The sequence below is a fragment of the Ovis aries genome, chromosome 15, assembly GCF_016772045.2.
Source record: "Ovis aries strain OAR_USU_Benz2616 breed Rambouillet chromosome 15, ARS-UI_Ramb_v3.0, whole genome shotgun sequence".
NCBI lineage: Eukaryota > Metazoa > Chordata > Mammalia > Artiodactyla > Bovidae > Ovis > Ovis aries.
The window spans coordinates 48859942-48932030 of record NC_056068.1 but is presented as its reverse complement, the minus strand read 5'-3'; the positions used below and the strand labels follow the sequence as shown (position 1 = coordinate 48932030).

Sequence of the window (72089 nt, the reverse complement as noted above, 5' to 3'; positions counted from 1 at the left end):
TATTGGGAGAATTCTCCTAACGTTTGTTTCACACAAAGGGTTATGAAATTTTAATTCCACTCAGAAATTCATGTGTAAGCTCAATGGACCAAACAGATACTCTGATCTAAGGCACTTATCTCCTCCCTCTAAGCCAGCTTCCTACTTCTAGCAGACAGGGAGTTGTTGTTGTTTAATCCCTAAGTCGTGTCTGACTCTTTGTGACTCCATGGACTGCAGCATGCCTGGCTCCTCTGAACTCCACTACCTCTCAGAGTTAGCTCAAATTCATGTCCATTGATTCGGTAATGTTATCTAACCATCTCATCCTCTGACATCCCCTTCTCCTTTTACCTTCATTTCCCCCCAGAATCAGGGTCTATTTCAATGAGTCAGTTCTTTGCATCAGGTGGCCAAAGTATTGTAACTTCATGGATCACAGCGTTGTCGTGGTGATGGGGCTTGCATAACTCAATGAAGTTATGAGCCAGGCTGGGCAGAGCCATCCAAATGGACGGATCCTAGTGAAGAGTTCTGACAAACCGTGGTCCACTGGAGAAGGAGACAGCAACCCACTCTGGTATTCTTGCCTGGAAAACCAGACAGGGAACCCCACTCCCAAATTCTGGTATGTTTGCCTCAGCTTTCTGTTCAGCTCAAGCTCTAATAACCCTGTGAATCTGCTTTGCCGAAACCCCAACCCGCTTTTCTCTAACCATAAGCAATGATATCCACGTATTGTTTATAGTGAATATTATTTGTATGATTTCATTTTTATACAGAATATTCAGATTTTTTTATTTCTTACTAGAATCACTTAAATGTCACACAAATGTGTATGCCTGGAGCCACTATTTTAAGTGGAGAAAAATCAGCGTATGAGCATACAGAAAGTAGTGCAAATGGAAATAGCATTTGGCTTTTTAGGCTCCAAGACCAGCATCACAAACAGAAGCTCTCTTGGCCTTGTGCGTTTTGTGGGAAACCTTTATATTTCATCATACCACAATTCAGTATTTCAGATTTCAAAGTTCCATCTTCATGTTGCTACCAAATGTCTCTTTGGTTATAATCTCTTCAGTGGGATAGAATACAACTATTATGTAAAAGTTCAAGAGTCCCAAGGTATAGACATGAAATATCACAGAAAAAAAGGATTAAGAATGGAAGACATTTTTATTAGTCAGGTAGCCTATTAGTAAGCCCAGAATTTAAAAAAAAAAATCTTAACGAAAGAGACTTAAGTAAGAGAGTTTTGTGAATTCAGGTAAGAATTATAGGAATGGGATGAGGCAGAAAAACTGTCACAGAACTGGGCATGTTCTAGATGAGGTTACACAGTACTCTTTGAGGACTCCAGGGAATGACATAAAATACCAAGCAATGTTTTTCAATATTTATGTTTTTGGGTCCAGACATTACTACGCCTAGAGAAGAAAGAGGGCTTGTATAGCACCTATGAAAGGCTGGTAGAAATGAAGAACTATGAAACAAGAAAGAAAAATATTTTTCTTTAAAGAGTGTCACAGTACAGCAGAGACTATCACTCTGAAACCATCCTGTGGCAGAGTAGACAGCCCACACCACACCCTAAGCTAACCATCCAAACATCCCTTCACCAGCTCTTACCAATATCAATGGCTTTTTAATTGCTTCTTTGGAAGAGATTTCTAAATTTATTTTTCCTTTTCTTTTTTTTTTTTTTGTAGATCCACAGCACTTCACAATTCATATATTTTAAAACATCTGGAAATATATATATATATATATATATATATATATATTTAAAAGTTTCATAAGTCTTGATACCCAAATGCATTAGCAACAAACAACAAAGCTAACATGAACTGTTGTGAATATACTTATGGACATTACTTATTTCAATTGTGTGAATACTAACACATTTCACTTCAGTAATACAACTGTGTTAGAATACAGGATAATGCCCCAAGTGTTACAGGGCCTTTCTAAAGTATAAAAATTCTGAGTTCTGAATGTTTTAGGTGAGCAATTATAGAAATGTGTGATTGTTCTTCCAGTTTTATGATGGTCAGTATATAAAGCAGCCTGCTATATGTGTTAATCTTTCATTCCTCCGAATGTACTTTTAATAGTCAACTCAAAATTCAATTGCTCAATACCAAAATTGCCTGCTCAGTGTTGAAACACTTTCATCAGTGTACTCTATAGTCATTGCTATTAGTAGATGACTTTGCATTTCGGTGTTATTTCAAGCAATGCATTTAATATATTTGGGTTTTTCTTAAAAAATTATTAATATCATATATATGTATATTTATATGCCATTAAACTTTTGTGAATATATTGGGAAATACAGAAAAGTATTTAAAAGATAACAAAAATCATTTGCAATTCTACCACTGAGAAATATTATATGCTCTACGACTTAAACTCTTTTTAATAAGCCAAAGTAGTACACACACAACATATATTTATGAACCAGGGTAGTAGTGTATATTCCAACATATATTTCTACTTGTAGATTTGCCTGATGTTACTCACTATTCTCCATTAAATCATATTTTATATTAGATTAACTTCCTTTAGGAAGCTTTCCTCTGATTCTTCACTAAAATAGGCAAACTGCCATTCTTTTATTTGTGCTTTCTTACATTCATGCTTAAATTTACCATACTTTACTCAGTAAATTTAACTATTTGTTTGTTCTCCCTACCACTAGACTATAAGCTTGAGAGTGGGCCTATGTTTTATTTTCATTTAATTCTAAACATCTAATTTAGTGTTTAGCAAATACCACTTAGTTCTGACTGCTGTGTTGCATGGGTGAATCATATTTAATATTATTTGTATATCATGGTTTATATTATGCTTCCTATTATTTAACATTTCAGTATTTTATAGTATTTTTATTATAGAAAATAATTCTCAAAATACATTCTTATAAATACATATTTGACCACACATAGAATATGAATTGTTAAATTGAATGGGTTAGTTTGTAGGCTAAGGAAACACACTGCCTGGGGTAGATTCAAGTTTCTAACACCATAGTTCTGGAAAACTTTTCCCTGGAAAAGCTAACTGCTCAAAGCTTTAAATTCGTAATTCCTATAACAGGGGGGAACTCATAAAATCTACCATGCTCTTGCAAAAATTAATGGAGTTAATGCAGGTAAATATTTAGCCCAAAGTCTGGTACCTGGTAAATGGTGAACGTTGCATATATCATATTATTATCTTCGAAATTGTAATGATTTAAAAGCCATTCAAATATCTAATTGCTTTTCACTTTTCCTTTCAGCTTTTACATTTTTATTTCTTTAGAAAATTGTTCCCATCCAGAGGTTAATTTATTTACCTATATTAAAGTAGATTTAAAAGTTAGCTTTGAACATACTTATTCATTTATCTTATTTTTGTGTGTGATTAAAGATCACAAACGCATGTGTAGTTTAAATAGGTGTTGATTTTTTCTACCATAATTATTTGAATAGTCAACCTATTTCAATATTGTTTTGATATTCCTTAATTATATATTAAGTTTTCATATCATGTATGGTATATTGAAGTGTGTTCTTTATATTTCCTTGTCTTTACCATTGATTCATTGACCACTACACAGAATTTATAGCTGAGTAATAGTTGTTCTTATTATAAAGAGCCTTGTTACAATTTTTATTTATTATTATCATAATCTTCAGTTTAATCTTATGTCTATTTTTGGAATTATTGGGTAAATTTCTAAATATGTTATTGGGAGCTTGATTGAAAATGCGTTAAACCTGTATGGTAATTGAGGAAAAGTGACAAACTGAAACATATTTACTCTTCTGATCAAGAAACATTTATTGACATCTTATGACTTGAGTTACTGTAAAGGTTTGAATTTTTGAGTTGAGGGTAAACACTAAAAAGAGAATAAGTATTCTTTCTCATGTTTTCATGACAATGTATTTGCTCTTTCTCGTGGTTAAACAGAACATTAACTGTTTTTTAGGACACCTTCTTTAACCTAAAATGTATAGTTACTCCTTAATGATTTTGGCAATAGGTTTTCTATCATTCCAGATATTCTGCATGCCTGAAATTTATCATCACATTCTGAATTGTTAAGAGTTTTTACTGCTGTTGTTCAGCAATAAAATGTGTTGAGAGTTGAGAAATGTGTCAGACTACTATTCAGATGTCATTTCCATACACCATACAAGTGCTGGAGATATGCCAATCAGTGTGATGTGTACAGTTATTTTAAAGAAATCAGTTATAAGAAAGAGAGGCAGACATGTGAACTAATAGACATAACATAATTGGAAACTGTTAGGATCCTCAGAGAATTAATAGTACAAACTGGAAGGATGTACAAAAGGTTGTCCTTCATTTTCCTAAAGAAGCTATAGACATCGAGACATCAGTTGTTGAACAAGAACTCAGTGAAATTCACCTAGGGACATCAAATCTATAGTAATACTTAGCCATCTGAGAACAACTTCTTCAAATGCTTTTTGGGAACATCAGTACTGTTAATTATTTGTCATTTTGACTCAGGAAGTAAAACATTGAAATTTATTAACAGTAATTTTCTCTCACTGCACAGTACAAATTGTTGGTTAGCTTATTCTAAATTTTATGCTTTCTATCTTTGCCCCCAACTAAATACTCATTAATAAAACATGAACAAAAACCAAATGACATAATTCATAGGAAATAATTTGAGGTAACCCATCATTCTTAGTTGGCCATTTACCTTTTTAAAAGTGCAACTATATATGCATGAATATTATTTTATATTCCTTAATGTATGTCTAATTTGTCATTTTTTCTGTTAGCTCAAAATTATTTCTAGCATTCTTAGTGTAAATTAACATGCCAAATACCAAAATACTAAGTATCTAAAAGCATTGAAATCATTATTTTAGAACATATATTTTAAGGCATTTAAGAATATCGGTGCTTTAAAAATTACCATGCTACTATTAATAGCTTTCCTATTTCTTACTAATAGCAGAACTGCCCCTCTGTTCTTTTAGTAAGTATGGCTTTTTGGAACCTTGTTGTAAGTTAGAGGAAAAGAAAAGCAAACCTACTCTGTCTTAAAGAATATTATGAGTTTATTGTCAGTTAAAGGCTGTGTCTGACTCTCTGTGATCCCATAGATTATAGTCCACCAGGTTCCTTTGTCAATGGGATTTTCCAGGCAAGAATACTGGGGTGAGTTGACAGTTCCTCCTCCAGGGGATCTTCCTGATCCAGGAATCAAACCCATGTCTCCTGCGTCACCTGCATTGGCAGGCAGATTCTTTACCGCTGATCTACTTTGTCTCTATTTGATGGTTAAGAATAGAGCAAAGACAACACCACTAATTATTAGATAAATGTAAGTCAAAACTAAACTACAGTGAGGTATCACCTCACACTGGTCAGAATGGCCATCATCAAAAAATCTACAGACAATAAAAGGGTTTAGAGAAAATGGAATCCTCTTATACTGTTAGTGGGAATGCAAATTGGTGCAGTCACTATGAAGACAGTATGGAAGTTCCTTAAAAAACTAAAGCTACCATGCTTGCATGCCTGCTATGTTGCTTCAGTCATGTCTGACTCTGTGTGACCCTATGTAATGTAGACCAACAGGCTCCTATGTCCATGGGATTCTCCAGGCAAGAATACTGGAGCGGATTGCCATGCTCTCCTCCAAGGGATCTTCCCAACCCAGGAACTGACAGTTACCATATGTTCCAGCAATCCTACTCCTTGGCATACATCCAGAGAAAACATCAACTTAAAGAGATTCATGCACCCCAATGTTCATAACAACACTATTTACAATAGCCAAGACACGGGAGCAACCTAAATGTCCATAGACAGATGAATGGATAAAGAAGATATGGTATATTTATACAGTGAGATATTACTCAGCCATTAGAAAGAGTGAAATAATGCAATTTGCAGCAACATGGATGGACCTAGAGATCATCATACTAAGTGAAGTAAGCCAGATAGAGAAAGACAAGTATCATATGATATCACTTATATGTGTAATCTATAAAAAGATACAAATGAACTTATTTACAAAACAAAAACAGACTCACAGACTTAGAAGACAAAGTTAGGTTATCAAAGGGGGAAGGTGGTGAGGATAAATAAATTAGAAATTTGAGATTAAAATACACAGTACTATATATAAGAGAGATAATCAATAAGAACCTAGTATACAGCATGAAGAACACTACTCAATATTCTGTATTGACCTAAATGGGAAAAATATCTGAAAAAGAATATGTAACTGAATCACTTGGCTGTATACCTGAAAGTAACACCACATTGTAAATCAACTTTGAAAAGTGAAAGTCACCCAGTCATGTCTGACACTTTGCGACCACATGGACTATAGTCCATGGAATTCTCCAGGCCAGAATACAGGAATGGGTAGCCTTTCCCTTCTCCAGGGGATCTTCCCAACCCAGGGATCAAACCCAGGTCTCGCACATTGCAGGCAGATTCTTTACCAGCTGAGCCACAAGGGAAGCCCAAATCAACTATAACCCAACGCAAAATTAAAAACAAAAAACAAAAAACCAAAAAAAAAAAAAAAACAAGAGCAAAGGGAGAAAATACATAAGCAACTCATATTTGGAAAACAGACTTTTTAAATTTAAATGGGAAATCAAGAATTTAAATTGAGTCCCCATAGTAAATACATGTCTGAAGGCTGCAGGAAAGAAAATCAGTAACTGGTTTGGAGTAATGTCTTTAGACTCCAGCTCCTCTGATATTCATTCTCTATAAGGGAAAACAATCTCTACTTCCATTTTTACATCCTTGTGTTGTAAATACTGTAACTAAAATTCCACTTCCATGTATTGGTTCATGATTTTAATTATATTACAGAATTATCCCATACATACCTATCAATGCCCATGTAAGTCCTAAGCTCACAGACCTCAATGCCCAGATCCTATATTGTTGTACTGATTACAATCATGATTAGGAAAGATAAGAATGACCCATCCATAATAATTTGCTTAGAAAGGTATTGTTTTATTCCCTGAACCTGGCTGACCCTGCCTTACTTTTCCCCATTCCTTTATTTTAGACCAAATTTCCCCAGAACCTTCTCACGAATTTGCTGTGTCTTCACACAGTAGACAATTGGATTCATCTGAAGTGGCACTAGCAAGAAAATGTCAGCAATGAGGATCATGGCCACTGATGCACTTGAGCTTGCCAAAGAGGTGCATGGAAGCCAAAGAGATGATGGGCACGTAGAAGATGAGCACAGCACAGATGTGGGAGACACAGGTGTTGAGGGCCTTGAGCTGCTCCTTGTAGAATCCAATTCCCATCACTGTCTTCAGGATGAATACATAAGTGAAGTGAAAGAAAGTGAAGTCGCTCAGTCATGTCCGACTCTTTGCGATCCCATGGACTGTAGTCTACCAGGCTTCTCTGTCCATGGGATTTTCCAGGCAAGAGTACTGGAGTGGGGTGCCATTTCCTTCTCCAGGGATCTTCCTGACCCAGGGATGCATATGAATACATAGAACACAGCAATGAACACGCTGTCTGTCATCATACAGAGAGCAACAAAGAAGCCATAGAAAAAGTGGACTGTGTTGTCTGAGCAGGCAAGCTTCATGACATCTTGATGGAGACAGTAAGAGTGAGAAAGTAGGCTCTTCCTACAATAGGTCAATCTTTTAAGAGTGAAAGGAAATGGGAGCACTAAGAGCATGCTTTTAATGAAAAACACCAGACCCATTTTGGCCACTCTGGCATTGGGGAGGATGGAGCTGTATCTCAGGGGGTTGCAGATGGCCAAAAAGCGAACAAAAGCCATGACCAGGAGCAATGAGGACTCCAGATTTGTGAATCCATGGATAATGAATTCTTGAGCAAAGCTGGCACTTGGGGAAATTCCTGTAGCATTGAGAGCAAAGATCTGCAGCACAGTGGGGAGGGATGAGAGGGACAGTCCCAGGTCAGAGACAGCCAACGTGGAAAGGAAATAGTACATGGGTGCATGGAGTGAGGGCTCTGTCCTGATCATGAAGAGGATGGTGCAAATGTCAAGGATGGCCACCAGGTACATGAGGCAGATGGGGACAGAGATCCATATGTGAACATGCTCCAGTCCTGGGATTCCAATCAGGAAGAAGGTGGTGATCTCCACCTTAGAAGAATTGAGATTGTGCATGATAAATTGATTGGAAAGTATTTATTCCCAGATCTGAAATGGCACTTTCAGCATAGGTCTGTTATGCACTTCTCCCTTCTTTCAGCACTTTTGTCTGAGACATAAACAGAGAAAGACTTCTCATAAAAGAACAAGGAATAAAGAAGTTTTGAAAGACTTCTCATAATAGAATAAAAGAATAAAAGAATGAGGTATTTCTTAAAAACAGACTATTGATAATATAGTCAGATAATGTTAACTGACAAGGAGAACCATGGATGTCACACTTCCCCATTAGGTCCTGAGAAAAAAAGTACCCAAATAAAGATATGTCCTGCAAATAAATTCCCCTTCTATTATTAGTTTTTGCCCCTCCCCATGTATAATCTAATTAAACAATTTATACAGTCAGGCTGAACTATAGGGTAACTCTTTCTGCTTGATCCAAAATGAACATAGAATTAAGAAGAAAAGAAGAAAAATGGCAAAAAATAGATTTTAGTAAAGCAGTTAGGAAGTGGTTTCTCCAATTTCCAGAGATGCTTGCTCCAAACACTTTTCAGGCCAGCCTTCTAAAGCTGAATTCACTTGCAAGCTCTCTGTAGAGCTTGCTACCACTGTTGATAGCACCATCCACCAAGTAGAATCAACTGTGACAACGTAAAGGTACAAAATCAGCACTTGCTCAGTCAGATCAAGAGATGAAGATGAGAGATGGCTCTTAACAACCTGAAAGAGGGAATAAAGGAACAAATATGTTGAAGAGATTAAAAAGAGAAAACATCAGAAACTATTACTCTGTGCTAGGATCACAGAAAAAGCAAGAGAGTTCCAGAAAAATATCTATTTCTGCTTTATTGACTATGCCAAAGCCTTTGACTGTGTGGATAACAATAAACTGTGGAAAATTCTGAAAGAGATGGGAATACAGACCACCTGACCTGCCTCTTGAGAAATCTGTATGCAGGTCAGGAAGCAACAGTTAGAACTGGACATGGAACAACAGACTGGTTCCAAATAGGAAAAGGAGTACGTCAAGGCTGTATATTGTCACCCTGTTTATTTAACTCCTATGCAGAGTACATCCTGAGAAACGCTGGACTGGAAGAAACACAAGCTGGAATCAAGATTGCCGGGAGATATATCAATCACCTCAGATATGCAGATGACACCACCCTTATGGCAGAAAGTGAAGAGGAACTCAAAAGCTTCTTGATGAAAGTGAAAGAGGAGAGTGAAAGAGTTGGCTTAAAGCTCAACATTCAGAAAACGAAGATCATGGCATCTGGTCCCATCACTTCATGGGAAATAGATGGGAAAACAGTGGAAACAATGCCAGACTTTATTTTTGGGGGCTCCAAAATCACTGCAGATGGTGACTGCAGCCATGAAATTTAAAGACGCTTACTCCTTGGAAGAAAAGTTATGAGCAACCTAGATAGTACATTAAAAAGCAGAGACATTACTTTGCCAACTAAGGTCCATCTAGTCAAGGCTATGGTTTTCCCTGTGGTCATGTATGGATGTGAGAGTTGGAGTGTGAAGAAGGCTGAGCACCAAAGGATTGATGCTTTTGAACTGTGGTGTTGGAGAAGACTCTTGAGAGTCCCTTGGACTGCAAGAAGATCCAACCAGTCCATTCTGAAGGAGATCAACCCTGGGATTTCTTTGGAAGGAATGATGCTAAAGCTGAAACTCCAGTACTTTGGCCACCTCATGTGAAGAGTTGACTCATTGGAAAAGACTTTGATGCTAGGAGGGATTGAGGGCAGGAGAAGAAGGGGATGACAGAGGATGAGATGGCTGAATGGCATCACTGACTCAATGGATGTGAGTCTGAGTGAACTCCGGTAGTTGGTGATGGACAGGGAGTCCTGGTTTGCTGCTATTCATGGGATCGCAAAGAGTTGGACACGACTGAGCAACTGAACTGAACTGAACTGAACTGAAACATTCTTTAGACAATTTTTACAGTTTCACTTTCAAAATATTTGTTCCATTTTTATGTGAACTTAAAAATAAATGTTTATCTGTGAAGTTTCATACGCTTACTGATGAACAGGAAATAGTAAAATAGCAGAATTTCTTTGAGGATAAGAGACAATTGGCAAAGTCCTGATCAGTTTGAAACATAACAAACCTCCTACTAACAATCAGTTCAGTTCAGTTCAGTCTCTCAGTCGTGTCTGACTCTTTGCGACCCCATGAACTGCAGCACGCCAGGCCTCCCTGTCCATCACCAACTACCAGAGTTTACCCAAACTCATGTCCATCGAGTCGGTGATGCCATCCAGCCATCTCATCCTCTGTCGTCCCCTTCTCCTCCAGCCCCCAATCCCTCCCAGCATCAGGGTCTTTTCCAATGAGTCAGCTCTTTGCATGAGGTGGCCAAAATATTGGAGCTTCAGCCTCAGCATCAGTCCTTCCAATGAACACCCAGGACTGGTTTCCTTTAGGATAGACTGGTTTCGAGCTCCTTGAAGTCCAAGGAACTCTCAAGAGTCTTCTCCAACACCACAGTTCGAAAGCATCAATTCTTCAGCACTCAGCTTTCTTCACAGTCCAACTCTCACATCCATACATGACCACTGGAAAACCATAGCCTTGACTAGACAGATGTTTGTTGGCAAAGTAATGTCTCTGCTTTTTAATATGCTATCTAGGTTGGTCCAATTTTCCTTCCAAGGAGTAAGTATCTTTTAATTTCATGGCTGCAATCACCATCTGCAATGTTTTTTCAGCCCCCCAAAATAAAACTGACATTGTTTCCACTGTTTGCCCATCTATTTCCCATGAAGTGATGGGACCAGATGGCATTATCTTAGTTTTCTGAATGTTGAGCTTTAAGCTAACTTTTTCACTCTCTTCTTTCACTTTCATCAGGAGGCTTTTTAGTTCCTCTTCACTTTCTGGTGTCATCTGCATATCTGAGGTTATTGATATTTCTCCTGATAATCTTGATTTCAGTTTGTGCTTCCTCCAGCCCAGCATTTTTCATGATGTATTCTGCATATAAGTTAAATAAGCAGGGTGACAATATATAGCTTGACATACTACTTTTCCTATTTGGAACCAGTCTGTTGTTCCATGTCCAGTTCTAACTGTTGCTTCCTGACCTGCATATAGATTTCTCAAGAGGCAGGTCAGGTGGTCTGGCATTCCCATCTCTTTCAGAATTTTCCACAGTTCATTGTAATCCACACAGTCAAAGGCTTTAGCATAGTCAGTAAAGCAGAAATTGATATTTTTCTGGAACTCTCTTGCTTTTTTGATGATCCAGTGGATGTTGGCAATTTGATCTCTGGTTCCTCTGCCTTTTCTAAAACCAGCTTGAACATCTGGAAGTTCACGGTTCTCGTATTGTTGAAGGCTGGCTTGGAGAATGAGCATTACTTTACTAGCGTATAAAGGGCCCTTTGCATTTGTTTCTCAAGTGCAGTGACTCATGTGGAGAAATTACTCAAGATGTTCAAGTAAATTTATTGCCTTGAGAGACAGTCCTACATGTTATTACTAAAAAGAATTAAAATTTAGGGATACTATCTCTAAGATGAATGATATCTCAGACTCTTTATATACACTTTATTTAATTCTCAGAGAAACCTTGTGAAGCAGGTACTGCTATTATCTCTGTTTTATAAATTAAAAAAGAAATACATAACTAATCGTGGATGGATATCCATATATGTGCTGCATACTTAGTGGTGTCTAACTCTTTGTGACTCCATGTACTGTAACCCAACAGGCTCCTATGTCCATGGAATTTTACAGGCAAGAACACTGGAGTGGGTTGCCATTCCCTACTCCAGGAGGTCTTCCTGACCCAGGGATCGAACCTGCATCTCCTGTATTTCCTGTGTTGGCAGGTGGATTCTTTACCACTGCACCATCTGGGAAGCCCCAGTCATGGATGGAACTAGAATTCAAACCCAGGTGTGTCTTATTCTCTGGCTGAACACTAAGGACTGTCTTATACTGCAGCTTACAGTACTTTCCTTGCAGTCACGTACCACTCACCTGGAGTAGCTAGATCGTTTCCAGGCCCCTCTTCCAATTAACATGAGGCTGTAATATCCTCTCACCTGCCCTTTCTTCCGAGCCTAAATAAAGTCCTCTCCTCTGATTTGAGTCTAGTGACTAAGATCCTGTCATCCCTGGCCTGACTTCTGTACCCATGTCTACCTTCCTAGTCTTTGCTTAGATGAACACATTTTACCCTTTCAGCTGATGAGTCTGCCTATTTCCCAGTTCCTATCCCACAGAGTTCCAACTCTATCCAGCGTTTTGTCTAACTGTGCATGAACAACTGGATACTTTCTAACATGAACCATAGAAAGGTGAACTGAACAGTGGCAATGGATGGCTAAAAGCATTTTAGTGCATTTTTACATTTTCATAGCTTCTCCAAATTTAAGTTAAAAGTATCTTCCTATCAGGTAAACATATCACCAAGAGAAGCTCTCCTACCCCTTTCTCCCCATTGCAATCTTTTTTGTTTTTGTTTTTTACCTTTGAGCCCTTCCTATGTCAATAAGTCATCCTTATTCATTATCCTCTCTAAGGCCCAGTTCATAGTTTCCATGTTTCAGACATAAAAACTATACAAAGCCATATTATAAGACAATGCTATGTTAGGGCCCTACTGCACTTACCAGGTAACCACACAGTGAAACAGAAATGATTTTAGGCTAGAGGCTTCTCAGCCTCAGTGTACCGCATCTGTTGACCAACCTTCATCTACAGATCACTCTTTCAGCTGTCTTTTGAGTTTTGTACTTATGGTACACCAATTCCTATAGCTCTGCTATCCTCTGTAAACAAATGATTTCCCCGATAAACTTCCTAGAAATTCCCAGAAGAGAGCCTGATATAGGATTGTAGTTTTAACTCACTGGTTCCCATAAGAACATGAAAAGGTCAGACTGCAATTTTCCACAGGTTTTGGAGAGTTGAACATATCAAGGAGAGCCTGCCTGAGAGATTAGAGAAAGCAGGTGAAGCTACCAATACATTATTTAGTTCTAAATTAACTGATACATTATTTTAGGCTCAATACTTCTTAATTTCTTTTTATTTTCTTACAGTCAATGAAGATGTTTTCCCTTTTTAATTATTAAAATGTAAATTACATAGAGTAAGATGGATACATCTGGAGTGTACAGCTCAATTTCATTTTTATCTACATACGGAACAAAGTAGCACAAAAACAGGAAAGTGCTAAAATCACCAAATCTGATTAAGAATTTGTCTTTTTCCAGAGAAGGAAAAATATCATATGACATCCCTTATATGTGGAATCTAAAAACAAATAACATAACTTACAAAACAGAAGGAGACTCACAGACTAAGAGAAAGAATTTATGGTTGCCAGGGGGAAGGGTGGGGGGAAGGGATAGTTAGTTTGGGATGGATATATACAGATTACTATATTTGAAATGGATAACCAACAAGGACATACAGGGAACTGTGCTCAATGTTATGTGGCAGCCTGGATGGGAAGGATATTTCAGGGGAATGGATACATGTATATGTATGGCTGAGTCCCTTCACTGTTCATCTGCGACTATCACAATATTGTTAATAGGCTATACCCCAATACAAAATTAAAAATTTAAAAAAAACTGTCTTTTTATTTTTAGTACTGTTACTTTTTCTTTGTGTATTTTGAACCTTTCTTATTACATGTCTAAACAAAAGGCTTCCCATGTGGCTCTAGTGGTAAAGAATCCACCTGCCAATGCAGGAGACACAGTGATGTGGTTTTGATCCCTGGGTCAGGAGATCCACTGGAGAAGGAAATGACAATCCACTCCAGTATCCTTGTCTGGGAAAGCCTAGGGACAGAGGAGCCTGACGGGCTAGTCCAATGGGTCCCAAAGAGTTGGACATGACTGAGCACACATGTATAATATTAAGACTGCTATGACATCTTAATGAACTGATGCTTTTATCACTGCAAAATGTTTCCTTTTAAGTTGGTGATGCAGTTCACTTCAGTTCAGTTCAGTCGCTCAGTCATGTCCAACTCTTTGTGACCGCATGAATCATGGCATCTGGTCCCATCACTTCATGGGAAATAGAAGGGGAAACAGTGGAAACAGGGTCAGACTTTATTTTTCTGGGCTTCAAAATCACTGCAGATGGTGATTGCAGTCATGAGATGAAAAGACGCTTACTCCTTGGCAAGAAAATTATAACCAACCTAGATAGCATATTCAAAAGCAGAGGCATTACTTTGCCAACAAAGCTCCGTCTAGTCAAGGCTATGGTTTTTCCAGTGGTCATGTATGGATGTGAGAGTTGGACTATGAAGAAGGCTGAGTGCTGAAGAATTGATGCTTTTGAACTGTGGTATTGGAGAAGACTCTTGAGAGTCCCTTGGACTGCAAGGAGATCCAACCAGTCCATTGTAAAGGAGATTGGTCCTGGGTGTTCGGAAGGAATGATGCTAAAGCTGAAACTCCAGTACTTTGGCCACCTCATGCAAAGAGTTGACTATTGGAAAAGTCTCTGATTCTGGGAGGGATTGGGGGCAGGAGGAGAAGGGGATGACAGAGGATGAGATGGCTGGATGGAAATGAGTTTGAGTGAACTCAATGGATATGAGTTTGAGTCAACTCCGGTAGTTGGTGATGGACAGGGAGGCCTGGTGTGCTGCAATTCATGGGGTCACAAAGAGTTGGACATGACTGAGTGACTGAACTGAACTGAACTGGACTGCAGCACGCCAGGCCTCTCTGTCCATTACCAACTCTTGAAGATTACTCAAACTCATGACCATTGAATTGGTGATGCCATCCAACCATCTCATCCTCTATCAGCCCCTTCTCTTCCTGCCTTCAATCTTTCCCAGCATCATGGTCTTCTCAAATGAGTCAGTTCTTCACATCAGGTGGCCATAGTATTGGAGTTTCAGCTTCAGCATCAGTCCTTCCAAAGAATATTCAGGACTGATTTCCTTTAGGATGGACTGGTTTCCTTGCAGTCCAAGGGACTCTCAAGAGTCTTCTCCAACAGCACAGTTCAGAAGCATCAATTCTTCAGTGCTTAGCTCTCATATCCATACCTAACTACTGGAAAAACCATAGTCTTGACTAGACGGACTTTGTTGGCAAAGTAATGTCTCTGCTTTTTAATATGCTGTCTAGGTTGATCATAATTTTTCTTACAAGGAACAAGTGTCTTTTAATTTCATGGCTGCAGTCACCATCTGCAGAGATTTTGGAGCCCCATAAAATAAAGTCTGACACTGTTTCCACTGTTTGCCCATCTATTTCCCATGAAGTGATGGGACCAGATGCCATGATTTTAGTTTTCTGAATGTTGAGTCTTCAGCCAACTTTTTCACTCTCCTCTTTCACTTTCATCAAGAGGCTTTTTAGTTCCTCTTCATTTTCTGCCATAAGGGTGGTGTCATCTGCATATCTGAGGTTATTGATATTTCTCCCAGCAATCTTGATTCCAGCTTGTGCTTTATCCAACCCAGCATTTCTCATGATTTCCTGTGGTCATGTATGGATGTGAGAGTTGGACTGTGAAGAAGGCTGAGCGCCGAAGAATTGATGCTTTCGAACTGTGGTGTTGGAGAAGACTCTTGAGAGTTCCTTGAACTGCAAGGAGATCCAACCAGTTCATCCTAAAGGAAATCAGTCCTGAGTGTTCATTGGAAGGACTGATGCTGAAGCTGAAACTCCAATACTTTGGCCACCTCATGCGAAGAGTTGACTCATTGGAAAAGACCCTGATGCTGGGAGGGATTGGGGGCAGGAGAAGAAGGGGATGACAGAGGATGAGATGGCTGGATGGCATCACTGACTCGATGGATGTGAGTCTGAGTGAACTCCGGTAGTTGGTGATGGACAGGGAGGCCTGGCGTGCTGCAATTCATGGGGTTGCAAAGAGTCAGACACGACTGAGCGACTGAACTGAACTGAACTCTGCATGTAAGTTAAATATGCAGGGTAACAATATCCAGCCTTGATGTGCTCCTTTCCCAATTTGGAACCAGTCTGTTGTTCCGTGTCCAGTTCTAACTATTGCTTCTTGACCTGCACACAGATTTCTCAAGAGGCAGGTAAGGTGGTCTGGTATTCCCATTTCTTTAAGAATTTTCCCAAGTTTGTCGTGGTTCACACAATCAAAGGCTTTGGCATAGTCAATAAATCAGAAATATATATTTTTCTGGAACTCTTTCTTTTTCAATGATCCAATGGATGTTGGCAATTTGATCTCTTGTTCCTCTGCCTTTTCTTGCTTTAAATCCCATGTGCCCTGGAATTTATGGCCATATTCAATTTGTATTGGAATGCATGACATTTTCTCCATCCTTTTACACTAAACTTATCTGTGTCTTTTTATTTACCATGCAGTGTATGTAGTCAGAATGTTTTTTAATCTTGTGTGACAAGAGTTCTTTGGAATCTTTAGCCCAGTGGACTGTAGCCCACCAGGCTCCTCCTTCCATGGGATTCTCCAGGCAAGAATACTGGAGTGGGTTGCCATTTCCTTCTCCATTAGCCCAATATAGTTAATACAATTATTGATACTTTGATTTTATGTTTGTCATTATTTTATTTGTTTCCTCATTATGTCATCTATTTTCTCTTCTCTGTCACAACTTTACTCACTTACCCACTTCTTTTGAATCTTCAAATCAGTTCAAGTAAGTTTTGATATTCCATTTTATTTATTCAGTTGGCTGTTTGGCTATACTTTTTTGTGGTTGCTCCTTGGGTTATGGTATGCAACCTTAACTTATCAGATTCTGCCTATGAATTAATATATTCTACCCCACCCCAAAATCCTACTACTGGGCATATACCCTGAGAAAGCCACAATTCTAAAAGACACAATGTACCCCAATGTTCATTGCAGCATTATTTACAATACCCATGTGGTGGAAGCAACCTAGATGTGCATATATGGATGAATGTATAAAGAAGCTGTGGTACATATATACAATGGAATATTACTCATCTATAAAAAGAACAAATCTGAGTTAGTTCTAGTGAGGTGGATGAACCTAGAATTTGTTATACAGAGTAAAGCAAGTCAGAAAGAGAAAAGCAAATGTCATATATTAATGCATATATATGCAATCTAGAAAAATGACACCGATGAACCTATTTACAGGGAAGAAATGGAGACACACATGTAGAAAATGGGCTTGTGGATACAGTAGGGGAAGAAGAGAGTGGGATAAATGGAAGAAAGCACTGACGTATATACACTATGTATGTAAAACAGATATCCAGTGAAAAGTTGCTGTGTAACCCAAGGCGGCCTCCAGCCCGGAGCTCTGTGTTGACCTAAAATGGTGGGGGAGGAGGAAGGGAGGAAGGCTCAATAGAGAGGGGATAAGGAACAAGACAGTTTATTGACCTCTCTTCCCTTCCCTCTCTCTTTCCCCTCCTTAACCCTTCCTATCCTTCCCTGTTTTTCTAGTCCCCCGGTCCTGGACACAGGAATCTGGTCGAAGGGCCCTCAGTCTGAGCTGAGGATTGGAGACTGATCACTTCTTCTTGGCAGAGAACTCGAATTCTGGTTTTGGTACGGTCTGATATCTGGTAGGGCCGAGTTCCAGTCCTCCCTTCTCTGGAGGCCCAGGAAAAAGTCCCATAATGCCTGGGTATCTGTAGGTGGCAGGAGACGTCTGTAAGGCCACCCCTTTCCCACCCCCACCTCCCGCCTCCTCCCCATTCTTCTTTCAACCTGGCTTCCTTTCCTCCCTTGAAATCTTTGATGTTAGTACTTGGATCTGAAGTTTCCTGTCTTTATAGGTTTTCTGAGAGACTGTATTCTTGTATTTAAGGGCTTCCCTGGTGGTGCAGAGGTTAAAGAGTCTGTCTGCAATGTGGGAGACCTGGGTTCGATCCCTGGGTTGGGAAGAGCCCCTGGAGAAGGAAATGGCAACCCACTCCAGTACAGAGGAGCTTGGTGGGCTACAGTCCACAGGTCTGAGAGACTTAACTTTGAAGACTGAGAGACTTCACTTTGACTATATGTATGATTATGGCTGATTTGCATTGTTGCACAGCAGAAACCAACACAACATTGAAAAGCAATTTTTCACCAATTAAAACATAAATTTGAAAAAATAAAATAAAATCTTATACTACCCCATAGGTAATATAAGAAACTTTTAATAGTATAATTCATTTATCTCATTTTGACCTGGATGTAATTATTGCTGAGTACATATTTCTACCTTTGTTACAAATCTCTCAATGTAGTGTATTTTCTTTAACCTTAAAAAGTAAATCAGGGAGGGAGGGAAAGATGGCGGAGGAATAGGATGGGAAGATCACTTTCTCCTTCACAAATTCCTCAAAAGAACATTTCAACGCTGAGCAAACTTCACAAAACAAATTCTGTAGGCTGGCAGAGGACATCAGGCAACCAGAAAAGCAGACCTTTGTCTTCAAAAACAGGTAGGATAAAATATAAAAGACGAAAAAGGAGACAAAGGAGGTGGGGAGGGAGCTCCGTCCTGGGAAGGGAAGCCCGTCCCGGGAAGGGAATTTTAAGAAGAGAGGTTTCCAAACACCAGGAAACACTCTCCCTGCCGAGTCTGTGGCGAGCCTTGGAAACACAGAGGGCAACATAACAGGAAGGAAAAATAGATAAATAATTAAAACCAACAGATTACAAGCCCACCAGTAACTCCCCCAGCGGAAAAGCAGCACAGACGCCTGCATCCGCCATTGGGAAGTGGGGGCAGGGCAGGGACGCGCGGGAGGCGCGGGCTGCAGTGCTTTGCAAGAATCGGGCAGGAACGCCCCACGCGCAACCAGAACGACCTAACTTGGGCTAGCAAACCAGACTGTGGGATAGCTACCACGCGAAAAGCTCGAACATAAGACCCCGCCAGGACCGAGCACAGAACAAAGGACGGAACGGAAAAAGCCGGCTACAGACCATCCCCTGCCGGGGACAGGCAGCCAGAGCCGTAAGGTCTGGAAAGGGGCAATTGCAGACCCGGAGAGACTTTACTTACCTAACTGCAAGCAGGCTCCTTTGCTAAGACTTCTGGGGGTGCTGGACAGTCACAATCTGCCTCACGGGGTGCGCCAGCGGTCCACCCAGAAAGCTGAGCAGCAGCGGCAGAAAAGGTGACAAGCCGCGGCGACCGCGCTCGCCAAACTCCTGAGCTACTCGGACCTGGGAAGGGCACAAAGCACAGTCCCAGCCGAATCTGTGCCTCTGAGGGCTGCCTGAGGGCCGAACCTGAGCGGCTTGGATCGGGGAAGTGCACGCAGCCTAGGGCCGGCCCCAGACGGTTCCCGGCTGAGCATCGTAGAACCGGAGCGGTTTGTGCGCCGCGAGAAAGGACAGGTCAAGCGGGGCAGAGATACTGTGTGCACACGACAGTGCTATTTGTTTGCAGCATCCCCCCTCCCCACAGCGCGACTGAACTAGTGATCCTAAAAAAACCAGCAAACAGAAGAAGTTAATCAGAGGGAACCACCTTGGAAGTGATCCCACACGGCCCATAACACAAGAAAGGGCCAGATATATATTCTTTTTTAATATTTTTAAAAGCATTCCTTTTTTTTTTTTTGCTTTTTTTTTCTAACTTTTTTTAAAATTCCTAAGTCTTCTATTTCTCCGCTAATTTTTATTTCTATAACCTATTATTACTATTTTCTTTTTAAAGACTTTTTTTTTTTTTTTAAGGCAAACACCATATATAGTCTTTGGATGGTTGTTGATGGTTTTTTTTTTTTTTGATTGTTTGTCTGTTTGTTTTTTAATAATTCTTTTTCTTTCTTTTTTTTTCTTTCTTCCTTTTTCTTTCTGCTTCTCTTTAATATTGTATCTTTGAAAATCCAACCTCTACTCTAGATTTTTAATCTTTGCTCTTAGGTGTTTATTGCCAATTTTGTACATTTAAAAACCCAAACTTCACTACCCCAGTTTACCTGAGAGCGAGATTACTGGCTTGACTACTCTCTCCTCCTCTGGACTCTCCTTTTTCTCCACCAGGTGGCCTCTGTCTCTTCCCACCCCCCCATCTCTCCTCTATCCAACTCTGTGAATCTCTGTGTGTTCCAGACGGTGGGGAACACCTAAGGAACAGATTACTGGCAGGATTTGTCTCTCTCCTACACATTCCTCTCTCTGATCCTCCTGGTCACCTCTGTCCACTTCCTCCCTCTCCTCTTCCCCGTATAACTCTGTAAATACCCCTGAGCGGTCCAGACTATAGAGCGTACATAAGGAAGTGACTACTGGCTAGTTTGCTCTCTTCTCTTTTGATCTCACCGCATCTCATTCCAGTTACCTCTAACTACCTCCTCCATCTTCTCTTCTCCTTATAACCCAGTGAACCTCTCTGAGTGTCCCTCAATGTGGAGAAACTTTTCATCTTTAACCTAGATGTTTTATCATCGGTGCTGTATAGATGGAGAAGTCTAGAGGCTACTGTAAAAATAAAACTGAAAACCAGAAGCAGGAGGCTTAAATCCAAAGCCTGAAAACATTAGAGAACTCTTGAATTCGGGGAACATTAAGCAATAGGAGCCCATCTAATGCCTTCATACCTACACCGAAACCAAGCTTCACCCAAGGGCCAACAAGTTCCAAAACAAGACATACCACGCAAATTCTCCAGCAACACAGAAACAATCCCCTGAGCTTCAATATACAGGCAGCTCAAAATTATCCCAAAACCTTTGATGTCTTGTAACGCATTACGGGTTACTCCACTGCACTCCAGAGAGAAGAAACCCAGCTCCACCCACCAAAACTCCAACACAAGCCTCCCTAACCAGGAAACCTTGACAAGCCACTGATAGAACCCCACCCAAAGTGAGGAAGCTCCATAATAAAGAGAACTCCACAAATTACCAGAATATAAAAAGGCCACCCCAAACGCAGCAATATAACCAAGATGAAGAGACAGAGGAATACACAGCAGGTAAAGGAACAGGAGAGCTGCCCACCAAACCAAACAAAAGAGGAAGAAGTAGGGAATCTACCGGAGAAGGAATTCCAAATATTGATAGTGAAAATGATCCAAAATCTTGAAATCAAAATGGAATCACAGATAAATAGGCTAGAGACAAAGATTGAGAAGATGCAAGAAAGGTTTAACAAGGACCTAGAAGAAATAAAAAGAGTCAAAATATAATGAATAACGCAATAAATGAGATCAGAAACACTCTGGAGGCAACAATTAGTAGAATAACGGAGGCAGAAGATAGGATTAGTGAAATAGAAGATAGAATGGTAGAAATAAATGAATCAGAGAGGAAACAAGAAAAACGAATTAAAAGAAATGAGGACAATCTCAGAGACCTCCAGGACAATATGAAACGCTCCAACATTCGAATTATAGGAGTCCCAGAAGAAGAAGACAGAAAGAAAGATCATGAGAAAATCCTTGAGGAGATAATAGTTGAAAACTTCCCTAAAATGGGGAAGGAAATAATCACCCAAGTCCAAGAAACACAGAGAGTTCCAAATAGGATTAACCCAAGGTGAAACACCCCAAGACACATATTAATCAAATTAACAAAGATCAAACACAAAGAACAAATATTAAAAGCAGCAAGGGAAAAACAACAAATAACACACAAGGGGATTCCCATAAGGATAACAGCTGATCTTTCAATAGAAACTCTTCAGGCCAGGAGAGAATGGCAAGACATACTTAAAGTGATGAAAGACAATAACCTACAGCCCAGATTACTGTACCCAGCAAGGATCTCATTCAAATACAAAGGAGAAATCAAAAGCTTTACAGACAAGCAAAAGCTGAGAGAATTCAGCACCACCAAACCAGCTCTCCAACAAATTCTAAAGGATATTCTCTAGAAAGGAAACACGAAAAGGGTGTATAAACCCGAACCCAAAACAACAAAGTAAATGGTAACGGGATCATACTTATCAATAATCACCCTAAACGTAAATGGGTTGACCGCCCCAACCAAAAGACAAAGACTGGCCGAATGGATACAAAAACAAGACCCCTCTATATGCTGCTTACAAGAGACCCACCTCAAAACAAGGGACACATACAGACTGAAAGTGAAGGGCTGGAAAAAGATATACCACGCCAATAGAGACCAAAAGAAAGCAGGAGTGGCAATACTCATATCCGATAAAATAGACTTTAAAACAAAAGCTGTGAAAAGAGACAAAGAAGGCCACTACATAATGATCAAAGGAACAATCCAAGAAGAAGATATAACAATTATAAATATATATGCACCCAATATAGGAGCACCGCAATATGTAAGACAAATGCTAACAAGTATGAAACGGGAAATCAACAATAACACAATAATAGTGGGAGACTTTAATACCCCACTCACACCTATGGACAGATCAACTAAACAGAAAATTAACAAAGAAACGCAAACTTTAAATGATACATTAGATCAGTTAGACCTACTTGATATCTATAGGACATTTCACCCCAAAACAATGAATTTCACCTTTTTTTCAAGTGCTCATGGAACCTTCTCCAGGATAGATCACATCCTGGGCCATAAATCTACACTTGATAAATTCAAAAAAATCGAAATCATTCCAAGCATCTTTTCTGACCATAATGCATTAATATTAGATCTCAATTACAGGAGAAAAACTATTAAAAATTCCAACATATGGAGGTTGAACAACACACTTCTGAATAACCAACAGATCACAGAAGAAATCAAAAAAGAAATTAAAATATGCATAGAAACTAATGAAAATGAAAACACAACAACCCAAAACCTGTGGGACACTATAAAAGCAGTGCTAAGAGGAGAGTTCATAGCAATACAGGCATACCTCGAGAAACAAGAAAAAAGTCAAATAAACAACCTAACTCTACAACTAAAGCAACTAGAAAAGGAAGAGTTGGAGAACCCCAGAGTGAGTAGAAGGAAAGAAATCTTAAAAATTAGGGCAGAAATAAATGCAAAAGAAACAAAAGAGACCATAGCAAAAATCAACAAAGCCAAAAGCTGGTTCTTTGAAAGGATAAATAAAATTGACAAACCATTAGCCAGACTCATCAAGAAGCAAAGAGAGAAAAATCAAATCAATAAAATTAGAAATGAAAATGGAGAGATCACAACAGACAACACAGAAATACAAAGGATCATAAGAGACTACTATCAGCAGTTGTATGCCAATAAAATGGACAACGTGGAAGAAATGGACAAATTCTTAGAAAAGTATAATTTTCCAAAACTGAACCAGGAAGAAATAGAAAATCTTAACAGACCCATCACAAGCACGGAAATTGAAACTGTAATCAGAAATCTTCCAGCAAACAAAAGCCCAGGTCCAGACGGCTTCACAGCTGAATTCTACCAAAAATTTCGAGAAGAGCTAACACCTATCCTCCTCAAACTCTTCCAGAAAATTGCAGAGGAAGGTAAACTTCCAAACTCATTCTATGAGGCCACCATCACCCTAATACCAAAACCTGACAAAGATGTCACAAAAAAAGAAAACTACAGGCCAATATCACTGATGAACATAGATGCAAAAATCCTCAACAAAATTCTAGCAATCAGAATCCAACACATTAAAAAGATCATACACCATGACCAAGTGGGCTTTATCCCAGGGATGCAAGGATTCTTCAATATCCGCAAATCAATCAATGTAATTCACCACATTAACAAATTGAAAAATAAAAACCATATGATTATCTCAATAGATGCAGAGAAGGCCTTTGACAAAATTCAACATCCATTTATGATAAAAACTCTCCAGAAAGCAGGAATAGAAGGAACATACCTCAACATAATCAAAGCTATCTATGACAAACCCACAGCAAACATTATCCTCAATGGTGAAAAATTGAAAGCATTTCCCCTAAAGTCAGGAACAAGACAAGGGTGTCCACTTTCACCGCTACTATTCAACATAGTTCTGGAAGTTTTGGCCACAGCAATCAGAGCAGAAAAAGAAATAAAAGGAATCCAAATTGGAAAAGAAGAAGTAAAACTCTCACTGTTTGCAGATGACATGATCCTCTACATGGAAAACCCTAAAGACTCCACCAGAAAATTACTAGAGATCATCAATGAATATAGTAAAGTTGCAGGATATAAAATCAACACACAGAAATCCCTTGCATTCCTATACACAAATAATGAGAAAGTAGAAAAAGAAATTAAGGAAACAATTCCATTTACCATTGCAACGAAAAGAATAAAATACTTAGGAATATATCTACCTAAAGAAACTAAAGACCTATATATAGAAAACTATAAAACACTGATGAAAGAAATCAAAGAGGACACTAATAGATGGAGAAATATACCATGTTCATGGATCGGAAGAATCAATATAGTGAAAATGAGTATACTACCCAAAGCAATTTACAAATTCAATGCAATCCCTGTCAAGCTACCAGCCACATTTTTCACAGAACTAGAACAAATAATTTCAAGATTTGTATGGAAATACAAAAAACCTCGAATAGCCAAAGCAATCTTGAGAAAGAAGAATGGAACTGGAGGAATCAACTTGCCTGACTTCAGGCTCTACTACAAAGCCACAGTCATCAAGACAGTATGGTACTGGCACAAAGACAGACATATAGATCAATGGAACAAAATAGAAAGCCCAGAAATAAATCCACACACATATGGACACCTTATCTTTGACAAAGGAGGCAAGAATATACAATGGAGCAAAGACAATCTCTTTAACAAGTGGTGCTGGGAAAACTGGTCAACCACTTGTAAGAGAATGAAACTAGATCACTTTCTAACACCGTACACAAAAATAAACTCAAAATGGATTAAAGATCTAAATGTAAGATCAGAAACTATAAAACTCCTAGAGGAGAATATAGGCAAAACACTCTCAGAAATAAATCACAGCAGGATCCTCTATGATCCACCTCCCAGAATTCTGGAAATAAAAGCAAAAATAAACAAATGGGATCTAATTAAAATTAAAAGTTTCTGCACAACAAAGGAAAATATAAGCAAGGTGAAAAGACAGCCTTCTGAATGGGGAGAAAATAATAGCAAATGAAGCAACTGACAAACAACTAATCTCAAAAATATACAAGCAACTTATGCAGCTGAACTCCAGAAAAATAAACGACCCAATCAAAAAATGGGCCAAAGAACTAAATAGACATTTCTCTAAAGAAGACATACAGATGGCTAACAAACACATGCAAAGATGCTCAACATCACTCATTATTAGAGAAATGCAAATCAAAACCACAATGAGGTACCACTTCACACCAGTCAGAATGGCTGCGATCCAAAAATCTGCAAGCAGTAAATGCTGGAGAGGGTGTGGAGAAAAGGGAACCCTCCTACACTGTTGGTGGGAATGCAAACTAGTACAGCCACTATGGAGAACAGTGTGGAGATTCCTTAAAAAATTGCAAATAGAACTACCTTATGACCCAGCAATCCCACTGCTGGGCATACACACCGAGGAAACCAGAATTGAAAGAGACACATGTACCCCAATGTTCATCGCAGCACTGTTTATAATAGCCAGGACATGGAAACAACCTAGATGTCCATCAGTAGAAGAATGGATAAGAAAGCTGTGGTACATATACACAATGGAGTATTACTCAGCCGGTAAAAAGAATTCATTTGAATCAGTTCTGATGAGATGGATGAAACTGGAGCCAATTATACAGAGTGAAGTAAGCCAGAAAGAAAAACACCAATACAGTATACTAACACATATATATGGAATTTAGGAAGATGGCAATGACGACCCTGTATGCAAGACAGGCAAAAAGACACAGATGTGTATAACGGACTTTTGGACTCAGAGGGAGAGGGAGAGGGAGGGATGATTTGGGAGAATGGGAATTCTAACATGTATACTATCATGTAAGAATTGAATCGCCAGTCCATGTCTGACGCAGGATGCAGCATGCTTGGGGCGGGTGCATGGGGATGACCCAGAGAGATGTTGTGGGGAGGGAGGTGGGAGGGGGGGTCATGTTTGGGAACGTATGTAAGAATTAAAGATTTTAAAATTAAAAAAATAAATAAATTAAAAAATAAATAAATAAATAAAAAGGAAAAAAAAAGTAAATCATCTTTCCTAGCAAATGAGAAAGGAAAATAATATTTTATGTTTACTCACATATTCACCCCTTTTAATATATGTCATTCTTTTCTGTTTAATCTAAGTTTCCATCTTGTACTATTTTACATCAGCCTGGAATACATATAATTTTGGAATACTTGGTTAGAATTCTAACAGGAAGTGGCAGAAGATGTCTATTTCAAGGCTCGTCTAATCACATTTGACAAAAATGGGTCAAATTAGTGAAATCACTGATAAACTATCCTATAGTTTATAAAGTGCCTTCTTAAACATTTGATATTTTGTGTATTATTTTTCCATTTTGTCAATGATTAAACTGAAGTAAAAGGTAGGTGGTATGATCTCAAATTAGAACTCAAATATTTTGATAACAAATAGCCTATTCTTTTGCCTATATTGCTGAGTTTCTGTGACTGACACATATCAAGCATCCTTCATCAATATGATTTCCAGCATATCTTTAACTTGAGTAGTTTTCTAATTGTGTTTTGCCTCAATTGGTCTCTAGCTCCTATTGGAGTTCCTGGGTACCAAAGAGTTAATGTACTATGTCAAACCCTTTCTACTTAAGTTTGCTGGGAGATTACAGAGAGCTGGTTACTTTTTTATTCCACCCAAGGGGCTGCATCCCAGAGGGAAATAGAAGTAGGTGCATCTAGATAAATTAAATGTTAAAGTTGAAATTTTTTGCTCTTGTCATTCAGGGATATACTGAGCATCCAGTATTGGTATGTGCAAGTAGTTAAAACTCTGCTTGAAAACCTTAAGCTAAGGCTTTGTGAAACAACTCATATCTGAAGAATTGACTATGGGGAGGAAGAAGTAGCTTGAGAGAGAGAGAGAGAGAGACTCTGTGTGTGTTCTTGTGTGTGTGTGTGTGTGTGTGTGTGTGTGTGTGTGTGTGTGTTAAAGGAGAATGGATGGGGTTGTGTGGTCTGAAGGTTAAAAATAATTTTATTAAATCTGATATTAGCAGGATTCCATTTATTGGATAATATAAAAAGTAATAACAAGCCTTAATGTCAACTGAAAAAATGAAAAACCTTCTTTGGCCAGTCTAGGACTTGATGTGAAGAAGAAATGTTAGGAAATTTTTGTTGAAATATATAATAGTAGCTGATACTTACTAATATATTCAGTATGCAAAAACTATATCAGACTTTCTAAGATAACTATGTTAGATAGATATTATTGTTTACAATATTTAACAGCAGAGTAGACACCAGAAGCTTACCCAAATTCACACAGCTGGTAATCTGCAAAGATGAGACATATATCCAGATGTTTCTTATCAGATTTGAGGGTTTATTTTTTACCTTAAAGAATGGAAATTCTAAGAAATCTAGGCAATGTTTGAACTGATGACCATTTCCTTGAAATATTCCATGGGAATATACTATATCTCACTCTCTTAATTTTTCTTCCTGATGTCCAGATATTCTTGAGCAAGATGCTCTCAACAATCTTGCTACTCTTCAGGGTTCAATCTGAGATTTCAATTTTGTATTTTTCACAGTTTCCTAGGGGATCTCATCTACTCCAATGACCATAGATATCAACTATCAGTTCAATATTTCGGAATTGATGACCAATATTTATGTTGAGCTGTTTTTCCTGATGTTCAGACTCTGTATTCAAAAGCATAGTGTATAAGAATAAGTTTACCACTGAAAATGTACATGAATGGACTGAGCATAAATATCCCTTATTTACCACTACAAAAGAAAGGGAGATGGCACTAGGAAATGCTTCTATGTCTTATATTTGTTCCACTCACATTCACTCTTTGCATGCCTCCCAAGAAACTTTCATAATCTAGAAACTATGTTGATGGCAGATATATGAAGACAAATAAAATCCCATCTATACTTTACAGTATTTAGCAGTCTGTGTATATGATGGGGGTTTGGCTGGGTAGGTATACATGAAAATAGTACATTATAAAAGTATAGAAGAGACTATAGTAAAAACTGCAAAGTAGAAATATTCCCTGGAAGACCAAAAGCAACACCTCTTAGCCAAAAACAGCAAAAAAGGAAAGGGTTATGTGCTTTTGGGAAATGAGGACTTCCTCCTGGGGTGGAAGGATCAGCATAAAGTTTGCTAAATAGGCAAAGTTTGACAGATTACATACAGAATGAGGTTTACAGCATTTGAAAATCTACTACCATCTCCAAAATGCACTTTCTTTGGACTTGGCAGGAGGCTTGCTGCCATGGTGGGAGATAAATAAGATCTGTCCGACTGCTTGGGGGCTCCAAGTCAGCAGGTGAGGCTTGTTTACAAGCTGACAAAGGAGAACTGCATAGAAAATACCCCAAAATGTTGATATATAATATGAACCAAGGGCTGCTGGCTATTTATTATATTTTCTTGTTTATTCTCTAAAGAATTACAAAACAAAATATCAATTCACAATCAAACTTCAATTTAGCCAAATTATTTCCAATGTCCCCTGTTTTCCCTTGGAGACTGATGATTTTTCATCTCTTGCAATTTGAACTTATAAATTCTCTAAATGAGGTTAATGCGTCACATGAACTCTTGACTTCCTTTGTCTCTCCCTTTATTTTTGTGTTTTGCCATTATTTTTGTGCAATTGAAATTATTACTTTAATAAGTTGTATTTACATATGCATGTATTCTTTATGTTTACCAAATACAAATGGGATTTATGATGGTTAGCTTAAATCCGTGTATTTCTCTGGTAATTTATATCAATTATCCAACACTGGGATATCTTAAAGCTCAAAAATTTCATAAGCTGCAAGACTGCATATTTTACCTTTGAAAACATAATCTGTGAACACTTTAATGACATTGTTCAGTTGATAAGTTGGGTCCGATTCTTTGCAATCAGGCTCCCCTGTTATTCACTGTCTCCCAGTTTGTTCAGATTCATGTAAGAGACTTTAACAATAAAATCAATTTTTTTAAATTTTTTTAAATTTAAATTTATTTATTTTAATTGAGGCTAATTATTTTACAATATTCTATTTAGTTTAATGCATAGGTGGAGTTAAAATTTTTACCTTACAAAGGTAAATGGAATGTTTGGGATACTTTCCATTTTGAATTTTGTTGACTAATTCAGTCATAGAATTTCTTTGACTAATTCAGTCATAGATAAAAATATAAGATACTTGATCAAGAGAAACAAGATGAATATGATACTAATGTATGGCTTCAACATTTTCTCTTGAAGTAATAATAACTTGAAGTGTGGCCCAAAGGTGTTTGAGCTAGAAATTATCATATTTTGTGTAGGAAAATGAAGGCATTATGGATACATAACTCCCAAGGGAGTATCCATATTCCATTTCTCCTAGCTTTTCATTTGAAAACCACTATATCATCAATATTAATATATTACAGATACTTGTTCATGATTTTTTGAGCCTAGAGTGGTGTTTATGCTCGTGTATAAAATAGAGTAATAAATACCAAGATCACAAATTTAAGAATTAAATTAGTTTATAAATTTACTTTCTAGCATTTGATATTCACCATAGTGTAGATATCTACAGGGATCTCTGTGTAGGAGAACTACTGAAGATCATGTGGAAAAGCTGCAGAAAAGATTCTGAGTATCTGTCAGTAACTCAGTCAAAGCAGCTTTGACATGAATTTCATATTTGGCTAGAAATTTTGGAAAACCACCACCTTAGGATAATTCACTGTAAGTAAAATTCTTATGTTAGAGGACATGAACATATTTAAGGCTTTTTGATAAATGTTGGCAGTTCCTTTTTATTAATATTATGTCAAATATGTATATAGTATAAGAAAAACTGCTCATCTTCCCCTGCTCCTCCCCACTCCTGTCCAGCACTGATCTTTATCCAAAAGCGTTACTGCTTTTTGTTTATGTGATTTCAGATCTGGTTAAAGAGTTCATATTCCCACTTCTCATGGCTGTTCTCAACAACTCTGAGGTCCAGCTTTTCCTTCTGATTGGAATTCCAGGATTGGAACATACCCACGAGTGGATCTCCATTCCCATATGCCTCCTATATCTGGTTGCCATCATGGGCAACAGTACCATTCTCTTTATCATAAAGACAGAGCCCTCACTTCATGAACCCATGTATTAATTTCTTGCCATGTTGGCTATCTCTGACCTGGGCCTGTCCTTCTCCTCTCTCCCTACCATGCTGAGAATCTTCTTGCTCAATGCCATGGAAATTTCACCCAATGCCTGCTTTGCTCAAGAATTTTTCATCCATGGATTCACAGTCATGGAGTCCTCAGTACTGCTGGTCATGTCTTTGGATCGCTTTCTTGCCATTCACAATCCCCTGAGATATCATTCTCTCCTCACTAACAACAGAGTTGCTAAAATGGGACCGATTTTAGCCACCAGGAGCCTTCTCTTAGTGCTTCCATTTCCTTTCATGCTAAGGAGATTGAAATATTGTCAGAAGAATGTCCTTTCTCACTCATACTGTCTTCATCAGGATACCATGAAGCTGGCCTGCTCTGACAACAAGATCAATGTTATCTATGGTTTCTTTGTTGCTCTCTGTACTATGCTGGACTTGGCTCTCGTTGTTCTTTCTTATACACTGATCCTGAAGACTGTACTCAGCATTGCATCTTTGGCAGAAAGACTTAAGACACTTAACACCTGTGTCTCCCATTTCTGTGCTGTACTCATTTTCTATGTGCCCATTATTACACTGGCTGCCATGCACTGCTTTGCCAAGCACAAAAGCCCCCTTGCTATAATCCTTATTGCAGACATATTCTTGTTGTTGCCACCCCTAATGAATCCCATTGTGTATTGTGTAAAGACTCAACAAATCCGGGAGAAGGTCTTGGGGAAGATATCTAACATATGTAGGAGATAAGATGAGGATGAGACAGTTGGATGGCATCACCAATTCAATGGACATGAACTTAGGCAAACTCCCGGAGATAGTGAGGGACAGGGAGGTCTGGCGTGCTGCAGTCCGTGTGGTTGCAAAGAGTCGGACACAATTTAGCGACTGACCGACAACAACAAGAGACAAGAACGACAACAACAAGAGACAAGAACTGAATATTTAGACAATAAACTGTTGACCAGTATTTATTGGCATCTATAATATATTCAGGACTTTCCCCAATGGCTCAACAGGTAAAAGAATTCACCTTCAATGCAGGAGACACAGGAGATGCAAGTTCAGTCCCTGGGTCAGGAAGATCCCCTGGAGAAGAAAATGGCAATCCACTCCAATATTCTTGCCTGAAAAATCCCATGGACAGAGGAGCCTGGCAGGGTAGTGTCTATGGCGTACGAAGAGTTGGACCTGGATGAACAACTAAGCATGCACAGTGTATTCAATGCCACAGCACTTACTCTTTAATGGAAGACTGGGGGCAGAGTGAAAAGCTGTGCAGTATGGAATTTATTATAAAGTCAAGAACACATCATGAATAGAGCACTTAATTTGACAAATAGTGATGGAATATTTATAAGCAGTATGAGTGAACCAGATTTTGGTACTTTTAAGTGTCTTCAGAGGAGTCTGAGCCTCAGAATTCTCACAGGAAGGTGCAATCCATTTCTTCCTTTTCCCATCATTTCTGGGTTACATACGTTGCAAAGTTTAACAATTACAATAGTAGATACAAAGGACTTCATCTTAGGTCCCTCAGAACATTTTTAACTCTCACAGTTGCCTAAGTCAAGGAATCTTTTCTGACAGTGACCTTAAAACATCAGCTTTGCCTAGCATTCCTGTCCCCTGTATTCAATATCAAATTATTGCTTTCTAATTTTCCACTGGTTAATGTTTACTCACTTAGCTTTAGCCATACTGGCACTGGTCTTTTTGTTTTTCCTACAACCTTTCAGTTTGGGTTTGTGTTTTTTTTTTTTTTCCTTGTCTTTGTTTTTTTCCCCACCCCAGACCATTGACATTTATTCTGCATTTTTGGAATGCTTTTCCTTTCAATCATTTCATATCTCACATAATTTAGAATTTTATTGAACACCACTCCCCCTCATTTGGTTTCCTTCAGAGTGCTGTCTGAAATGGTTTCTCATTGATTTTTCTATTGTCCGTGTCTCTCAGCTCTGTAACAACCTAGAGGGGAGGGATGGGGAAGGAGGTGGAGGGATAGTCAAGAGGGAGGGGACATAGGTATACCTGTGGCTGATTCATGATGATGTTTGGCAGAAACCAACACAATGCTGTAAAGCAATTATCTTCCAATTAAAAATAAAACAAAAAAATAAATAAACCAAGAACAAAGTCTTTCTTTAATATTTTGCCCACTGTGTTTCTAGGATGCAGACTCTGCCTAGGAAAAAAACAAACAAACAAACAAACAAAAAACCCACACTCAACAAATACTTGTGGACTGAGGGAATATTCCTTCACACACAGTTTGGGCTTCCCTGGTAGCTCAGCTGGTAAAGAATCCCGCCTGCAATGCAGGAGAACCCCGTTCAATTCCCCGGTCGGGAAGATCCTCTGGAGAAGGAAATGGAAACCCCCTCCAGTATTCTTGCCTGGGAAATCCCATGGACAGAGAAGCCTGGTGGGTACAGACCATGCAGTCGTGAAGAGTTGGACCCGACTGAATGACTAAGCAAAGCACAGTAAAGCACAGAGTTTTGTCTATTTAAATTTTGCTTGTTCTTTAAGAAGCAGCTAGGACATTCCCCTTGGGAAATTTTCCATTTTTTTGGAAGGAAGTGGTTTTCCTTCACCTCAGGGCTGTTTCAGAGCTTCTTCTCTGACTGATTACACATTCTCCATGGTATGTTTTATTCCATGTCATTAGGCTTTGTTTTAGGAATGAAAGTAACTAAAATTTATTTGAAGCTAAAAAACATGATGAGATTCGTTTTGAAACTTTCATATATATATATATACATATATGTGTGTGTGTGTGTGTGTATATATATATATATATATATATATATATATATAATACTTGGACTATGTAAAAAGCCTTATGGGATAGACGTTGTTAGATCCATTTTAATAGAAAAAGTTCCTAAGTTCACAGTTAGAATCCAGAACTTTCTCAAAACTGACTCCAAGTTTACTCTACTGACTAGTATATCACAGTAACTCTTTAATTGATTATAAGATATAAGAGAACATGACTCCCACTGAAGGACTGAAATTGCCTGTAGATGACATACATATTGTTTCCAGATGTGGAGTTGTAATGTATGCTTCAGTATTTGCAGTGGCTTTGTGGTTGTTTTGAAGTTTTGTGGGCGCTTCCTAAGTGAAACTAGTGATAAAGAACCTGCCTGACGATGAGAGAAACACATGAGCAATGGGTTCAATCCATAAACCACTCATGATACTCAAGGACATATTCTACTTGCTGTCTATAAGAAATCTTGGATCTTTCAAGTGATATCATCTAAGGTTCCCACATAGCTGTCACTGAAAACAGTTTTCTTATGCCAGACTGGATGAAGCACTGGTTGGCAGTGGGACATGATGCATCCAATGTTAAATGCCAGATGGGATAGGTAGCCTTGAATGAGACTAACTTCCGGTGAGAGAGAACAGGCTCCACGTAAAGGTCCTAGTAGGGAATTCTATCCTTGGCCCTCTGTCACTCTCTTTCTAAACTCTGAACTGAAACTATGCAGGGATACAACATCTTCATGCTTTCCTCCAGATGTTCAAAACTACCCTTGGTCGTATCTTATCCAGGCCTGCTTTCCTTGCAAATATCTCCAAGTCAAAATTACAAATACTGTTCTGACAAGTATTATTCAAAAGATCAATTAAAAAAATATGGAGCAATGTAGTAGCGCTGCAGTGCACAAATAGGAGGCTGTAACTAATTCTCTCCTTTTAGTTCATTGGGTCATCACGATAGGGTCAGTGCCTCCACCTCCGTCCACTTACCACCACCCACCCCCACATTATCTACTCTTCTCTGACTTGCTAGGGAAGAACAATGGCAATAAGAACAACTTCAGATATTTTCCTGAAGACAGTGTCCTCTCTCTCATCTCTGTGTCAGGTTAGCAAATGCTGTTCTCTCAGACTGGACCATCACTTTCCAGTTTGCCTGTCTAACTTCAATACATCCCTGAAGGCTGCCTTCTATGCCAACTCAAGGAAACCTTTCATTCCACTTGTTTCCCTAGCTGGAGGAAGATATCTTTCTTTTAGCTTCTATATCAACATTTTTCACTTTAACACAGTTAACATAAACATATGGAACACAGTTAACATATCGTTAACAAAGAATCCCAAAAGGTAGTGTCTTAAAAACATACAAACAAACAAACAAACAAACAAAAAAACAGATAGTCATTTAACTTACAAATCTGCAACTTGGGCTGGGTAAAACATTGGTTGTTTTACCAGGTGCAAGTGGGAAAGACAGGAAGGTTGGGTATTAGAATAATTTGAAGATTCATTGACACTAGTAGTTGATAATGACCCAACCAAGTCTGAGGCCTCAGCTGGGTCTATTGGCTAAAACACCTAAATGTGACCTCTCCATGTGGTTTGAGCTTCTGCTCAGTATGATGGCCAGGTTTCAAAAGCAAGCACTGAGTGAGAGCTATAGATACATATTGAAAGAGAGACAGAAAAAGAGGGAGAGAGAAAGAGAGTGAATATCAATGAGTAACATATCACCTCTTATGACTCAGCCTCAGAAGTTTTATAGCATTGCTACCTCAACAGCCAATCCATTGAGCTGCTGAGTCTGGCCCAGTTACAAGGGGAGAAGCTACATACTCCATCCCCTGATGGAGGACTCAGGCATTTCTGGAAGAGAATGGGGGATGAGACGTAACTCTGTGGCCTTCTTTGGAAAATACAAGTCACCATGCCATATTGCCATGTATTTCCTTGATACCACAGTGAGGATTCCATGACAGCTGTGACTTCTTATTTGTTCAGTAAATAAATAACAATCTCTTCCACTTCATGCACATTAGATATTATAAAGAATAGAAGAGTAAGGGTACATTTAAAAACACGGTGCCTCCAAGATTAGACCAAGCTAGAAACAAAAGGCGTGGGTCACACGATCGCGGATCTGTTTGGTCTTCACACTGTAGACAATGGGATTCATCAGAGGAGGGAAGAGAAGATACACAAAGCCCAGAATCACCTGGACCAGATGAGGTGCCTGCTTCCCAAAGCGGTGGATGACAGACAGGCCAATCATGGGAGTGTAGAAAAGGAGCACAGCACAGACGTGGGAAACACAGGTGTTAAGAGCTTTGAGCCTCTCGGCCCTGGATGCAATGGACAGGACAGTGCGCAGGATCAGGGCATAGGAGAAGAGAATGAGCAGTGAGTCTATACCCACTGTAGAAACGATGACAAACATGCCGTAAATGCTGTTGGCTCTGATGTCTGCACAGGCCAACTTCATCACTTCCTGGTGGAGGCAGTAGGAATGTGAGAGGACTGGGGAGCCACAATATGGGAATCTTTTGAGCATAAAAGGTAAAGGAATAATGAGTGCTACACTGCGACCCAATGAAGCCAGGCCGATCCTGCCAATGACTGTGTTGGTGAGAATAGAAGCATAGTGCAAGGGGCGGCAAATGGCCACAAAGCGGTCAAAGGCCATAGACAGTAGTACAGAGGACTCCAGGAAGGACAAGCAGTGAATGAAAAAGAGCTGGGCAAAACAGGCATCATGGCCAATGTCTCGTGCCCCAACCCAAAAGATGCCCAGCACTGTAGGGAGGGTGCAAAGAGACAGCCCCAGGTCAGTCAGAGCCAGCATGGACAGGAAGAGGTACATGGGCTCATGGAGAGAGGGCTCTGTTTTAACGATAAAGATGATAGTGCAGTTGCCCAGGATGGAGACTGTGTATACGAAGCACAGTGGGATGGAGATCCAGGTGTGCATGTGCTCCAGGCCAGGAATGCCACTCAGCAGGAAGGTAGAGGACATGCTGCTGCTGTTCTCCAGGGACCTCAATGGCATTGTGTGTGGAGGGAAGGGGAAGGTTGGGGTTCCTTCAAATTGCTGAAATGAACTGAGGAAAAGCTAGTGACTGCACCTGGGAAGATATTTTTTTTTTTTTTTAAAGAGAAAGGTTAGGATCAAATAGATTTAACTCCTCCAGAGGTCATTTCCTTCTGGTCCCTGGTTTCCTCTCAACATTTTTTTTTTGTTTTGAAGAGAAAATCTTTTCTTTGAAATTGTTTTGCCTTGCTTCTTCAGGCTAAGAGTTGCGAAACACCTTCACTACAGTGCATATAATTCACCGTAGCAGATATCTAAACTCGTTACACTTAATTTCATTTACATTTCATGAGTAGGTCTTTAAAGAAACACTTCCTCATATGCCTTTTTCCTGCTGGGGCTCTCGCTAATATTTCAACCTTTCTTCCAGCTTCTCTTCTTTTCCTTCTTAGTTCCTTTCCTATTGCATTATCTTTTTTCTTCCTTCCTTCCCTCCCTTCCTCCTTCCTTCCTTTTCTCTTCCCTTCCTTCCCTCTTTTTTCCTTCCTTCTTTCTGTTTTATTTCCAGTTGTGTATAATTGGTAAATTTAGATACCTTCTCACTTTCTCCTTTGATCTTCCTACTTTGGAAGCCTAGCTTGATCCAGAAAACACATAAATGATACTCAGCTCACAGAATTCCAGAGAGAACTGGAGGGTACAGGAATGGCTGTCTGTAAAGTTACTCTTGGCTGCTGGGATAAGAAATCAAAGCTCTGATGCTCAAAATAGTCAGAAACTGCCACTCCTTCTAAGTCTATGAATTCAACTACTGTGAACCTAGGTGGGAGGAGACCCTGGCACACCATCAACCATGGCCATGACCCCAATCACAAGGCAGAGTCCCAGTGCATCCAGAGAACAAGAGGCAACAATGCTAGGGCTTATTCTGTCGATGAGAAGATGAAGACTTAGAAGAGGATATTACTGGGTGGAAACCATGTGTTAATTTTAGCCTCCCAACTTCCAGGGCATTGATCTTTCCACTACTAATCCCACTACAATGTGAACTCAAAATGGGTGAGGGTTTTGCTTTGTTGACTTCCGTCAAGACAGTGCTTAGAAGGTACCTTAGTACACAGAAAGTGCCCAGCACTTTTTTTTATGAAAGAGTAAGAGTTCAATTTTATTTAGCTAGCTGTTACTAACTTCATGCATGTTTTATCTCCCTAAAAAATCTGTGAATAAAGTTCTATTAACAGTACCATGTTATGGATGAAGAAACAGAGGCTTAGAAAAATCTGACATTTCTAAGATCAAACTAAAAGTAAAATGGCCAAAATGGGATTTGAATCAAGATCTGATTTTTCTCTAGATTTCAAGCTCTAAATAATGGCTATATACAACACTGTCAACTATCAGCAACTAGCATGAAATCAAGGCTTAATGGACCTTCAAAAAAAGTTCTGACTCTTTAGTTGAATTAATAAATAAACTTCCTGGAGAAATACACACAATTGTATACACAGACAATTTCTTTCTTGCTACAAATACCAATGAAATGAATAGTCAGTGCCATGAACTCACTGTTCATTTGAAGATCAGGTTGACTTTCAGTGTTCCTCAGTTTCTTCTTTGGCCATGATCAGTGCCCAGCACATTATTTATCAAAGTAAATTCAGAAGAGCTGTGGTAAACTTACATATCCAGTAAGCTATGTGGTAACAGGCGACTTACATGGTGGCTAACAATGAAATTCATAAAAGCTCAGGCAGAAAATATTTTAACATGAAAATGAGGTAGGATGGTGAAGAAGAAAGAACACTCTTTTTGGACATCTGCTATATGCCAGCTGCTGCACAAAGAACATGGCAAGTGAAATAGCATTTAGACCTTAGAAAAGCTTTGCAAGTTAATATTGTCACCTCAATTGGCAAATAAGGCAAGAGAAGCTTAGAGAATTTGTAATGTGTCTCAAGTCTTACAGCCAATCAGCAGCAGAAATGGGATTCAAGCTTAAATCTCTGGAACTCCAAGGCACAGTCTGAAAATTCAGAAGTGTTTAGGTTAACAAACCCAGCCTGAGACAGCCTGGAATGGGTAGAGATTAAATGAAAAATGAGAAAGAAATATCAAAGGTCTGGGTGCCTACCTCCATTTAGTCAAGACCAACTCTGGAATCAATGCTTATACTTCAGAATTTAAGGGAGCAGAGCAGAACAGGAATCAGAAAGAGGATTTATGAGGGAAAAAGGGAGCAGGGAACTTGGACATAAAAGAAAATTCAGAATAGTGAAGCTGGGAGATCTCTGCTTGGAAAAGATTGACTGAAGAGATTTCAATAAGATGACTATGCTAAGTTCTTCTTAAAGTATTTTTAGAGCATTCATCCTCAGGTTTGCTGAGAATTTCATTGTTCCCGACAGGACAAAAGTCAGTTGTCCAGGGTAGAGGTGGGTGGCAGATTCAACAGATGGCCTTTCTGCCCCAGTTGCTCTGCTTGGAGATCATTCCTAGAGGGACTTAAACAGTTGCAGTGATTGCTTCTAATTCCATTAGTCATACACTGTGGTCATTCCAGGAAATGTCCTTTTATATCACAGTCTAGCTTTTCTCCAGAGGATCACATTACTTCCTACCACTCTTTGCTTCTTGGAAATAACCTCTGACTCTTGTAACCTTGTATTGAGGCTAAGAGGTAGATATGGAATCTTTAGTAACTTAAACAGAGACCTGAGGTTGCCTACTAAATCAGCAAGATCTGATGGCAGCAGTCACCCCCCTTGGGCAGGCACCCTTGACAGCCTTTCCTGTCACTTTCAGTCCCTTCTCTTCTCTCTATCTCCAAAGCTCAGGCTGAGACTTTGGTGGACTCTTCTTGGTTCTACAGTTCGGCACCAAACACTTGCTCATTATGACGACTCCTTACGTACCAGAAACTCCAGGTCTTACAAAAGAGCACAAAGCTCTGGGGACATGGTGACACTGGAAGGTGGATGCTTAACTTCCTGATTTTTATGAAACTGCTTGAGAGACTCGTTGCAAACTTTTTAAGGATATTTAGTCTATTTCCTACTAGGACTGGTTCCCTAGCCCTCATTATCACATACCCTGGAGATAGAGAAAGAGAGAAGAGTGTGTCCCTTGAGCTATCTGGATGGGAAGCCCAGAGGATCTTATGCACTGTAACTAATTTTAAAGACCTGGTGAAAATTTTGAACAACCCTCACAACTTCACAGAAGCACAGTGTGTGTAGATGATGGTGCCTTGTTAATGACATATCCTAACTATAGTTTATGCACAACAAATGTGAAGGGTGCGTCTTTAGTTTATTTCAGTCACTCAGTCATGTCATGGACTGCAGCACACCAGACCTCCCTGTCCATCACCAACTCCCAGAGCTTACTCAAACTCATGTCCATCCAGTTGGTGATGCCATCCAACTGTCTCATCCTCTGTCATCCCCTTCTCCTCCTGCTTTCAATCTTTCCCAGATCTGGGTCTTTTCAAATGAGTCAGTTCTTCGCATCAGGTGGCCAAAGTGTTGGAGCTTCAGCTTCAGCATCAGTCCTTCCAATGAATATTCAGAATTGGTTTCCTTTAGGATGCACTGGTTGGATTTTCTTGCAGTCCAAGGCACTCTCAAGAGTCTTCTCCAACACCACAGTTCAAAAGTATCAATTCTTCAGCACTCAGCTTTCTTTATAGTTCAACTCTCACATCCATACATGACTACTGGAAAAACCATAGCTTTGGCTAGGTGGACCTTTGTTGGGAATGTAATGGCTCTGCTTTTTAATATGCTGTCTAGGTTGCTCATAGCTTTTCTTTCACGGAGCAAGAGTCTTTTAATTTCATGGCTGCAATCACCATCTGCAGTGATTTTGGAGCTCAAGAAAATAAAGTCTCTCACGGTTTCCATTGTTTACCCACCTACATGCCATGAAGTGATGGGACCAGATGCCATGATCTTCGTTTTCTGAATGTTGAGCTTTAAGCCAACTATTTCACTCTCCTCTTTCACTTTCATCTAGAGGATCTTTAGTTCTTAAATTTATGCTATAAGGGTGGTGTCATCTGCATATCTGAGGTTATTGATATTTCTCCCAGCAATCTTGATTCCAGCTTGTGTTTCATCCAGCCTGGCGTTTTGCATGATGTACTCTGCATACAAGTTAAATAAGCAGGGTGACAATATACAGCCTTGAAATACTCCTTTCCCTATTTGGAACCAGTCTATTGTTCCATGTCCAGTTCTAAACTATTGCTTCCTTCCTGACCTGCCTACAGATTTCTCAAGAGGCAAGTGAGGTGGTCTTGTATTCCCATCTCTTTCAGAATTTTCCACAGTATGTTGTGATCCATGCAGTCAAAGGCTTTGGCATAGTCAATAAATCAGAAGTAGATGTTTTTCTGGAACTCTCTTGTTTTTTCGATGATCCAACAGATGTTGGCAATTTGATCTCTGGTTCCTCTGCATTTTCTAAATTCAGCTTGAATATCTGGAAGTTTACAGTTCACATACTGTTGAAGCCTGGCTTAGAGGATTTTGAGCATTACTTTGCTAGCATGAGAGTATTGCAATTATGCGGTAGTTTGAGCATTCTTTGCCATTGCCTTTCTTTGGGGTTGGAATGAAAACTGACCTTTTCCAGTCCTGTGGCCACTGCTGAGTTTTCCAAATTTGCTGGCATATTGAGTGCAGTACTTTCACAGCATCATCTTTTATTTTATTTATTTTATTTCATCATCATAATTTATTGGTGGACTTGGTGTGTGAATGTGAACATCAGGTTAATTATACAGTGAATATGTATTATACAGTTCCATGTATTTTATAACTACATGTAAATAATATAGAGAAACTTACAGAAAAAGGACTGATGAACATAGTGGAGCAAGGTTAGATTCACAACACTAACCTATGGTAACAGTTCTACATTTACCCAGGGAAGTTCCATGTCACCTAATTTAAATGAAATATATCTGTATTCCCCCGAATTGTGTGTTATATAGAAAGCTATCACTGATCTTAAGATTTAAAACTTCCCCAAATTAAATATGCATATAATATACATAATATCATCCTTAATATGGATATCCAGTTCTTTTATTTTTAAACATCTTATGAAAACATTTTTTAAGAATACTATTGAACTGTGAATTATATTCATGATAGAATTTGTTTCTATTGCCCTGAGATAGTTCAGTTCAGTCACTCAGTTGTGTCCGACTCTTTGCAACCCCAAGGGCAGCACACCAGGCTTCCCTGTCCATCACCAACTCTTGAAATAGTTCAACTAGAGTTCCATCACCTCTGCTAGCTTTGGTCCTAGTGATGCTTCCTAAGGCCCACTTGACTTTGCATTTCAGGATGTCTGGCTCTAGGTGAGTGATCACACATATCGTGGTTATCTGGGTCATGAAAATTTTTTTGTATATGTGTGTACATGTGGGTAAATATAAAACTATATGTAACATTAAATGGGGCTTTTTATTTTTATTCTAATTTTTAGTTATTTTTTATTGGAATATTGTGTTAGTTTCTGATGTACAGCACAGTGAATCAGCTACACACACACACACACACACACACACACACATATCCCACTATTGTTTTTTAAATTTTGTTCCTATTTAAGTCACCACAGAGCATTGAGTAGAGTCCCCTGTGCTAAACAGTGGTTTCTCACTAGGTATCTATTTTATACAGAGCAGTGGAGAGTTATCAATTCCAATTTCCCATTTCATCCCACCTTCTCCTTCCCCTCTTTGGTATCCATATGCTTGTTTTCTATGTCTGTGTCTCTATTTCTTCTTTGCAAATAAGTTCATCTGTATCATTTTTCTAGATTCCTCATATAAGTGATAATATACTATATCTGTTTTTCTCCTTCTGACTGACTTTACTCTACTCTGTGTCAGTCCCTAGGTCATCCATGTCTATGCAAATAACTCTATTTCATCCCTTTTATTGTTCAGTAATATGCCATTGTATATATGTATCACATGTTTTTTATCCATTCTTCTGTTGATGGACATTATGTTGCTTCCATGTGCTGATATTGTAAATAGTGCTACAGTGGATATGTGGGTGCATGTATCTTTCAATTGAATGCTTTTCCTATCACCAAAGGGGAAGAAAGAAATCTGGGCAAGCAAGTTCTTGAAAATATTACAATTGTGTTGATGCTTATTCTTGGGGTCCCAGGTAACCGCATATGCTCCTGACGCCTGCCCACGCTCAGGGACTCCATCTCCTCTTCCTGCCTCTGAATCATCCTCAGTTATCTCTTGTTCCTAGACATCAAGGAGCTGATTGGAGAAACTAGTCCATTCTGGTACCTTTGTGGGAACATGAGTTTCTGCAAAGGGTGGTTAAGCTTAAAGAGGAGTTTTATGTGTTAGCATAAGGCTGTAAAGAGTTAATCATCTATTTGGGACTCTTAAAAGCTGATAGAGAAGACATTTAGAGAGAAGAATGGAGGTCATTTCAGTGTTTTTATTACCCACCTAATTAGCATCCACCACATTGGATCTCTTTGGGGACTACAAAGGTATAAACATTAAGGATTTCCCCAGAATCCCCAAACCAATCATAGTGCATTATTCCAATTCATTGGCCTGTCAGGTCCTCTTGGAATATGATGAGATTTTTCTTGTGGCCACATTCCATTAACTTTACATCAACTACATTGTTGACACATTTTGAGTGTCATGAAGCAGTGTTTTTCAAATTATAATCTCCAGATAATCAGAATCTGAATTACATGTGATGCTTGCTAAAATTCAGATTTCTGGGCCTCCTCTCTGTTTTACAGATAGAAATGGACATTTATGACAATCAGAGAGGTTTAGGAATTTCATATATCCTTGTCTTTATGATTTGATTTCAATACTGATTCCAAATTTTTCTATTCTTTCTGTAGTTCAAAATCCATCTTCACTTTTAACATTGAATTTATTTCAAAACACAGTTATACCTCTTGTTTTAGTTTTACAAACTGCCATATGAAAAGACCAGACTGAGTGGTTTTAAAATCAGCAATTTATACTGTCACAATTCTGGAGGTTAAAAATCCAAGACCAAGGTGGCAGCAGATCTGGTGTCTTCTTATTCTTTCCATTGGCAAGTGACATTTCTCTCTGTGTCCTCACTTGACTTCTCCTGCAGACATGAAAATCCTTTGTGTCTCTTCCTTTTCTTGTTAGGGCACCAGGTGTATTGGGTTAAGGACCACCATGAAAGTCTCATTTTAACTTAATTACTTCTTTAAAGACCTTGCCCTTGAATACAATTACATTTTGAGGTACCAGGGATTGGGACTTTAATATGTAAGTTATGGGTAGAGGATACAATTAATTCCATAGTACTTGTGTGGGCATACATTCCACCACTCATTTTTTTTCAACTAGTTAATAAATACTTTAGAACAGAGATAATGCTCCCCTTTACACAAGTAATATTTGTTTATAGCCTCTGAGTCCAAGCACTGAGAAGAGAGAGATAGTATTATTTATGGATATATATTGGCATAAAATTGGTCTGCATCTCAGATGTTATGGAGAGAAAGAAAGACAGAGATAAAGGGAAAGATAGGGAGAGAGAAGGACTAGATTAATCATTCAATAGCTTTGATTAGAAGGAACATAGAGTTTGATTATAGTATAGGGAAGACAATACTGTCTGCTGTAAAATCTCAGTTATTCAGCTTCTGCAAAGGAAACACAGGACATGATGTGTTGAGAGACAAAACAAAAGCTCATATTTTCTAGCCCAGAAAAGTGTGTGGAGTTGGGGGAGGTAGAGAGAAAAGAGAAGAGTCAGGTGAACATTTTGTATCCAAAGACCTATCTTGAGGAGAGACAGAACTTAGAGAGATTTCAGGGTACCTAAAGAAGGCAATGGCACCCCACTCCAGTACTCTTGCCTGGAAAATCCTGTGGACGGAGGAGCCTGGTAGGCTGCAGTCCATGGGGTCGCAGAGAGCTGGACACGACTGAGTGACTTCACTTTCACTTTCATACATTGGAGAAGGAAATGGCAACCCATTCCAGTGTTCTTGCCTGGAGAATCCCAGGGATGGGGGAGCCTGGTTTGCTGCCATCTATGGGGTCACACAGAGTCGGACATGACTGAAGCGACTTAGCAGCAGCAACAGCAGCAGCAGCAGCAAAGGGCATATTATTGGACTGAGACAAACTCATGCTAAATGAATGCTTTTTAAAATAATTTTTTTAGTTGTTATTGAACAATGAGGAAATAAACACTGAGATTAAAAAATGGGTCAAAGATCTTAATAGGCACTTCACTAAAGAAAACATTTAGAAAGCAAATTAGCATATGATAAGGTTCTCCATATCATATGTTATCAGGGAAATTCAAATTAAAACGATGATACACCACTGGATACCTATTTCAATGGCCAGAGCAGAAACAGTGACAACACTAAATGCTGGTAAGGATGCAGAGCAACATGAACTTTCATATATCATTGGTGGGAATGCAAAAATGGTACAGTGACTTCAGAATGTAGTTTGACTAAACTGCTCTTAGCATAAGATCCAAAACTTGAAAGCAATAAAAATGTTGCTGAGAAGGTAAATGGATAAACTGTGGTACACGCAGACGATGTAGGAATAGTTATGCAGATACAGAGAACAGACATGTGAATACAGCAGGGGTGGGGGAGGGGAGTGAGGTGAATTGGGAGATTGGCATAGACACTGCTATGTGTAAAATAGACAGCAGGAACCTGAGCATAACACAGGGGACTCAGCTCTGGGCTCTGTGGTGACCAAGATGGAGGGGATGGGGGAGGAGGGAGGTCCAAGAAGAAGGGAATATATGTATACATATAGCTGATTCTCTATTGTACAGCAGAAGCTAACCCAGCATTGTAAAGTAACTATACTCCAATTAAAAAAATAAAGTACAACTCCAAAAAACAAACAAACAGGAAAAGACCTGTCAAATCATGAAAGCATGTAGAATATTTAAATGCACATTATTATGTGAAAGAAGTCAATCTGGAAAGGCTACATGCTATATGATTCCAAATATATAATGTTCTGGGTAAGGCAAACCTAGAGACAGTAGAAAGCTCAGTGGTTTCCAGAGGATGGGTTGGGGAGATGGATGAATAGGCAGAGTACAAGGGAATTTTTGAACAGTGAAAATACTTTGTATGATACAATAATAATGGATACATGTTATTATACATTTGTCTAAAGCACAGAATATGCAACACCAAGAGTGATCGCTGAGGTACTGTCATGATGACCACCATATGCAAGATGAGGGTGTAGGAGGTGAGAAGCGGACAATATCCATGCTCAAACCTGAATCCAATGCCTTTAGGCCATAAATGTAGGTGACAGTTATACCAGAACAGGTCAGGTTTGTGTTATCCTGGTGGATACAGCATCTTAGGAAGAAGGGCAGGGAAAGGATGAGAGTCAGGTTCCTGGCCCCAGAGTCTGCCTATTGGACTCTGGAAACAGTAAACAAAGACGTCTATCTCAGTGAATGAGAAATGACATCCAGTAGCTAAGGTTGTGGTAAGAACTGAAGACTCCCAGAAGGAGAAACTATAAATGAAGAATTGCTGAGTGAAGTGGGCATCTATAACAACATAACAGAGATTAAACCATAATAGTCAGGGCACTAAGGAGGGTAGAAAAGGCCAAACCAAATTCCAGGAATGCCAAGAGAGTCAATAATTTATACATGGGTTCACAAAAGTGATAGTCATACTTAAAAATGCATAGCATCATTGAATTGCTTAGGGAAAAGAAAAGATGGGGATGACAAGTTGCTGGTGTTATTCAGTTACTAAGTCAAGTCTGCCTCTGACACTGCATGGACTGCAGCATGCTGGGTTCCTCTGTCCTTCACTATCTCCTGGAGTTTGCTCAAGTTCATGTCCAGGCATATAATTTATCTGGAATGACCATTAAAATAGAGGCTATGGGTATGTGCTGCCAGTCATGGAGGACTCCATGGTTTTGGCTCTGGAGAGAAATCTCAGATCCATTAGCTTATATACAATATACAATATTGATATTCAATATTCTGTTATTACTATCATGAACATTATTAGATACTCCTTCAGAACATATTTTCTGCCCAATTCTGACCACTGTAATTACTCTGATGTTTGTTTTTCTCATCATTTCTTGGTGTGTGTTACTATGTGATTATTATCTCCTTTATAGTCCTAAAATTTAGACTCAGTCTATTCGGGCTGTTGTAACAGACTGGGTTTAAAAAACAAACATTTATTTTTCAAAATTCAGGAGGTTGAGAAGTCCAAGACCAAGGTGTGGGCTGACTGGGTTCTTGCTAAGGGTCCTTGTTCTGGGTGTGCAGACAACTTTCTTCTCTCTGTGTCTTCACATGGTGGAGAGAGATCATCTCTCTTATGTCTCTTCTTATAAGGGCACTAATCTTATTCATGAGAGCTCCACTCTCATGAGCAAACTTCCTTCCAAAGACCCCATCTCAAAATACCATCACATTGGAGATTAGCCTTCAAAATATGAATTTTGAGGGTGGGGGGTGGGATCACAAAAGGGGCCTCCAAGGTAGCACTAGTGGTAAAGAACCTGCTTGCCAATGCAGGAGACATAAGAGACACGGGTTCAATTCCTGGGTTGGGAAGATCATCTGAGGGAGGGCATGGCAACCCACTCCAGTATTCTTGTCTAGAGAATCCCATGGACAGAGGAGCCTGGAGAGCTACAGTCCATGGGTTGCAAAAAGTGTGACTTAGCATGCACGCATGGGAGCACAAATATTAAGTTCACAGCACAGACTTTTTTTTGAATTATTTCTTTTTAATTGGAGGATAATTGCTTTACAATATTGTGTTGGTTTCTGCCATACATCAACATGAATTTTCTTCTGTTTTCTGGCAGTTGATTGCCTTACATCTTTCCTGATATTACAGGAAAGAGATAAAAATTGAACTGAAGCATACAAAATGAAGAAAAACAATCTCTTTAAGAAATAGTCTTATCTAGAAAGATGAAGCTGTGTTGATTAATTCACTCATTGGTTCCTTCATGTGTTGATTTATTCAATCCATATATATTAAACCTTTATTGCAGTTCTGTGCATATTGTATGTGTGTGTGTGTTGTTTATTAAGGCTAGACATCGACATGAGAAAAACATCTTGCGAAAAACAAAATATGCATGTGTTTCTCTCACTTTTCACCCCTGTAATAACAGGATAATGGAAGAAAGAAATTAAATCCCTTGACTAGTTATTCAGATGATGGATGATTACCCTAAACCTTAACTACCTTCTAAAAGGCTCAACTATGATTATTGTTTTGCTGTTGTTCTAACTGGAGAACTTACCTCAAGCTCCTAGAGTGTCTTCTTTTTCTTAACTTTGTGGTATGCTTAGGAAGAAGCCTCATGAAAAGTTATTAACTGAGGCATAGGTATGTGTATCTGCAAGTCTGTTGCAAACGAATAAAAGTGATACTTATGATAAAGCAATTAACCAAAATGCAAATTTAAATATATATAAATCTTTAATCAAATTCCACTGACTAGAGGAATAAAAGATGAAATTTGTGTACTCTTTTGGATTTTTTCCAAGTAATAATAGGCAATATTTGCTGAGACTTGATAACACTTCAGGAACTGTGTTACAGAGTTAAATAAATGCCCTCATTTAATCTTCACAATATTCCTATAAGGAAGGTAACATAATTATTTACATTTTCATCCTGCAACTGAGGAAACTAAAGAACAGAGAAATTGAGTAATTTTCCCAAGGTCACACATGCTGTATATTGCATAATTTATTTCATTTTTATTGATAATTGGGAGATTGCTACTTTTCCCTAGTAGTGGTAGTGTTAGCCACTCAGTCATGTCCAACCCTTTGCAACCCCATGGACTATAGCCTGCCAGGATCCTCAGTCCATGGGATTCTCCAGGCAAGAATACTAGAGTGGATTGTCATTCCCTTCTCCAGGGGATCTTCCTGACTCAGGTATCAAACTCAGGTCTCCTGCATTGCAGGCAGATCCTTTACTGTCTGAGCAATAGGGACAGCTAAAATAAAAAATATCTATGGGTTTTATGCCCCAAACTTCTCTTTCTCTAAACTAATCCTGCTGAAAACCCCTGCGTGATTTTATAAACTCAAACTTCTTAACAATGCGTTGGCGGATTTGCTTGGTCTTGATGCTGTAGACAATGGGGTTCATGAGTGGTGGGACCAGCAGATACACATATGACATGAGGAGGTGTACAGTGCGGGGCAGATGTTCACCGAAGCGGTGCACAAGAGATAAGCCAATCATGGGGATGTAGAAGAGGAGCACAGCACAGATATGCGAGACACAGGTGTTAAGGGCCCGAAGTCGCTCATGGTGGGAGGCAATGCTTAACACAGTGCGGAGGATAAGGGCATAAGAGAGGAAGATGAGCAGTGAGTCCACACCAACAGTGCAGGCCACGACAAAGAGCCCATAGATGTGATTGACGATAATGCTAGAGCAGGCCAGCTTCATGATCTCTAGGTGTAGACAGTAGGCGTGGGCCAGCACATGGGAGTGGCAGTACTGGAAGCGCTTCAGGAGGAATGGCAGGGGAAGGATGAGCAGCGCACTCCTGAACACTGAGCTCAGCCCCATCCTGATGATACATGCAGGTGTCAAGACTGTGGAATAACACAGTGGGTTGCAGATGGCCACATAGCGGTCAATGGACATGGATAACAGGACTGAAGACTCCACCAGGGACAAAGTATGGATGAAGAAGAGCTGAGTGAAGCAGGCAGGGATACCAATTTCTCTGGCATCAAACCAGAAGATGCCCATCACAGTGGGCAGTGTAGAAAGGCAAAGGCCCAGGTCTGTGAGGGCAAGCATGGCCAAGAAATAGTACATGGGTTCATGGAGGGTGACATCAGTACGGATGACATGGATGATGGTAAGGTTGCCTATGATAACTGTCAAATAGATGAAGCAGAAGGGAATAGAGATCCAGCCGTGGAGATCTTCCAGACCTTGGAAGCCCGTCAGGAAGAAAGTAGCTTTCTGGAGGCTGCTATTATATAGGATTCTCATGACTTCATAACCTTGAATTCACCAACCTACAATATAGAATGGGATTTCTGAAGAATGACAGGGCTGAATGCTCACTCACCTATCTTGGGGGTCAGTGATCCAGGAAGGATCTGCAGATGATTTGGCAAAGAATTGGGGCACCTATCTATTAGCCTTTTCTGGAAGGTCTAGGAAGGTGATTGTCATAGGTGATTTCTATAGCTCATGGATGCTGTGTGATTTAGGCTTATGGTGATATGTCCCTCTGTATTGGACTCTCAGTAGTTTAATGAGGTCACCTCAGATGTCCCCTTTTCCATATGTTCCTCCCTGAAAAAAAAAAAAAAATCTCCAATTCAATCAGCAAAGCGCTTAAAGTGGCACCATCTATATGTGGAACTGGTACTATACACACCATTCTGCATAACTGTCTTCTAGAATCAGCTGCATATCAAGAGCCTTCAAACGTATTTGTAACCTGGCTGGGGACTGTCTTTCATTCCACAGTGCCTGGCCCTCGGGGGAATGCAGGGGAAGCATTGAGTAAATATTTGTTGGACTACTTAAGCTTGTAACTTGTGACCAGAGTGATCCCTTTCCTAAATTTACACAAAACCTTTGATGGCTGAGGAGGCAAATATCAATGTGCAAATCTGAAGTCTGGAACTGAGAAATGTCTGAAAAGGCAGTTTAAAAAAAAAAAAAAAAACTTCTAGGACAGGGTGCTTCAGGGCTTAGTTCTGAGAGACATTAGGAGAGATGTGTGTTTCTGTCATCAAGGTGGTTAAGCTGAGGCTAGATGTAGAAATGGAGATACGGAGGTGGGAAACATTAGCTCTACAACAGTGATACCAAAGACAAACCTGAAATAGTCAGGAAAAGCCTCTAATCTCTAGCCTAAGGAAAGTCTATCTTAAGGCTCTCAGAGCGAGCTGTGCCTCTGGGGTTTGGATAATATGACACAGAGGTATAGGCCTGTCCTATAAAACCTGAAACCAGGCTCTCCCTTACCTCTGCCTTCTGAACTTTTATTCAGTTATGTTTATTGTAAGCCACACTCTAATGGGTTCTATGTATATTAATGTAGTGTGACTAGTATATTATTTATCACATGCATGCTGCTGCTGCTGCTAAGTCGCTTCAGTCGTGTCCGACTCTGTGCGAACCCATGGACGGCAGCCGGCCAGGCTCCCCCATCCCTGGGATTCTCCAGGCAAGAACACTGGAGTGGGTTGTCATGTTCTTCTCCAATGCATGAAAGTGAAAAGTGAAAGTGAAGTCGTTCAGTCGTGTCCGACTAGTAGCAATCCCAGGGACTGCAGCCTACCAGGCTCCTCCATCCATGGGATTTTTCAGGCAAGAGTACTGGAGTGGGGTGCCATTGCCTTCTCCATCACATGCATAAAAATCTTAAAATAGCTAATGTTTAATATGTTATCTTTCTGTCACCTTCCTAAGTGCTTAGAGTTTATTATGCCATTCAACTCTCACAATGATCACATTATCAATAGATAGATTCTATTTTAAGCAGCATATTACAGGTGAGAAAACCATAGCTCAGAAAGATGAAATGACCTGGGTAAATTTACGGAGCAAGTAAGGGTTGAGTATGGAATTCAAACTCTGATCGGGTATTCCAGAGTCTACATTATTGTCTTACATTATATTTCCTACTACTGTACTGTACTAGTACTGTAGCCTACTACTACATAGCACTTTAGGTCTTACAAAAGTCAGATAATTTTTAAAAACATCAAAAAACAAAACAAAACTATACCAAGATATATGTATCGACAACCATTTCAACTATGTACATGACAGATGAGAGGAAATGTGTTCTGGGGACTAAGCTCAGTTGGGACATGCTGAATGTTAACTTAAAAAGAAATTTTTGGGGAGATTATCTAGAGGGTATTATAGGTAGTGATTTTTGCATTGAGTGGAGGCTTGAGTTATAGGATATCTCCCAAGAATATGCAGAAAATTGCTAGGAGATGCAGTGTGGAAGAAAAGACAAGGCTCCGTTCATAATACTGGAAACTATTTTACATAAGAGTAGAACATAAAATTAGAACTAGAAAAGAGACAGAGATTGGAGAAAAGAAATAGGATAAAAATAGTAGTGTATAATGTTACTGAAGTCAAATCACTACTGTTGACTAAGAAAAAGAGATGGTGTAAGATGCGGGTTTTTTGAAAGGCATTGCACTTATGATGGTGAGTTCATTATTGATTTTTCAGAGAATATTTCCATAGATTGGAGAAAGACCATACAGGCTTACACTATCAGTGAATGGGCAGGAATATGTAAGAAGTGTATGTTACTTGTAATTTTCCTCCAGGAAAAAATCTACATGATAGGTGAAGATGGGATATTTTAAGGAAGAGAGATGGAAAGTTGAGGGTACTCTTTCAAAAAAGCTTCTTCTATTAATCAATAAAGTGAAGAAGCATTGAACGGCTGAGAATAAAGAAAGACAAAACGTCCATGCCAAGATTTTGCCATTCAAACTACAAATCAAGTAGTAAAACAGATAATAATGCAATAATTAATATAATACTGAAATTAATGTTGTTTTATGATCCCAAAGGAGAAACAAACAAACAAACAAATATAAAGAGGCACTTCTAGCAAACAAGAGAAATGCTGGAGAAAAGTGGAGACTTGGAGAGAAGACGGGCTGTGAAGGAAGAAGGGAATATCATAAGATTTGAATAGCATGCTGTTGGTGGCACAGACAACAATGCAATCTGAGTCCAACACTGTGAACATTGATGGAAGAAAAATAATTTCAACAAAACCTTAAAAATGAATGATAATAAAGAAGGAAAATTTTTCTGTATGTTAAGTGGAGATACAAATAAGAGTTTAAACATATGACTTTTCAGCCAGCAGACTCAGTCAAGCTGGTTTCCATCCATTCCACATGGAGAGATTTCAGAGAGTTTGAGAAATAGAAGAGGTAGAAACCATCTATTTCATCATATATCTCCAGACAGAGAAGCTTCACTCTGCCTGCTTAATGAAAAGTTGCATCCGTAGTATCCCACACCAATTATTATCTCCACTTCCTCCAGATTAATGGATCAGAGAAGTGTCAGCTGACACTAGACAACATCATACACCCTTGAACCACCCTTAAGCTCTACTTTATTGGTGTAAAGGGATGTTGTCCTAGAGTCTGCAGCAGAAATAGAGAAGAGATGGGCTAAACAGATTTCAATGACATCTGACTCCCTCTGTCTCTTATTCTTTTTTTTTTCTTTTAATTTTTATTTTTACTTTATTTTACTTTACAATACTGTATTGGTTTTGCCATACATTGACATGAATCCACCACGGGTGTACCTGCGTTCCCAAACTTGAACCCCCCTCCCACCTCCCTCCCCATAACATCTCTCTGGGTCATCACCATGCACCAGCCCCAAGCATGCTGTATCCTGCGTCGAACATAGACTGGTGATTCGATTCTTACGTGATAGTATACATGTTACAATGCCATTCTCCCAAATCATCCCACCCTCTCACTCTCCCTCTGAGTCCAAAAGTCCGTTATACACATCTGTGTCTCCTTTGCTGTCCTGCATACAGGGTCGTCATTGCCATCTTTCTAAATTCCATATATATGTGTTAATTGCACACAATGGTATTTACAATGATCAACATCTTTGTTGGTGACAGTCTGCAAAGTTACTCTGAAGGACAATTACGACCTCATATTAGTGTAAAGTGTTACACTAAATATTGGTGTTACAGAGTATGACCAAATTCATTTTAATATTTCATTATCATAATACAGTTTTAAGGTAAGCAAAGTAGAGATCACTATTTTAGTTTTAAAGGTAGAGGAACTATTAATAATATTCCTGAGGAGGAAAGAGATGAAAGGCAGCAAGAATTAAAATGGACGATGAAGATGACTTTTACAGGGTCACAGACAATGACAAAGTGAGGACTGACTATCCCCAGGCCATCTGCTTCTCAAAACTTCCTTGACTAATTTTATGATTTGATTTGGAGATTCAGAAGTAACCAAGATTGAGAGTTCAGTGTCTGATTCTATGTTCTCCAGTAATTTTTCTTTTTCTTTTTTTTTTTTTTTATTACATACCTGCGCAGCAACAGCTGGAGAGAAAAGTGAGTTGGGTATATTACTTCCAGTCAGAACTCAGGAAAAATGATAGTTCAACTATAAGATTTCCTGCTTGAAACACAGGGTTCTTTTAAAGAGCCCAGCAGCTTCTCCCTTGGGGCCTCAGCTGAGGTTGAAAATTCCCTGAAGAATTCTCAAAGCACTTGGCTAGAGAAGGAGGCTATGAGAGGCTGAGAAACCCTAATCTTGTATGTAGGCAAGGGATATATTCAAAAGGATGTTTGTACTAACAGATTTCATTTTCTGAAATTGTGTAAGAAAGCACTAGCTCAGATTGAAGAGAAGTATTACACAAGAAAATGTTTTGATTCAGATTCAGATAAAACATATAGTTGACCCTAACCTTATCTCTGATACTTTATATCCAGCAACCTAGGACATATGACTTAATGTCCAGAGAAATTATGTCCTTAGGTTAGGAAGCAACAGTTAGAACTGGACATGGAAAAACAGACTGGTTCCATATAGGAAAAGGACTACGTCAAGGCTGTATATGGTCACCCTGCTTATTTAACTTATATGCAGAGTACATCATGAGAAATGCTGGACTGGAAGAAACACAAGCTGGAATCAAGATTGCCAGGAGAAATATCAATAACCTCAGATATGCAGATGACACCACCCTTATGGCAGAAAGTGAAGAGGAACTAAAAAGCCTCTTGATGAAAGTGAAATTGGAGAGAGAAAAAGTTGGCTTAAAGCTCAACATTCAGAAAATAAAGATCATGGCATCTGGTCCCATCACTTCATGGGAAATAGATGGGGAAACAGTGGAAATAGTGTCAGGCTTTATTTTGGGGGGCTCCAAAATCACTGCAGATGGTGACTGCAGCCATGAAATTAAAAGACGCTTACTCCTTGGAAGGAAAGTTATGACCAACGTAGATAGTATATTCAAAAGCAGACATTACTTTGCCGAATAAGGTCCGTCTAGTCAAGGCTATGGTTTTTCCTGTGGTCATGTATGGATGTGAGAGTTGGACTGTGAAGAAGGCTGAGCGCTGAAGAATTGATGCTTTTGAACTGTGGTGTTGGAGAAGACTTTTGAGAGTGCCTTGGACTGTAAGGAGATCCAACCAGTCCATTCTGAAGGAGATCAACCCTGGGATTTCTTTGGAAGGAATGATGCTAAAGCTGAAACTCCAGTACTTTGGCCACCTCATGCAAAGAGCTGACTCATTGGAAAAGACTCTGATGCTGGGAGGGATTGGGGGCAGGAGGAGAAGGGGATGACAGAGGATGAGATGGCTGGATGGCATCACTGACTCGATGGACGTGAGTCTGAGTGAACTCCGGGAGTTGGTGATGGACAGGGAGGCCCGGCGTGCTGCAATTCATGGGGTTGCAAAGAGTCAGGCATGATTGAACGACTGAAATGAACTGAACTGAACTGATATCTAAGAAAAGGAACCTCTTCTCTCTTTTTTTTAAAACACAGACCCTGATACTATTAAGTATTCTGACATGTTTTAGAGTCAACTGCTAACGTACTTTGGTTTGCATTTAGGGAAAAGGATAGTCCTTATCAGCCTTCAGTCTTTTTAACATTTTTAAAAAAAATTTTATATTGAAGTACAATAGATTTAACAATTTTTTGTTAGTTTCAGGTGTATAGCAAAGTGATTTAGTTATACATATATATGTATCTGGGCTTCCCTGGTGACTCAGATGGTAAAGAATCCACCTGCAATGCAGGAGACCTAGGTTCAATCCCTGGGTTGGGAAAATCCCCTGGAGAAGGGCATGGCAACCCACTCCAGTGTTCTTGCCTGGTGAATCCCAGGGACAAGGAACCTGGCAGGCTACAGTCCATGGGGGTCACAAAGAGTCAGACACGACTGCGACTAAGACACACATACATGTATCTAGTCTTTTCAAATTCTTTTCCCATTTAGGTTGTTGTATGATATTAAATAACAGCTTTCAGTCTTTTTTTTCTTCAGTTTTTTTAAAGATCTGCCTACATCCACTTCTTTTTAAAAATTATCTATTTATTTAATTTTGGCTGTGCTGGATCTTTGTAGCTGCACGGGCTTTCTCTAGTTACAGCATGCGGAGGCTACTTTCTAGTTGCGGTGGGCGGGGCTTCTCATTGCAGTGGCTTCTTTTGTTGTGGAGCATGAGCTCTAGGCACTGGGACTTGAGTATCTGCAGCATGTATTCTCAGTAGTTGTGGCTCCCGGGCTGTGAAGCACAGGCTCAGCAGTTGCGGCCCACAGGCTTTGTGGCTCCAGGCACGTGGGATCTTCCCAGATCAGGGACTGAGTCTGTGTCCGTTACATTGGCCGGTGGATTCTTTACCACTGAGCCACCAGTGAAGTCCCCAGTCTTCACTCTTAAACTATAGGTTTCTTAATTATGATTGACCAGCTTCTTTTAGACTGATTTAAACAATTGGAGGAAAGACCTCAACAGGATGGCTTACACAATGGATTCTCGGTAAGCATCATTATTAAAACAACTGGTAGAGTGATTCTAGTTCGCCAAAAATGGGCCTAATGTATAGTTATTATCTTTGTTTCTCAACCAATTTGGATTTGCGTTTCCCTGATGATTAGTGATGTTGAACATTCTTTCCTATATCCTCTGGCCATTTGCATATTTTCTTGGAGAATTATTTATTTAGTTTCTCTGCTCATTTTTTAATCAGGTTGATTGTTTTATTATTATTATTGAGTTGTGTGTTCCTTATGTATTTTGGAGATTATCACTTATTAGATATATGTGTTGCAAATATATTCTCCCACTATGTAGGTTGCCTTTTCATTTTGTTGATTGTTTATTTCGCTGTGCAAAAGTGTTTTAACCTGTCCTTCCACCTCTTGATTTTTCTTTTTTTTCCAGTTGGGAAGATCTTCAGGTGATACTTTCCCATTGGCTCATAGACAGACTTCCTAATGGAGTTCACTACATAGTCATCAGGGACCACTGCCCTTTAATAACCTCTGAGAATTTTATCTGCCCTTCTCCTGATATTTTTCCTCTTTTCAGTCATGGAGCTTATGATTTGGTGCTTTGGATGCTACATGAGAAATAAGTCACTTTTGTAGTTTCCTGCACAGCTGGGGAAGCTGGGTGTCAAGTCAACCATGCTCCCTTTCCCCTGCAGGGGAAATCAAGGGACTGAGAAGGTCTCACTTTGCTCTAAACTTAGCTGTTTTAGGAAGGGGTGATTCATAGAAAGTCTAACTGTTCTTCTCATACACTCTAGGACATTGAAACTCATATATTTTTTGCTCCAATGGCATGCTGGAACTCTTCTGGAAATCTGGACTTCCACAAAGCTCTCTCATTCATGGGGTGTCTACCCCAATCAATGTTTTCCAAGTGCTAAAGGACCAAGGCCCAGAGAGACTGGAACTAGTTCATAGCTCTCTTGGAGACCACACCATATAGCAAGGTCTGTCTGCCTATTACGGATGCATGGCTGTGTGACCCATCTAGGTTCCTTGAAATGTGGTACTGGATTCCACAGAAGCACTTTGCTGTTCATGATGGGTGGTTAATTTTTGTTTTTGTTGCTTGAGGGAGGACAAATAAGAGATGCCTTATCCCACCATGATTTTAAAGTCACTCTAAAAATCAATCAGTTATATAAGTTGATGCTAAAGTCACTCTAAAAATCAATCAGTTATATAAGTTGTTTAAATAATGTTATTCCAAGTCATGATTCAAAGATTTTGAACATGTTTTGGGTTCACATTTTATTCTATAAAACATGTTGTCCTATTGCAAATGCTATTTTGAATTCAATTAAGGAGCTCAACATTATATATACATTAAAAAATTTACATATAAGAAGTTCATATTTGTTAGGACAATAGTGTGGTAAAAACAATGCTCTTGAGAAATTAGGAAACTGCTCACAATGTTCTTGAGATAGTTGTGGTGCAGACATAATTCATGACTACATCCAGGCAATTCTTCCAGCCTATTTTCTTTTTACATATACGTTTAGAATAACTGAATTAAGAAAATTTTAAGACAAATCTGATGTTCAATTTAAAAAGAAAGAAAATCTTTAGCATTATAGTGAAAGAATAATCAGCATTCTCTTTTACTGACTAATCGCTTTCAATCAGATTTTAAAGCTAGGTGAGCCTCTGAAGGAGTGTTTGGTAAACCGGAATAATTTGGTGTTGAGTTCAGTTCAGTTGCTCAGTCATGTCCGACTCTTTGTGACCCCATGGACTGCAGCACACCAGTCTTCCCTGTCCATCACCAACTCCCAGAGCCTACTAAACTCATGTCTATTGCATCGGTGATGCCATCGAACCATCTCATCCTCTGTCATCCCCTTCTCCTCCTGCCTTCAATCTTTTCCAGCATCAGGGTCTTTTCAAATGAGTCAGTTTGCATCAGGTGGCCAAAGTACTGGAGTTTCAGCTTCAATATCAGTCCTTCTAATCCTGTAGGATGGACTGGTTTGATCTCCTTGTAGTCCAAGCAACTCTTAAGAGTCTTCTCCAACACCACAGTTCAAAAGCCTAAATTTGTCAGCACTCAGCTTTCTTTATAGATCAGCTGTCACGCCCATATATGACTACTGGAGAAACCATAGCTTTGACTAGACAGGCCTTTGTTGACAAAATAATGTCTCAGCTTTTTAATATGCTATCTAGGTTGATCTTCCCAGAGAACTCATCCTTTAAACAATTTTTATATTTTTGTTCAAAGTAGGTTAGACATCTTTAACCAAAGCATTGAAAAATTACAGTATCGAAATTTTATTTTTGGTTTCCTTTAGCCAGCATAAACCATTGTCTAATTCAAAGCTTGTAAACAAAGCTTGTACAAGGATAGAAATTTATTTACTTTCAGAGAAAATTTCATGTTTGAAATAATTTTTGTTTAAAATGATTTGATTGGCCAACCAATATTCTAAAAATATTTGCTAATGAATATATTTTAATGTGTATTATGTATGAGATTTCATATGAAATATGTATATAAAATTATAAACAATACAAAATATGTATATATGACATTCTACATACAATTCCATTTTGTTTATTCTCAAAAGTGTCTGATCATTTACTCTAAATGTTTTAGTTATTAAACAAAATATGTTTCAAGAAATTTTAAAAAACTAACAGAAAATATGTGCAGACAAAAATTAGAGGTAATTATCTGATAAAGTTGAAGGCGATTAATATTATTTAGAAAAATATGCACCAGAAAGGTAAATGCATACATATTACATAAATGCCAAAAAAATAGACTATTGCAAATAGTTATTTGAGAAATGCAAATCATGTTCAATAGTGGTAATCCCATCAACGTACATGTCAGTTTATGTTGTATGAAAGAAAGGATTCACAACCATTGCTAAAGGTCTGAGTGAACTATTGGCAGTTAGTTCCTGAGTTTTTAAACATCCTTCAGTAAGCACAGCATTCCCATTTGGCATTTTCCTGACTCAAATGTAGGTAGTACAGTCTTTACAGAAATACGTTTACCTACTAATACTAGTTGCCTGAAGGACTAGAGTGATTTACACATGTCTGATAGATAGAAGAGAAGAGGAAAAGAAGAGCTAAGAAACAAAAAAAAAGTTTCATGCATTTAACTATACATGCACACAGATTCTTAAATCAGATAACATGTATACGGAGCTTTGGAGTTCAGGAATTAGATATATAAACTGCATTATTATGAATTAAAAAAGGAAGAAACACTCAGTCTTTCCTCTAGTATACTTTTATTAGCTAGGAAAGTGAAAGTATGGAAACTAAATATTTTTATTTTAACATAGGCATTGTTATAGGTAAGTTCTCCTATTTTATTGGCATGCATTTTAAAATTCAAGAAGTAGAGGCTTCTAGTCATCATTGATGTCTTGAATTTTTAGATGTTCAATCTGAGAAAAAGAATGGAAGTAATTTTCTCAAGATCTCAGGGACACTGAGGGTACTAAGTATACTCAGTATTAAAGCCATTTACTCTATGAGTTCTAACCATAAAACACAAGATGATTCCTCTAGATCATGCTTTCCCCCGGCTATACATTCAGTTTATTTACTTACCACTTATAAGTTTATTCCCTTTCTTATTGTATTGATAAACTTCTTTTTGAACAAAATTTCCCCTTAACCTTTTCACAGATTTGATGGGTCTTCACACAGGACACAGTGGGATTCATCAGGAGAGGCACCAGTAGGAAAACATCAGCCATGAGAATGTGGATCATAGGAGACACATCACTGGCAAATTGGTGGAGCATGGCCGCACTCAGCATGGACACATAGAAGATAAGCACAGCACAGATATGAGAGATGTGGGTGTTGAGGGCCTTAGGCTGCTCTCTGGAGGTTGCAATGCCCAGTACTGTCTTTAAGATCATCATGTAGGAGAAAGTAATAAACAGAAAATCCAAAATAGTAGAAAGGGCAGCACAGAGTCCATAGACAACATTGACTCCGTTGTCAGAGCAGGCCACCTTCATGACACCCTGGTGGAGACAGTAGGAGTGTAAGAGCAGGTTTTGATGACAGTATGTCAACCTTTGCAACAGAAAGGGCAGTGGAATAATCAATATAATATTCTTGGAAGTCAGCAAGACCCCTGTTTTGATGACTCAGGAACTGGTTAAGATTGTGCTGTATCTAGGAGGGTTGTGGATAGCCACATACTGGTCAAATGTCATTACCAATAGCACAGAGGCTTCAGTGACTGTGAATAGATGGATAAAGGATTCCTGGGCAAAGCATGCAGCTGCATGAATTCCATGGACACCAAACAGGAACAGTCCCAAAGTGGTAGGTAAGGAAGACAGGGACAACACTAGGTCAGAGATGGATAGCATGGAAAGGAAATAGTACATGGGTTCATGGAGGCTTGGCTCTGTCTTAATAAAGAAAAGGATGGTGAAGTTACCCAGGAGAGAAAGAAAGAACATGGATGAGAAAGGGATGGATATCCAGAAGTGACTCTTCTCCAGTCCAGGGATCCCAGTAAGGAAGAATCTAAGAACTTCAATGTTGGTGTCGTTAAGAGGAGCCATGACGTGTAAAAAAGATACTTAACCAGGTGCTTGCCTCAGTGGAGATGGAAATTTCCTAAATAAAGAAGATATTCCTTTTTTATAAAATGTAGGTCATAGAACTAAGACAACTCAGAAACTTAAGGTAAATAGTCTATTTAAACTGTCAGTTCAGGCTGTAAGAAAAGTCAAACAAACAAACAAACAACAACAACAACAACAACAACAACTAAAAAAAAATGAGAAGAATCTGACTTGCTTCTTCATCCAGCTACTTGTTTCATTTTGTTAAAATCTCAGTCAATTTGGACTTTATATAACTAAACATTCCAAACAACCTTTTGACCACATGAAGCTACTCATGGCTGAATTTCATAAAATCAGATCTCCAATTTTATGGTTCTCCTAACCTAGTTTTATAAAAACAAAATCTTGAAGGGAAAAGCAAACTTTACTATGAGTAGGGGGATTCATAAATTAACCCATATATATAATAAAATCTGCATATCTCTGATAGGATATAGATTTGAAGTAATGCCAGAACTAAAAATTCATAATTATATAGTTTTAAAATTAAAAATTTCCTTTAGAAAATATATAGGTGTATTTTCCTGACTATACAGACCGCTTTAACCATCAGTTCAGTTCAGTTTAGTTCAGTTCAGTACAGTCACTCAGTCAGATCCAACTCTTTGTGACCCCATGGACTGTAGCAAGCTAGGCTTCCCTATTCATCACCAACTCCTGGAGTATAATCAAACTCATGTCCATTGAGTCAGTGATGCCATCCAGACATCCCATCCTCTGTCATCCCCTTCTCCTCCTGCCTTCAGTCTTTCCTAGCATCAGGTCTTTCAAATGAGTCAGTTCTTTGCATCAGGTGGCCAAAGTATTGGAGTTTCAGCTTCAACATCAGTCCTCCCAATGAATATTCAGGATTGATTTCCTTTAGGATGCACTGGTTGGATCTCCTTGCTGTCCAAGAACTATCAAGAGTCTTATCCAACACCACAGTTCAGGGGCATCAATTCTTTGACATTCAGCTTTCTTTATAGCTCAACTCTCACATCCATACATGACTACTGGAGAAAACATAGCTTTGACTAGATGGACATTTGTTAGTAAAGTAATATCTCTGCTTTATAATATGCTGTCTAGCTTGGTCATAGCTTTTCTTCCAAGGAACAAACGTCTTTTAATTTCATGGCTGCAGTCACCATCTGCAGTGATTTTGGAGCCCCTCCAAATAAAAGTCTCTCACTTTCCATTATTTCTCCATCTATTTGCCATGAAGTAACAGGACCTGATGCCATGATTTACTTTTCTGAATGTTGAGTTTAAGCCAACTTTTCACTCTCTTTCACTTTCATCAAGAGGTTCATTAGTTCTTTGCTTTCTGCCATAAGGGTGGTGTCATCGCATATCTGAGGTTACTGATATTTCTGACAGCAATCTTGATTCCAGCCTGTGCTTTATCTAGCCTGGCATTTTGCATGATGTACTCTGCATATAAGTGAAATGAGCAGGGTGAAAAAAAATACAGCCTTGACATAGTCCTTTCCCTATTTGGAACCAGTCTGTTGTTCCATGTCAAGTTCTAACTGTTGCTTCTTGACCTTCATAAAGATTTCTCGGGAGACAGGTCAGATGGTCTGGTATTCCCATCTCTTGAAGAATTTTCCACAATTTGTTGTGATACACACAGTCAAAGGCTTTGGCATAGTCAATAAACAGAAGTAGATATTTTTCTGGAACTCTCTTGTTTTTTTTGATGATCCAGTGAATGTTGGCAGTTTGATCTCTGGTTCCTCTGCCTTTTCTAAATCCATCTTGAACATCTGGAAGTTCATAGTTCATGTATTGTTGAGCCTGGTTTGGAGAATTGTGAATATTACTTTGCTAGCATATGAGATGAATGCAATTGTGTGGTAATTTGAGCATTCTTTGGCATTTCCTTTTGAAAGGTTGTTGCTGAACAACAAAAACGCCAGGATTCTTGGCCTCCAAAGGAGAAGAATTCAATCTGGGGCCAGAGATGAGGCTTGATTGCTCAGAGTTTTTGTGTATTAAAGTTTTATTAAAATATAAAAGAAATAGAGAAAGCTTCTGACAGGGACATCAGAAGGGGGCAGAAAGAGTACACCCTCGCTAGTGTTAGCAATGGAGTTATATGCTTTTTAATGTTATTACAATGAATCAAAAGAATGTCTGGAGATTGTAAAGACCTTACTAGATTTACTCCCATAATTTACATTTTAAGATAACAGGATTAGCCAGAAGGTTTTTTCCAGAAACTGTTCTCAACAGGATACATTTAGTCAGTTCAGTTCAGTCGCTCAGTCATGTCCAACTCTTTGCGAGCCCATGAGTCGCAGCACGCCAGGCCTCCCTGTCCATCATCAACTCCCAGAGTTCACTCAAACTCATGTCCATCGAGTAGGTGATGCCATCCAGGCATCTCATCCTCTGTCATCCCCTTCTCCTCCTGCCCCCAATTCCTCCCAGCATCAGAGTCTTTTCCAGTGAGTCAACTCTTCGCATGAGGTGGCCAAAGTATTGGAGTTTCAGCTTCAGCATCAGTCCTTCCAATGAACACCCAGGACTGATCTCCTTTAGAATATGGTTTGATCTCCTTGCAGTCCAAGGCACTCTCAAGAGTCTTCTCCAACACCACAGTTCAAAAGCATTAATTCTTCAGTGCTCAGCTTTCTTCGCAGTCCAGCTCTCACATCCAAACATGACCACTGGAAAAACCATAACCTTGACTAGACGGACCTTTGTTGGCAAAGTAATGACTCTGTTTTTTAATACGTTATCTAGGTTGGTCATAACTTTCCTTACGAGGAGTAAGCGTCTTTTAATTTCATGGCTGCAATCACTATCCGCAGTGATTTTGGAGCACCCCAAAATAAAGTCTGACACTATTTCTACTGTTTCCCCATCTATTTCCCATGAAGTGATGGGACCAGATGTCATGATCCTCGTTTTCTGAATGTTGAGCTTTAAGCCAACTTTTTCACTCTCCTCTTTCACTTTCATCAAGAGGCTTTTGAGTTCCTCTTCACTTTCTGCCATAAGGGTGGTGTCATCTGCATATCTGAGGTTATTGAGAAGGCCATGAATCTACCTATGAGACATAGAGAAAATGAATCATGTGGTTTTTGAGACATACAGGTTTCCACAGTGACTCAGACTGTAAAGAATCTGCCTGCAATGTAGCAGACCTGGGTTCGATCCCTGGGTAGGAAAGATCCTCTGGATCTTTCAGCTACCCATTTCAGTATTCTTGCCTGGAAAATTCCAAGGACAGAGGAGCCTGGTAGGTTACAGTCCATGGAGCTACAAAGAGTTGGACATGACTGAGCAACTAACATTTTCTCTTTCACCCTTCTCACATGTATCATCCATACTGGGCATTTCTAAGACATCTCTGGACACAAACCCCTATCAACACATACATTCCATTTCTCCTTGGTTGTTCTATAAGATTTTCTATCTCCATGGGCATCTCCTGATTTGCTTTTAACATCTAGCATATCTATTGAGAATACAAATAGATATAAAATGGAATGAAAATTATGTCAAATATCCTGAATGAATAGAATTATATCTTACCTTCTTTGAGATTATTTTTTTTACCAATGTGATATTAGAAGCTGGGAAGCATCCTTAGACTCCCCTTTTTTGCTTTGTAAGCCCTGTCTTATAAAGCCTAGAGGACCCCTGGAGTTGACTATAAGCAAGTGCTGCCTGATGAATAACACCATATTTCATGGGAAATCGTAGGGGTTGACTGAAGGGAGATGAATCTAACACCTTATAACACAGGCTCAGACTAAGGAAATTAAGTAAGACAAGATCTTGGAGACCATATTAAAACCCAATAGCCATTCATCAACTCTTGCTCTTGACTCATCTGCCAAGATATTTCAGGATAAATTAACTAGGTGTTTAGAATATCAAGTTCTGAAAAAGATCATACTATCAATTGTATATATTAATTTTCTTTTAACATGAAAGTATACTTCTCTATTAATATGTTTACTGCTCATTTTTAATTCCTCTTTTTGAAGCATCTACTGAATCCTTTTGTCCGTTTTCTGTTGGATTACCTGTCTTTCTCTAGTTGATTTGCCAGTGTTTAAATAATATAGTCTAAGCCCTTTGTTGGTGATGTATAGCATATATCTTCTCCCTTTACTGCTTGCCTCTTTAGTTCTTACTCAATCCTATTTATTCAGTTGGTGGAGTTAGTCATGTTATGCCGTGTAGATTTATAGTATACTTACTTGTAGGCAGATACAGGAGATACTCTTTGGAACAAATATGAGTAAAATATAGGTCAGCAATCAAATGTAGCCAGCCTGTCTTTGCTGCGTAAATCATATCTACTTTTTCAAATATCATAATCTTATGACATAATTAGAAATGTGGAAATTAGAGAGAAATGAATTCTCAGTGGCTTTACACTTCTTGTTTAAAATCCTTGCAAGCCTCAAACCCCACTAATACACAATCACACTAAATTCTCACACTTTTGTCAATAAAGAAGTGCTTTACTAAAGTGCCTCTTAAACTTTAACATGAAGATCAATCACCTGAAGATTTTGTTAAGATGAATATTTTGATTCAATATATTTTGAGTGGATCATAAGTTCCTGTACATTTAATAAACTCCTAGGTGATGATTTCATTAGTGGTCCAAGGACCACACTTTGAGAAATGCAACTTAATTCTCCTAGCACATGATTTTGGTAGATGGAAGAAACTCTGTCCATCATGTTGGATTTGCTTCTGAGTGATTAATTTTGTCTAAAGATAATAAGTAAATGTGATTGATGAAAATTGTTTATCTTCAATTAGGTTGGCTAGCATTTCTATTGTATCAAAATCAATAGGCTAGTCTTACATTTTAAAATGTATTATTATTTTCCTTTTGAGTTATGCTATATTTATTCATTCTTCTATTTATCTATACTTTTTTTAAAATCCTGGATTATTTTCAGGAATTTCTGTATGTCTGTTCTACCTTCCATTTTGATTATTTTCTCAGTAATCTTAGTGTTCTAAGACCTGAATCCAAATTGAATACAGATGATGATATGGGATATCTTGTCCTGTCATTCAGTTTTGAAGGGATTCTTAAACATTTTGTCATTGATTTTTAGATTTACTATTTATTTTGAGAAAGTGATTAATTTTAACAGTGAATCAGCTATCTTCTACTCCTTACCTTTTAAGAATCTTCTAAAATCACGCTATTGCATTTTATTGATTTTTAAAAAACTTTTGCTGCGACAATATCTTTTTAGTTTATTCATAGTGTAAATTATTTACATGTATATATTTTTTTAAATTCTGATAATTATCTAAGAAAATTGAAAGGAGAAGAATTCAGGCCTGTATGTTTCAGAAGCTCTCACACTGGGGAAGCTAATGCACAGACACATAGAAGCACATATACAGATAGATTACACATGTTTGATATATGGTATGTGTAGGATTTCAAATTACTAAGAAATAATAATGCATTCAATTATTATGTTTTGATTGTCTCAGCCTACTTGTAACCAACGTTTGTGGCTGGACTGGCTCTTGTGGTTCTTATTATGATTGCTAAATGTACTCAGCAATAGGAAACTTTGGAAAAAAATAAAAGTTTTAATATTTACAAGCCCTTGGAATTGCATAGTATACATGGAGCCACACACTGAGGGCACTGGGAAGGGGGAAGGAGAGAGAGACACAGATCTGGAGTTCTGCTTTTATTGGGATTGGGGATTGGCCAACAACTTTGTACACTCACTTTTTATTGGTGAATTTAAACAGAGAGCTCAGAAATTAAATTGCTGGAAAAGCAAAAAAAAAACAAAACAAGGACTCAAAATGGACAATTATGGAAATCAACCAAGATCTCTAAAACAGAAGAGCCAGATGGGGGGTAGGGAGATGGTAGGGGTTTGGCCTGGCTCTTTCTTGTTATGTGGCAAATGTGTCCTTCAAAGATGTGTCCTTCATCCTTCTTTGAAAATGTCTCTTGGCAATCAAAGATAGAAGTCAGGCACTGCCATTACATAAAGAAAAAACAACTGTCAGAGCTTACTCTGCAGTTAAATTAACTGGGTTGATTGTACTCAGTTAAAATGTGTTACACAAGATCTTCTCTTGGGGTCAGTCATTTTTTATAAACATGTAGTAAAGTGGCTAGAGTAAAGTAGGCATTTAACAAAGAGCATCTAAAGAAACTAATGCCACAAAATTAAATATGTGGCATTAAATACTCATGCTTTAAATGGGCGCTCTAACAGATGCTTATGAGAATCTCTGCAGTTTCTGGGTTCAACAATTTGCCAAACAGCTTGAGATGTAAAATAGGAAACTGAAGGAAAATATTTCCAACTGAAAATTAAGAACATCAGGGAAAAACTGAGCAACAGTCATACATAAATAGAAATAGCATGTGTGTGGGGCAAAAAAGAGAGAAAAAGGTGAAAAAACAATGCAAAGAAAATGTTTTGTAAATGTCTGCTAAAAAAATGGAGGCATTTATTTCTGTCTCTTGACATTGATGAACTCAAGATTCATAGGGCTCTCATATTTATGAAACTGTCCTTGGCCAAAATGACCAGAAGTAACTTCCATACATAAATAATACTGTGTCTTATGTGTTCTAAGATGCACTTTTTTTTCACATTTCAATATCTCTGAAAATGGCATGTGGGTTATAATCAACGTTATCTTTAATCTTTGATTTGATGCAACATGGCATTTACATATTGCACATTAGGATTGGATAGAAGTTTAGAAATCAGCAGATTTCCAACTTACTTGAGGCCTTATGCTTAGGAGATCATTTCTATGGGATGATACTAAAGAAAGGGCCCCAGTACACTAAGATGTCCTTCTACTTTGAAAATTATGCTCAAGAGATGAATTCATGTAACTCCTATGCCATAAGGGTATATACCCTCTAATTCTCACCATTCTACATCTAGGAAATAATGGTATTTTTTGCCCCTTTAATTTTACACAGTGTACCATCCTTTGTGATATTGTTTCCATAAAATTCTCACAAATGGCAATGTTTAAAAGTAAAACAATGGCAACAGAAAAAGAAAACAATAATTAAAAAATTATTGTCTCCTAATAAGGATTATATGCATTCCAATATGATTTTGTTGCTTTTCACTTACAATAAAAATTATTTTTAAAATACATTTTAACTGAAATATTTTGATTTTTCAAAGGGTTCTACCAGTCTTCCACTGGGTCTTTTTCTGAGGGATTTCTGTATAGTAGATTATTCCTGGGTGATGGACAGTCTTTTTCTCCAGGCAGTGAGTAACCATGGGGGGTTAATCATTCATGTTTGACTATTACATTCAGATTAGCATTTCCAGTCCTTGGAATTACTGATATTTTGCTGTATAACTTATTTTTACTCTACACATGGAGATCACCAGATGGTCAACACCGAAATCAGACTGATCATATTCTTTGCAGCCAAAGATGGAGAAGCTCTATACAGACACCAAAAACAAGACCAGGAGCTGACTGTGGCTCAGATCATGAACTCCTTATTACCAAATTCAGACTTAAATTGAAGAAAGTAGGGGAAATTGCTAGACCATTCAAGTATGACCTAAATCAAATCCCTTATGATTATACAGTGGAAGTGAGAAATAGATTTAAGGGCCTAGATCTGATAGATAGAGTGCCTGATGAACTATGGAATGAGGTTCGTGACATTGTACAGGAGACAGGGATCAAGACCATTCCCATGGAAAAGAAATGCAAAAAAGCAAAATGGCTGTCTGGGGAGGCCTTACAAATAGCTGTGTAAAGAAGAGAAGTGAAAAGCAAAGGAGAAAAGGAAAGATAAAAGCATCTGAATGCAGAGTTCCAAAGAATAGCAAGAAGAGATAAGAAAGCCTTCTTCAGCGATCAATGCAAAGAAATAGAGGAAAACAACAGAATGGGAAAGACTAGAGATCTCTTCAAGAAAATTTGAGATATCAAGGGAATATTTCATGCAAAGATGGGCTCGATAAAGGACAGAAATGGTATGGACCTAACAGAAGCAGAAGATATTAAGAAGAGGTGGCAAGAATACACGGAAGAACTGTACAAAAAAGATCTTCACGACCTGGATAATCACAATGGTGTGATCACTCACCTAGAGGCAAACATCCTGGAATGTGAAGTCAAGTGGGCCTTAGAAAGCATCACTACGAACAAAGCTAGTGGAGGTGATGGAATTCCAGTTGAGCTATTTCAAATCCTGAAAGATGATGCTGTGAAAGTGCTGCACTCAATATGCCAGCAAATTTGGAAAACTCAGCTGAAGGGTTAATGCGGCCACAATAGGGAAAGTGGAGATGTGCTGCTTGCAAACAGGATGTTCTGCCAAGGACACAGACACAGCCTTGAGATTAAAGGTCTCTTGCAAATAAGGGAACATTCACTTCTTGTGATAAGGGCTCTGGACAGACTCTGCAGTAAGCCGGAATTTCACTCCCTTTTGCTATACGATAACATTTATGCACATGTGCTGTACTGAACAAGTTTGGTCATACAGTCTGGAATTCTGCCCAGGGGGGCTATAGAAAAATAAACCGTGAGCTTGCTTGCTTGCGCAGTTATTATTTTTCCTCTGGCCAGAGTGTGTCTGTCTCTTGTATGTCATATCTTGTTCTATGTCATTTCACTCGTAATCTCCAGAAATCCCCTACACTCAGCAGTGGCCACAGTACTGGAAAAGGTCAGTTTTCATTCCAATCCCAAAGAAAATCTATGTCAAAGAATGCTCAAACTACTGCACAATTGCACTCATCTCACATGCTAGTAAAGTAATGCTCACAATTCTCCAAGTCAGGCTTCAGCAATACATAAACCATGAACTTCCTGATGTTCCAGCTGGTTTTAGAAAAGGCAGAGGAACCAGAGATCAAATTTCCAACATCTGCTGGATCATAAAAAAAGCAAGAGAGTTCCAGAAAAACATCTATCTGCTTTATTGACTATGTCAAAGACTTTGACTGTGTGGATCACAATAAACTGTGGAAAATTCTGAAAGAGATGGGACTAGCAGACCACCTGATCTGCCTCATGAGAAACCTGTATGCAGGTCAAGAAGCAACAGTTAGAACTGGACATGGAACAACAGACTGGTTCCAAATAGGAAAAGGAGTACGTCAAGGCTGTATATTGTCACCCTGTTTATTTATCTTATATGCAGAGTACATCATGAGAAATGCTGGGCTGGAAGAAGCACAAGCTGGAATCAAGATTGCCGGGAGATATATCAATAACCTCAGATATGCAGAAGACACCACCGTTATGGGAGAAAGTGAAGAATAACTAGTGAGCCTCTTGACGAAAGTGAAAGAGGGGAGCGAAAAAGTTGGCTTAAAGCTCAACATTCAGAAAACGATGACCATGGCATGGACATGGGTTTGAGTGGACTCCAGGAGTTGATGATGGACAGGAAGGCCTAGTGTAATGCGATTCATGAGGTTGCAAAGAGTCAGACATGACTGAGCAACTGAACTGAATTGAGCATTGAAACATACATTACCACATGTAGAATAGATAGTAGGTGGAAATTAATTGTATGATGCAGGGAACTCAAACATGTGCTGTGTGACAACTTAGAGGGTTGGGATGATGTGGGGTGGGAGGCAGTTCAAGTGGGAGAGGACATATGTATACCTATGAGTGATTCATGGTGATGTATGGCAGAAACCAACACAATATTGTAAACTGATTGTCCTCCAATTAAAAATAGATAAATTAATAAATAAATTGATGTGGTTTGTGGAGAGGACTTAGGTCAATGAATTGAAATTTTAAAAAAAGCTAGAAATTTATTCTACAATCTACAAAGATCATATTAGGAAGGGAAGTTGAACTATTTGTCACACATAAAATGTAAGACAGTAAATTCCTTCCTAGCCTCATATAATTTTTCTGTACTTTCAAAATCTTTGAGCATGTGTGATATGCTTATTTTTGAAATACAGACTTAAGGAAGTTATATTCCATCTGAATGGAGTATTGAAGAACTCTTCTGTAATTTCATTTACCTAAAACATAGTTTTATGTGAAAATAATAATATTATTTGTTAATAATTATTTACTGGAGATCTACTCTGTGTCAGAAATATCCTAGATATTAGGCAAACAGACATAAAAAAAAATAGGCATGCTTTCTCCTTTCAATGATAGCACACTCTATTTCAGTTCTGTTCTGTCTCTCAGTGGTGTCCGACTCTTTGCAACCCCATGAATCGCAGCACGCCAGGCCTCCCTGTCCATCACCAACTCCCTGAGTTCACCCAGACTCACGTCCATCGAGTCAGTGATGCCATCCAGCCATCTCATCCTCTGTCGTCCCCTTTTCCTCCTGCCCCCAATCCCTCCCACCATCAGAGTCTTTTCCAATGAGTCAACTCTTCGCATGAGGTGGCCAAAATACTGGAGTTTCAGCTTTAGCATCATTCCTTCCCAAGCTTTCCTGGTGGCTCAGATGGTTAAGCATCTGCCTGCAATGCAGGAGACCCGGGTTCAATCCCTGGTTTGGGAAGATCTCCTGGAGAAGGAAATGGCAACCCACTCCAGTATTCTTTCCTGGAGAATCCCACGGATGGAGGAACATGGTAGACTACAGTCCATGGGGTCACAAAGAGTCGGACACGACAGTGAGCTTCACTTCACTTCCAAAGAACACCCAGGGCTGATCTCCTTTAGAATGGACTGGTTGGATCTCCTTGCAGTCCAAGGGACTCTCAAGAGTCTTCTCCAACACCACAGTTCAAAAGCATCAATTCTTCAGCACTCAGCTTTCTTCACAGTCCAACTCTCACATCCATACATGATTACTGGAAAAACCATAGCATTGACTAGATGGACCTTTGTTGGCAAGTAATATCTCTGCTTTTGAATATGCTATCTAGGTTGATCATAACTTTCCTTCCAAGGAGTCAGTGTCTTTTAATTTCATGGCTGCAGTCACCATTTGCAGTGATGTTGGAGCCCCCCCCCCAAAAAAAAAAATGTCTGACACTGTTGCCATTGTTTCCCCATCTATTTGCCATGAAGTGATGGGACCAGATGCCATGATCTTCGTTTTCTTAATGTTGAGCTTTAAGCCAACCTTTTAAATAGAAAAAAAAAAATCAAAGAAATAAACTATGTATTTAATTACCTGATGTGAAGAGTTGACACATTGGAAAAAGACCCTGACGGTAGAAAAGAGTGAAGGAAAAAGGAGAAGGGGAAGCAGAGGATGAGATGGATAGATAGTGTCACTAACTCAATGAACATGATTCTGAGCAAACTCCAGAAGAAAGTGGAGGAACGAGGAACTTGGTGTGCTGCAGTCAATAGGGTTGCAAAGGGTCACACACAACTTAGCTAATTAACAACAAAAATATATTTAACTACAAATCATAATAGCAAGTATAATATAATAATAAAGAATAATAAGCAATAAAAGAGGTTAAAAAGAGGAATCCATGATTTGAACTGAGGGTTTAAGGTAATCTATAATAAAGTTAAGCTGAAACTTCTAAAAATTGAATAGAGATAGTAAAACTAAAGCCAACAGCATCCTAAGGGAAGGGGTAAGATCTGAAAATTTATAAAAAACAGAAAAATTGGCAAATTCAACAAATTGTGAGAAGACCAATGTGACTAGAATTTCATTATTTGACAATACTGGAGAGTTAGAGAGGGTAAAGAACATGTATCAACTTACAGTAGGTACTTTATTTCTTTAATTCTATTCCCAAAGAAGTAATGGTTTTTATTTAAA

The 72089-nt window shown here is 38.8% G+C and overlaps 3 protein-coding genes and 2 pseudogenes across 3 annotated transcripts; 1 reads left to right on the top strand and 4 right to left on the bottom strand.

Annotated features, from left to right (window-relative positions):
* Nucleotides 1-7045: 7045 nt before the first annotated feature.
* On the bottom strand, nt 7046-8155 carry LOC101109561 (olfactory receptor 51A7-like; annotated as a pseudogene).
* Nucleotides 8156-30090: 21935 nt separating this feature from the next.
* LOC101109298 (olfactory receptor 51A7) lies at nt 30091-31029 on the top strand. The gene is given in 1 exon segment (XM_004016252.4): nt 30091-31029. A coding segment is annotated over 1 exon segment (939 nt).
* A 4132-nt stretch (nt 31030-35161) lies between these two features.
* On the bottom strand, nt 35162-36103 carry LOC101109039 (olfactory receptor 51G2). Its single transcript, XM_012095934.4, has one exon. It carries the CDS (start codon nt 36101-36103, stop codon nt 35162-35164), a length of 942 nt encoding a protein of 313 aa, XP_011951324.3.
* Nucleotides 36104-48193: 12090 nt separating this feature from the next.
* On the bottom strand, nt 48194-49159 carry LOC101108773 (olfactory receptor 51G1). Its single transcript, XM_004016250.4, has one exon. The coding sequence runs from the start codon at nt 49157-49159 to the stop codon at nt 48194-48196; it is 966 nt and encodes a 321-aa protein (XP_004016299.2).
* A 10182-nt stretch (nt 49160-59341) lies between these two features.
* Nucleotides 59342-60295, bottom strand: LOC101115987 (olfactory receptor 51A4-like; annotated as a pseudogene).
* Between the last annotated feature and the right edge of the window lie 11794 nt (nt 60296-72089).

Bases quoted from the DNA above. Each gene is read 5' to 3' on its own strand.
- LOC101109039 (XM_012095934.4), bottom strand. From the start codon at position 36,103: ATGCCATTGAGGTCCCTGGAGAACAGCAGCAGCATGTCCTCTACCTTC.
- LOC101108773 (XM_004016250.4), bottom strand. From the start codon at position 49,159: ATGAGAATCCTATATAATAGCAGCCTCCAGAAAGCTACTTTCTTCCTG.